Genomic DNA, 71,669 nt, shown 5'->3' on the forward strand with positions numbered 1-71,669 from the left:
GTGTAATCGAATGTAAGAAATGCACAATTGTCGAGATGGGCAGAAGCATGATGCAAGCTAGAGGTGTTTCAAAGTCCTTTTGGGCTGAAGTCGTTGCCACTACTATCTATGTGCTGAATATTTCACCCACCAAGGCAGTTCTTAATCGAACACCATATGAAGTATGGAGAGGTAACAAGCCCAAGGTAAGCCACTTACGTATCTTTGGATGTGTAGCTTATGCTTTGGTGAATTCACAGGCTCGAGCAAGCTTGATGAAAAATCTGAAAAATATGTCATTGTTGGTTATAGCACACAATCTAAAGCTTATAAGCTATATAATCCAGTGAGTGAAAAAAATTATAGTCAGTAGAAATGTTGTGTTTAATGAGGATGCAAGCTGGAACTTTAATTCTGGAAATGAAAGTTCAAATATTCAATTGATGCCTACTAATGATGTTGTTGATCAAGAGCATGTAGCAGATCCTTCTTCATCATATCCATCAATTGTCTCATCAATGGAACCATCAACTTCTCCAACATTGGAAGAACCTTCAGCTGAGCCAATTCCATTAAGAAGATCAACAAGGGATAGAAAACCAAATCCCAAATATGTTGACAGTACATCATGTACTTTTGCTTTGCTTGTTTCAGATCCTATTTGCTTTGAAGATGCTGAAAAAGAGGATAAATGGTGCAAAGCTATGGAAGAGGAGTTGTTAGCTATTCAAGAAAATCAGACCTGGGACTTGGTTAATTTTCCAGAAGGAAAGAAAGCTATTGGTCTCAAATGGGTGTTTAACTAAGTATCATGCAGATGGAAGCATTCAAAAGCACAAGACAAGGCTTGTCGCAAAGGGCTATTCCCAACAACAAGGTATCGACTTCGATGAAACCTTTTCTCCTGTTGCCCCCTTTGAAACTATTAGAACATTCTTAGCTTTGGCTGCAACATTAAATTGGCCAGTATACCAATTTGATGTTAAAGCTGCCTTTTTAAACGGTGATTTGGAAGAAGAAGTTTATGTCTCACAACCTGAAGGTTTGTAGTTAACGGCAAAAAAGATAAGGTTTACAGGTAAAAAGGCATTTTATGGCTTAAAGCAAGCGCCGCAGGCATGGTACTTCAAAGATTCTTATTTTCAGAAGAGTGGTTTCGAAAGGAGTAACAATGAGCCTACTCTTTATATCAAACGAGAAGGTAAAAATAATTTTTTGGCGGTATGTCTTTACGTTGATGATATAATATATATGGGTTTACGTGAGTCTATTGTGGCTGAATTTAAAGATTGCATGATGAAGAATTTTGAGATGTCTGATTTAGGTCTACTGCATTATTTTCTTGGTCTTGAGGTGAAACAAGGAATTGATGGCATATTTCTTTCACAAAGAAAATATGCAATAGATCTTTTGAAAAGGTTTAATATTGGTGAATTGTAAAGTTGTTGCTACGCTAATGAATATTAATGAGAAGTTGTGTCTTGATGATGGTACTGAAATGAGAAATGCAACTTATTTTAGAAGTCTTGTTGGTGGTTTAAATTATTTGTCTCATACGAGGCCAGATGTTGCTTTCTCTGTTGGAGTAGTGTCAAGATTTATGCATAGTCCAAGCAAACTTCACCTTGGAGCTACAAAGAGAATACTGAAATATATCGCTGGGACAATAGATCATGAAATTTGGTATTTAAGGTAACAAATTTCACATTAACTGGCTTTACTGATAGCGATTGGGCAGGAAACATTGATGATAGAAAGAGCACGTCTGGTTTCTTGTTTAATCTCGGATCTGGAGCAATTTCATGGAGTTCAAAGAAGCAGGAAGTGGTGGCATTATCAACTTCAGAGGCTGAATATATTGCAGCAACTTTGGCAGCTTGTCAAGCAGTTTGGTTAAGGAGACTTGTTGCAGATTGCGATCAAAAACAAGCTGATGCAACTGAAATATTCTGTGACAACAGGTCTGCTATTGCGATGTCGAAAAAGCCAGCATTTCATAGCAGAACAAAGCACATCGATATTCGCTATCACTATATTCGGAGTCTTGTTTCTACTGGAGTACTTTAAAGACTTGTGGTACGAATGAGCAAGCGGCAGACATCTTCACAAAGTCACTTCCGCAAGCAAAGCACGAGTTCTTCAGAGGTCAACTTGGAGTTTGCACTTTTGAATCAAGGGAGAGTGTTGAGAAGTGATTCAAAAATGTTTGACCAAGTCTTTAGGAGTTTGTTAGTTGGTTTCCTTTATTTAAGCAAGTTTAGATATTGATTAGCTTTAGTGGGTAAGTGGATTAGTGGAGCTAGATTTTAGTATTTTCAGTTTCTCTGCAAGCCTATTTATAGGCAGTTCTTTTACACTTCGTTGCATCAGAAATACAAGAATTACAGTAGTTTTTCATCTCTTTTGATCTATTTTTTGTTTACTTTCTCCTTATAATTCTTTTATTATCCAACGCCAACGCTCGTGAAAACCTGGGTCGGTCGGTCATCCATTCATCCGACCGGAGGTATGGATAACAAGGTCACCTTCACAACCTTCTCCCTTCTGTCCCTATGTTGGAATAAGGTAAAGCAGTTCGCTTGAGTTGCTCAACCGCCCCTTAGCCCTGTGCTCATGACGTGCTACGGAACCTCCATTTATTGCTGACGCGGAGCACTGCGTGAGAACAGCTCCTTCAAATGCGTGAGAACTTAAAAAAATGGCTCTAACCTATATGAAATGGCCACATGTCAGTTCCAAAGCTGATTTTCAAGAGCTCTTCATTCCCATTTTATCACTCATTCTCAAAAGCTCCAAATCTAATTTTTGGTGTCAAAATTCAAGAAAAACTCAACTAATTCTTCACCAGTCAAGCTCAAATTTCAACTAGAACTTCACAACAACATTATCACCATGCCCTAGTAATCAATTTGGCCGACAACTAAGAATTTCAACGAATTTATCGTTTGTTCTTCAAGCTTTTTCAAGGTTCAACAATGTAACGACCCGACCAGTCGTTTTGAGCATTTGCACTTCGCTCGATAGTTTGGGGTAACAAGTAGCTCCGTATGATATATTAGGACTCGTGTGCAAAATTTGAGTTCATTTCGAGTTGATTTGATATGTTTCGGCACGAGTTTTTGGAAGTCGAAAGTTCGAAAGTTCATTAAGTTTGATTTGAGGTGTATTTCGCTGTTTCGTTGTTGTTATGTGTGATTTTAGGCCTCGAGTAAGTCCGTGTTATGTTATAGTACTTGTTGGTATGTATTTGGGGTCGCGAGGGGCTCGGGTGAGTTTCAGATAGGTTTGATTTGGGTTGTATTGCATTCATTTTTCTTATGTTTCGATGTCGTTTCTTCAAGCATAAATGGTACCACATCAAACAAATTAGCTCCGATTTCTTTTTTGATTAAAGCTTTAGATACGTATCGTAATTACGAATCCATAACAAAAAGAATCATCGAATTTGGACATCATATAAGGATTTTATGGTCATTTGGGTTGCCAGATTTTTCAGATTAATTACGAAATTGTCACTAACTTCATATTTAAAAATCTGCACTTTTTCAAATATTGAAACCAACATATCTCCTTCATTATAAAGTTAAATTGAGTGATTCAAAAGCCTAACTTGACTAAAATTTCACAAGGAATCTATTAAAGGCATCAAAAGCAAGTTTCGGGATCATATAATATGCAAAACAAGGCAGAACAATTGGGCAAAATACTTAATATTGAAGGTTTGTTCATTTGGTCATATTTGAGTAGGGGAGCTCGGATTTGGACAATGTTTGCAGGGTATTTTCACCATATGGATTGAGGTAAGTATTCTATACTCGATTTTGGTTATATTTCATGAATCCATCTTCATTTTTGCCATTTGATTGATGATTTCAAAGTGAAATTGGGAGGTTTTGTCTAAAATTTCATAAAGTAAATTTTGAGTTTTTAACATCGATTCAGAGTCGGATTTGAGTAAAACTAGTATGATTTGACTCGGGATTGAATGGATTGTCGGATTTTGTAAGTTTTGTTGGGTTCCGAGGCGTGGGCCCGGGTTTGATTTTTTGGACGATTTTGGAATTTTTATTAAAGATTCGACATTTATCGATTAGGTTTGTTTCCTTTGGCATTATTTGATGTATTTAAGTTGCTTTTGGTTAGTTTCGAGCACAGGATGGTATTTTTGGGGCATCGTTTGGCTTGCTGGGTATTGGATTTGGCTTGTTCAAGATAAGTAACACTTCTAAACTTGGTGCTAAGGGTATGAAACCCTAATTACGTGCTATGTGATTGGTGTTGAGGTGATGCACATGCTAGGTGACTGGCGTGTGGGCGTGCACAGTGTGAATTGTGACTCTATTATTTCTGTGGTACTGTGTATTTACCTGATCTTACCTGTAACCATGAAGTTTCTACGTACTTGAGCTATTGAGCTGTGATCCATGTTAGAAACCATGTCTAGGCTATATGTTTATTCTGTTGGGACTCACTGAGGTCATTTCCGTTGTTGAATTATCTGCATTCTTTGCTTTACATACTCAGTCACACGTATTCATATGCATATCATATCTCAGTCTCTGTTACCATTTATTGACACATTATATCATTATTTTGGGCTAATTTCATGGCATTGTGAGCTAAGAGACTGGAGAGATTGATGATTGAGTGAGGCCGAGGGCCTGATTATGAGTGACATTTATGGGATCGAGTTATATGCTGCAGGCAGTTATACTGATTTATGATAACGCTTGGGCTGAAGGAGCCCCTCCGGAGTCTGCACACACCCCTAGTGAGTGCGGTTTATTATATTGAGGGATGGATCTTCCATGGATATGGATCTTATCTGAAGCATTTATATACCTGGGGATGGATTTAGCTTTACTCAGTACTGAGTGACTGATGGTCAATTGATATATATACTCCGGGATGGATCTTTCCTGGGCCGGATTGGCCATAAACAGTACTGAGTGATTGAGCATGATGAGTGAAAAGTGTGAGACTGTGAGATTGAGTACTCTGAGAGTGTGAGTACATGAGTTCCTCTCTGAGATACATTGCATTGATATGCACACACGACATACAGGCATAGAGATGCATTTTTCTCATGTTGTACGGTATCACGTCATTCATGACTTCTTACACATATTGACATATGGGCATAGAGAGGTATTTTACACTTGCTATTTGGAATGAAAATGAAATATCATATTTATTGTTGAATGGATTTTTGAGAAAAATTATAGTTTTCAAACTTACTCGTATTTTTGACGATTTCGGTAAAGGATTTGAGTTTTCACTGATATACTTGAAAAGCGGAACTATTTTTCGGGAAACTATGAAAAAGCGGAGCATTTTATCTCTGAGTTACTTCTTTTATTACTTGCTTTACATTGTTATGAACTGTTGTTGGCTATTGGTGGTGGACCCGACCTTTGTTCCAGCTCGTCACTACTTTCAACCTATGGTTAGGTTTGTTACTTATTGAGTATATGGGGTCGGTTATACTCATACTACACTTCTGCACCTTGCATGCAGATGTTGGCTGTTGATGTTGCTGTGACGACGGGAGCTGGAATTGAAAACGTACTCGCGTTCCAATTATGTCACGACCCTAACCCTGAACCCGGTCGTAATGGCGCCTCTCATGATGACAAGGCCAGCCAATTAAACTCAGTTCACTTGTTAAAGCAATCAAACAATATAAAAGCATTCTAAAACATGATTTAATGATAATAAGTAGCGGAACATAGATAACAAAAACGGAATCCAACCCAACACAGCCCTAACCGGGGTGTCACAAGTCACGAGCATTTCTAAACCAGAATACCAGTCTACTAAAGTCATAAACTACTACAAATGTTTGAAAGGAAACAGAAATGATAGAGAAGTAGAGACATGGGGCTGCAGACGTCAACAACTATCTCGTAGTTTCTAAAAACCGCCTGGAACTAGAGGAATCAACACTCAGGAGCGGTACCAGCTACGCCTGAATCTGCACACAGGGTGCAGAGAGTAAAGTGAGTAATCCAACTCAGTGAGTAACAAATGTAAATAACGACTGAAAGTAAGAGAACACGTAAAACACAAGGCATTCTATACTGAAGCAGTAAAAATCACTTAACAACAGTAAAACAGCAAAGAGTCAAGTAAAATCCCTTTTCAACAAGTAAAACAAGTAATTGGCAGGTAAGTAAACAAATAGAAGTTCGCCCCTCGGGCACAGTATCAACAAATCTGCCCCTCGGGCAACATCTCAGAACAATACCAGCCCCTCAGGCTCAATCTCACATCACAATGGGTATCCGCGCTCACTGGGGGTGTACAGACTCCGGGAGGGGCCCCTTACGGCCCAAGCATAATAACAAGCCATCTCATGGCATCAAATCTAGGCCCTCGGCCTCATATCAATCAAGCCACCTCGTGGCGTATATATGTATCTCAGGCCCTCGGCCTCATATCAGTATCAGTGTATCCTCACAACTAGGCCCTCAGCCTTACTCAGTCCGAAATCATCACAAGCCCATCGGGCATTAGTAAAACAGGATTTCTCAGCCCAAAACATCATTTAAAATATCATTTAAGTTTCAAAACTGAGTAAAAATGGCTGAGTAGTAAAACAGTAGAAAATAGCATGACTGAGTTCAAATAATAAGTTAAAACAATGAGGAAATAGTAATAAAAATCCCCGAATGATTCAAATAGTTGGCACGAAGCCTCAATATGGCAATCAACCCAAATCATGATGATAGAAAATAAGTTTAAGTCAAATACGCGGTAAAATCATTAATCGGGACAGACCCAGTCACAATTCCTAATAGTGCACAACCCCACACTTGTCATCAAGCGTGTGTCTCACCTCAATATAGCACTACGATGTGCAATCCGGGGTTTCAAACCCTTAGAACATCATTTACAATCATTACTCACCTCGAACCGACTAAATCTCTAGCTCGCGACGCCTTTGCCCCTCAAATCGGCCTTCACGCACGTCGAATCTATCCAAAATCAGAACGAATACGTCATAATATGCTAAGGGAACAAAGCCCAAGCGAAAACAATCAAAAAATACCAAAAATCCCGAAATTAGCAAAACCCGAGCCCCGAGCCCACTTCTCGAAACTCAAAATTTTTTACATCAACGGGTTCCTTATCCTCCCATGGTTCATACATATCAAAAGTTCTTAAATCCGACCCCAAATGATCCTCCAAATCCCCAATCAAAAGTTCAAAATCTCAAGCCCTAGTTCTTCCATTTTTGGCTTAAGTTTTCATGATTTCCTAGGTGGATTTCACAATAGAATCAAGTTTTAGGTCAGAAATTCTTACCTCCAAATGTTTCCCCTTGAATCTCTCTTTAATCTCCTTCAAAAAGCTCTCAAAATGATCAACTATGGAGGAAATGAGCCCCAAAATCGCGGATGAAATGACTTAAAACATTCTTCCTAGGTCTGTTTTTCCTTCATCGCAATCGCGACACTACCCTCGCGATCGCGAATAACAACTCTTCAAGTCCCCAAAATTACACTACGCGAACGCGACATAGCCTACGCGAACGCGATGCCTCTGTCTCCTACACCTTCGTGAACGCGAGCTCCCTTACGCGAACGCGATGAACAAAAGACCCTGGGGCCCTCAGACCAAATTACTCTACGTGATCGCGAGTGCTCTCTCGCAAACGCGATGTACTGAACCCCAGCCTTCCGCGAACGCGAAGCCTCTCACGTGAATGCGAAGGCTCAAATCATGCCTTCCTCAATTGCTTCTATGCGATCGCGATACACCCTACGCGATCGCGAAGGGATAATTTTCTGCAACAGCTGAAACTCAAAATCTGCAATCTTTTAAGGCACAAAATGGTACGATTGACCACCCGAAACCCACCCGAGGACCCCGGGACCTCAACCAAAGGTACAAACACCTCCTAAAACCTTATTCAAACTTTCTCTATCATCAAAATACCTCAAACAACATCAAATCGCTCAAAACACATCGGATTCAAGCCTAAGTTTCTAAAATCTTCTGAAATATGCTTTTGATCAAAAACCCAACCAAACCACGTCCGAATGATCTGAAATTTTGCACACACATCCCAAATGACACAACGAAGCTACTTCAACTCTCGAAATTCTATTCCGACCCTTATATCAAAATCTCACCTATCAACCGAAAATCGCCAAAATGTCAACTTCGCTAATTCAAGCCTAATTCTACTCCGGACCTCCAAAACCTATTCCGATCACACTCCTAAGTCATAAATCACCTCCTAAAGCTAATCGAACCATCGGAACTCACATCTGAGCCCTTTAACACATAAGTCAACATCTAGTTGACTTTTCCAACTTAAACTTTCTTAAAAGAGACTAAATGTCTCAAACTTCACCAAACTCCTTTCGGACTCAATCCGACCAACTTCGGGTGATAGGAACCCTGCAAAAGTAAGGTATGTCATAGCAACTTAGGGTATAGTTCAGGGGTAATAGTGCCTTATCCCTATGTTTTTATTGATTAATATTCACAAATGTTTAAGTTAAAATAAGAATATGTCTCAAAAGTAAAACAAATTCTTCATTGGTTTACTTTTTACTCATATTTTCTATTATGGAAACATCATGTATTAGTAACTGAGTTCTGAATTTAACTTTTTAGGAAATACATAGTTTTCCCATCGATCTTGCAGTGGAATTTCTATTACACACCTCTCATTCACGAAAAACCTTTTACGCTCAACCTTTCAAAAGTGTGCGTAAGACAAACCACTTTTGTGCTTGACCAATTTTTTAAATAACGTGAAAGTCACGCCCTAATAGGGTCGTGACACGTATCATTGACTTTAAAAAGGAAAAAAAATATTAGAAATATTTATTAAACCCCATATTCTTCATCCTCCAATTTTCTATCTTTCGTACCATTGTTGCTGCCACCATAGTTGTTTGTGAGAAAGTCCAACAACACCAAAATTCAATCACACAATCTAAACAACTAGCCAAAAAAGTGAGCAATAAATTGAGTTCAACAACCCAATAATCAACAAGACCCAATTAAATTTTCAAGCTTTTTCAATACCCAAATAATGGTGGATTCTAAATTTTTTTCACCAAACCTTCAATACTACCATTAAAGCTTTTAAATCTATCATAAATAAATAGTTTTTACAATATTTGAATAATAAACTAACAAAAACAGCTCAATTTTTAGATCTGAAATTTTAGGTTCTTTCAAATATTTTATGTGGGGAAGAAGATGAGGGGGAAGGGTGTTAATGCTCAGATTTATCGGATGTAAGACATAGATTGAAGAACCCTAATTTGGCAACAATAGTAGAAAGAGAAGATCTAGAAGGATCTGTTTGTTGAATATGTTTCGATACAAAATATCCGCCTGTCTAATAATACACATAGACTAACTAATATATATAATTTGGGTCGGGTATCTTAAATTACACTTGGTCCTAAATATAAGATGGGCTTGTTAACTAGGCTCATTACAATGTTCAGCTTCAACACCCCCCCCAAGCTGGAAGGGCTGGCCATTCCAAGCTTGGCAATGAATCCCTGTTGTTGCACACCAAGTAAAGACTTAGTAAAAATATCAGCAGGTTGAGCAGAAGTAGAAATAGAGTGCAGAGAAATAAGACCATCAACTAGTGTATTGCGGACAAAATAACAATCCATCGATGTGCTTAGTACGCTCGTGAAAAATAGGATTCTTTCTAATGTGAATAGCAGCCTGATTGTCACAATAAACCTAGACGGGACAGAGATTATCACCACCAAGTTCACCCAACAAATGAATCAACCGAGTAATTTTAGCTACCAACATTCTGAGGGCTCTATACTCAGCCTCTGCAAAAGATAGTGCTATGGTGGGTTGCTTCTTGGATTTCCAGGAGACAGGACAACCACCAAGTAATAAGAGAAACCTAGAAACTGATCTTCTACTATCAGAACAACTGGCCCAATCAGAAATCAGAGAAACCTTTCAAAGAGAAATCAATAACACTGTTCAAGAAGATCCCCAAATTAGAGGTACCATCCAAATATCTGAGGACATGATAACCAACCTCTAAATGAGGCACCCTAGGGGCATACATGAACTGACTGAGGTGTTGAACATTGAATGAAATATCAAGTCGAGTATGCTGCAAATAATTCAGCTTACCAACTAATTGTCTATAGATGGAAGGGTCAGGAAGTAGATCACCAGAGTCAGTTGATAGTTTAACATGAGGATCCAAGGGGGACACAACTGGACTGGAAGAAGAACAGTTATATTCCTGGAGTATGTCAGTAGTAAACTTATGTTGGCCAACCAAGAAACCATGAGGGAGCTTAAGAATTTCAAGACCAAGAAAATAATGAATTTCTCCAAGATCCTTAATTTTGAATTGGGCATCAAGAAAGTGTTTGAGAGCAGTAATTCCAGACATGACATCCCCAGCTACTAATATATCATCCACATACACAGCTACAATAGTGAGATGATCCCCTAATAACTTCTTAAACAGAGAATAATCATTTAAACTAGGTTGAAAACCCTTAGACCGCAAAACATTGGAAAGTTTAGCATATTACTGCCTAGAGTCTTGTCTCAATCCATAAAGAGACTTATTTAGTTTACAAGCTAAAGAAAAAATAGGAACAGAATCAAAAGAGGAGACAGAAAGACCTTGAGGGATTTTCATGAACACTTCCTCATCTAAATCACCATGTACAAAAGCATTATTTACATCAAGTTGGTAAACAACCCAGCCCCTCTTAGCAGCTACAGATAAAAGATATTTAACAGTAGTCATCTTAACTACAGGAGAAAAAGTCACATTAAAGTCAACACTCTCTTGTTGAGTATCCCCCATAATTACTAGCCTTGCTTTATATTTCAATAGACCTATCAGCCCTTTGTTTAATTTTGTACACCCATTTACCAGGTATGGCCTTTTTACCAACAGGAAGAGGGACTATGTCCCAAGTGTTGTTGGCTTCCAAGGCTTGAAATTCCTTAATCATAGCCTCTTGCCAAGCAGGGTGAAAGGCAGCTTGATGATAGAACTTAGGTTCTTGCAAGAAAACTTTAGAAGATACAGAAAGTACCCTAAAGTAGAAGCAGTATTGCAAATATAATCACTAAGATATATAGGAGGATGAGAAGTTCTAGTTGATTTTTTGAGTACATGAGGAAGAGGAGAAGAGAGAGGAGCTGGAGAAGGTTGAAGATGAGAAGAAGAAGGTAGAGGACTGTTAGGAGATGGAACATGAAGATGTGAAGAGTCAGGAGTTGCATTAATGGGATCAGGGGACAGATAAGGAAAAGAATCAGAAAGAGAAACAAAGTGAACAAAAGGTGGAAATAGGCGAGTGGAACTTGGAGCAGAAGAAGGAAAAATATGTTCATGGAAGATGACATCTCTGAAAAAGAAAATACTGAAGTTAGACAGGGTAAGCAACTTATACCCCTTCTTGTTGGCCTGTAACGAATGAAGATAGAAGGAATGGTTCTAGATTTAAATTTATCCATATATGTCTTAGGCACAACAGTAAAACAGAGACAACCAAAAGTCTTAAGGTGAGATATACTAGGTTCAGTTCCATGGAGAAGCTCAAAAAGTGATTTGTTTTTCAGTAATGGAGAAGGAAATCTATTGATAAGGTGTGTGGCAGTCAGGATACACTCTCCCCAATATTTAACAGGTAGTTTGGATTGAAATAGGAGTGTTCTTGCAGTTTCAAGGAGATGTTTATACTTCCTTTCCACAACACCATTTTGTTAAGACGTGTGTGGGTAGGATGTTTGATGCAATATCCCATAGGCAGAAAAGAATGATATGGCTGTGGAACTTGAACCTAACTTAAAAGCATTATCAGACCTAACCACTTGTACCAAAGAATGGAATTGAGTTTGTACCATAAGAATGAAAGATTACAGGATAGTAAAGGCCTTTCCTTTAGAGGACAAAAGTTGTATCCAAGTTGCTCTAGAGTAATCATCCACAATAGTCATGAAATATTTAAAACCATTATATGTTTGAGTATGATAAGGGCACCAAAGGTCCACATGTATAAATTGGAAAGGGGAAGTGAAGTGTATTTCACTTTCAGGGAAAGGTAGTCTCTATTGCCTAGCCATGGAACATATAGGACACAAGAAAGACTGTTTCTTAGGCAATTTAGCATATATGGAAGAAATAGTTTTCATTTTACTAAAAGGTAAATGGACAAGTCTAAGGTGCCAAGAATGATCAAAAGACAAAGCATGGGAAGAAATATAAACATGAGACTCATCAACATTCACAGAATTAGAAGAAACAGGACAATGTAAAAGGCTACTGCTCTTATTCATATCATTGATGGAATTGACATAATGGTATTTACAAATGAAGTATTAAAAGCAGAGTTGCAACTAGAAGTGAGTGTAGCAGGGTTGAGAACATAGAGCCCATTCTGAAGACTACCAATTGCCACTGGCCTCTTCAGAGAAGGGCCATGCAAAACACAAGCAACAGAAGAAAATAAGGCTAAGCAGTTTATTCGTAGAATTAATTGAGCAAGAGAAATCAGGTTATGTATAAAGAAAGGAACTAGAAGCACATTAGTCAGGGAAATTTCAGGAGTTAGGGTTAAAGTGCAAGTGCATGTCACTTTGACTTTATAGCCATTAGGAAAAGTAACCAAGTAAGGAAAAATAAGAGGTTTAACATCAGACAAGAAGGAAGAGTGTGGTGTCAAGTGATTAGTTGCACCTGAATCTATAATCCAAGGACTATTCTCTATCTTAGAAAAATTACAAGTAAGAAACCTAGAACTATTGAAAGTAGGGTTACCTATCAAACCTGCAAAATTGGCAGAACCAATAGTGATTTCCTGATGACTAGTTTGTATTTTGAATTGTTGCAGAAGATTCATTAGCTGCTCAAATTGCTCCTTAGTGATGCTTGTATCTCTAGAGTCTGAAGTCACTTACTTAATATCACCACCAACCTCAGGCTGACTTTGAGATTGTGTGTCAGAAACTTGAGCAAAAGTTGCAGCTCTTTTGAATTTAGCTGGGAATCTAGGTGGAAAGTCATGGAGCTTGAAACATTTTTCAATTGAATGTCCAGGATTTTTACAGTATCTACACACCAAATTATTTCTCTTAGATGTGTCAAAATTAGCTCTCTGATTATAAGGTTTTTGTGTACCAGTGGAGAATGCCATAGAATCAGAATTGAAAGAAGGGATAACAGCTTGTATTGTGGATTGGCTCTCATCATTCAAGAGCATGGTGTAGACACTGTACTTATCAGGTAGTGGCTTTATCAAGAGAATACTGCATCTAATTGTGGAGTAGGACTAGGGGTGTTCGTCGGTCGGTACGGTACGGTATTTAGACATTTCGATTCGGTATTTTCGGTATTCGGTTTCTTAAAATCCTACACCAATACCGTACCTAATTAAATTTGGTATGGTTCGGTTTTTCTCCTTTCGGTTTCGGTTTATTCGGTTTGGTAATTTCGGTTTATTCGGTTTGAATACTAACTAGTGCATAGAGCCATACACTCTAATATTCTTAATTAAAGTACTCAAAAATACAAAACTAAAAATATTTGTTGACAAAAATTTTGTCCAAAACTAGCAAATATCGACCCAAATAGAGAAAATTATACATAAAAGAATATTTGATCATTAGATATGTCTTGTTACTTGTTTAGAGTTAATTGATAAACTTTGAGAATAAATGAAAGTAAAATTTTAGATATTTTATATTTATATTATAATTGATAATATGTGTTTTGCGTAATATAATATATATTTCGGTGTTTGAATACTAACTAGTGCATAGAGCCATACACTCTAATATTCTTAATTAAAGTACTCAAAAATACAAAACTAAAAATATTTGTTGACAAAAATTTTGTCCAAAACTAGCAAATATCGACCCAAATAGAGAAAATTATACATAAAAGAATATTTGATCATTAGATATGTCTTGTTACTTGTTTAGAGTTAATTGATAAACTTTGAGAATAAATGAAAGTAAAATTTTAGATATTTTATATTTATATTATAATTGATAATATGTGTTTTGCGTAATATAATATATATTTCGGTACGGTATCGGTATTTCGGTATTTTATTTTAAAATACCAAATACCATACCTAATACTAATTTTTTTAAAAACTTAAACCAAATACCATACCAAATACCAAAATACCGTATACCAAATACCAAAATATTTGGTACGGTAATTCGGTATTTACCAAATTATGCCCAGCCCTAAGTAGGACTCATTGAGACCCATCAGAAACTGATGAATCTTTTGATCTTCATCCAGTTTCTGAAACTTCTCTTTGCAGCCACAAACACAATCAGGATAGGAGATAGAAAATGAGAGTTCATCCCATAGCTTTTTGATTCTATTGAAATAGGAGGAAATACTGAATGTTCCTTGAGAAACAGATGAAATTTCCTTTCTAATATGATATATTTTGATACTACTGGCCTGCCCAAACCTCTTTTCAATTTCATTCCACAACCTTTCAGCAGATTCTGTGTACATAACAGTTTCCCTAATCTCTCGATCCAAATTATTAAGTATCCAAGCGACTACCATATTGTTGCATCTGGTCCAAGGCTCAAATAGAGGGGAATCAGGGCTAGGTTTCGGAATTGTACCTCTAATTATCCCTAATTTGTTCTTACAAGATAAACCTAGTAACATGCCCCTTCGCCAGCTCCCATAACTGGTACCACAAAATGTGCTAGAAACCAACATCGTACCAGGTGAGTCAGATGGCAAAAGATATAAAGGGGAAGAAGGAAGTACAATAGTCTCATCACTACCTACATTACTATCAATAGGAGTCGAAGTTGAACCCATAGTTCACTTAGGGTTTGTAACGACCCGATCAGTCGTCTCAAGAATTAACGCCTCAATCACCTATTACTATTTTCCCTTAGTTTATTTCTGCTATTTTGATTTGCTGGGATGTTCGGTTTTGAGTTTCGAAGAGTTTTGAGACACTTAGTCCCTAAATGAGAGCCTAAGTGTTAGAAAGTTGATAGTAGTCGGAACAGTATGAAGACGACCTCGGAATGGAAATCCGATGGTTTCATTAGCTTCGTTGGGTAATTTTGGGCTTAGAGGTGTGTTCGGATTGTGTTTTGGAGGTCCGTAGCTAATTTAGGCTTGAAATGCCGAAAGTTGAATTTTTGAAGTTTCTGGTTCGATAGTGAGATTTTGATCCGAGAGTCAGAATGGAATTCCAGAAGTTGGAGTAGCTCCGTCGTGTTGAATGTGACGTGTGTGCAAAATTTCAGGTCATTCGGACGAGGTTTGATAGACTTTTGATCGAAAGCGTATTTTTAGAGTTTTTGGAATTCTTAGGCTTGAATCCGATGAAAAATAAGTGTTTTGATGTTGTTTTGAGCGTTCCGAAGGTTTGAACAAGTTTGAATGAAGTTATGGAATATATTGGTAGGTTTGGTTGAGGTCTGGGGGGGCTCGGGATGATTTCGGATGGTTGACGGAAAGATTTTTGGAATTAGAGTTGCAACTTCAACTGTTCTGCTGTCATAACCGCACCTACGAGTGTGGGACCTAGGGTGCAGAGCCGCAGAAGCAGAATTTGGAGAGTTCAACAGGAACCGCAGAAGCGGTGGAATTTCCGCATGAGCGGTGCCGCATCTGCGGATGGGGAGTCGCATATGCGAAAACTGGGCCCTAAGTGAAAAGTCGCAGATGCGACCATTGTTCCACAAATGCAAGACTGCAAAAGCGGTCCCAAGACCGCAGATGCGGAAACAGCTGGGCAGAAATATGAAATTTCGAGGGTTTAGTTTCAAAAGATGGAAATTCGATTTGGAGCTCGGGAGAGGGAGATTTTGAGAGGAAATTGAAGAGAAGATCATTGGGTAACAATTCTTTAACCCTTTCTAGTTATATTCCATCAATATATAGTTAGTTTTATCATTTAATTTCGAATTGGAGATGAAAATTAGGGAAAAGTTGGAAGAAAGTTCTTAGACAAAAAATTCGACTTTTGATTGGGAATTTGACCTTAGATTTGGATAATTTTGGTATGCATGGACTCGTGAGGGCGTGAGGATTTTGAAAATATAAATTTTACCCGATTTCAAGACGTGGGCCCGAGGGGCGTTTTGGTTATTTTCCCTAATTTCACGTATTAGCTTAGAAGTTCTTTGTAGAATCAGTTACTTGAAGTGTTATTTACATTATGCAAATGAATTGAATAGATCTAGGTCATTTGGAGTCGAGTACTCGTGGCAAGAGCGTGGTTTCGGGTTGATTATTGAGCTAGTTCGAGGTAAGTGGCTTGCCTAACCTTGTGGGGGGGGACCTTTCCTCTTGGATTTGGTATATTTGGTAATTGAAATGCCTTGTACGTGAGGTGACGAGCGCGTACTTGTGCTAATTATTGGAAATCCGATTTTTATTAAGTAATTACTAGTATGTTTCCTTTCCTGTTTTTATTACTCGCACTATTAAGCATGTTGTTAGCTTAGAAAAGCATGTCTAAGTGATTTAATTGCTTTATTTTCTCAAACTACCTTACCTGAATTTTGTGCAGCATGCTAGGCTAGAATTAATTGTTGCCTTAATATGACAATAGCCATTTCTGAATATTTTCCTGTTGCTGCTGCGTATTTGCATTGGGACTACGGATGTGGGATTCCGGTAGCTCCTCCTTGTCTTTTTATTTGGGACTACGAGTGTGGGATTCCGGTAGATCCCCCTTGTCTGTTTATTTGGGACTACGGATGTGGGATTCCAGTATATCCCCCTGCACAGTTATATGGAACTACGGGATTGAACCCAGTAGATTCCCCCAGTATTGAGTATTTATATTTGGGACTACGGATCAGGATTCCGATAGATCCCCGCGCACTGATAGTTAGACTATGGGACGGGATCCCGGGAGATCCTTCGGATATATATGATGGACTAAAGGACGGTATCCCAGGAGATCCACTGAATAGATGTAATTGGGACTACAGGATGGTATCCTGGAAGGTACCCCGGTTGTTATCTCTGTGTTGAGTTGTATTTCCTTTCCGAGATTATTTTGCCTCTGTTCTAGTTGTTGTTGCTCTTTCTATTCTATGTTATTTCTTACTGTTGCACCTAATTATACTGTCTTGTTCTACACTGTTATATTTTGTATTGTATTTAACCTCAGTAGGGCCCTGACCTTCCTCGTCACTATCCAACCGAGGTTAGGCTTGACACTTACTGAGTACCGCCATGGTGTACTCATGCCCCTTATGCGCATGTTTTTCATGTGTAGATCTAGGTACTGCGACTCAGTCCTATCACCCTTGAGGCGAGGCGGCTGCTCCAGCGACTTCGAGGTATATTTGTCGCATCTGCAGACCGAGGAGTCCCTTTCTATTCTAGCTTTTAAACATTTGCCCTTCTGTATTTCTTTTCCTTGTTAGATATTTTGGAGTTAGGGTACTGTGTAGTGATTCATAGGTTTCCGGGTCTTGGAGATATGTATTGGTTTCTGAGACTTAAATATTGTGTATGCCGAGCAACACTTTTAAACACTGTCTTATTACTCTAATTCTGTTTTAAATTGTTGTACTTCCGCAAATTGATTTATTTTCCGCAATTTAGGCTTACCTAGTCGTAGAGACTAGGTGTCGTCACGATAGTTCACGGAGGGCGAACTGGGGTAGTGACAAGGTTTCAGCAAAGAAAAAATTTACCCACACTCGATTGAATTGATTTAAAAAACGACAATAAGGGAACAACACTGATGAATTCTTCAAAAATACTTGAAGCAAATATGAAGAATCAGAATACTGTAAGCAGCAAAGAAGAAATTGATCGAAGACTTGTGATTCAAATCGAAACCCCTGACGATGGGTTAATCCATCGGAGAACAACCAAATCTTCACACAGCTACCGTGAAACCAACAGATTAGCTCCGATGAATTCTTGTAGTGGCTCTGATACCATGTTAATGCTCAGATTTATCGGATGGAAGCCATAGATTCAAGAACCCTAATTTGGCAACAAGAGTAGAGAGAGAAGATCTAGAAGAATCTGTTTATTGAATATGTTTCCATATAAAATATCTGTCTGTCTAATAATACACATAGACTAACTAATATATACAATTTGGGCTGCGTATCTTAAATTACACTTGAGACTAAATGTAAGATGGGCATGTTAACTAGGCTCATTACAATGTTCAGCTCCAACAAAGGGTGGTCTGAGGAAGAAGACCACGGGGAGAGGAGACAAAATATGAGATATTTTATGGGTTTCACGCGTGTTTTTGCGTGTAAAAATATGAGTACTACCTGGTCAAAAGTAGTGTGTCTTAGATATATTTTTGAAAGATTGAGTGTATAAAAGCTTTCCTGTGAACGAGAGGTGTGTAACAGAGATTTCGCTCCAAGTTTGATGGGTAAACTATGTATTTTACCAATTTTTAAAAATATATTTAGTGAATATATATATATATCTCTACTGAATTTTGCCAAATCCATATATAAACTTCTAGCTCTGCCCCTGACTGCCTATGTGGTGTCAAATGTAGAAGTGTAATGACTTAATTTGATATTTCTGAGCAAAAAGACGAAAAGAAAATTAAATTATAATAGAAGTCAATCTTGAAAAGTGGTAAAATCAGCAAGTTGTTGGGACTTGGTCTCCTGTCTTATTGTCGTTTTTTAAGCAAATCCTACCACATTATTAATCAGGATCTTACTTGTCACTGTATTTTAATCTGTTACATTAGATTACTTGTCTTATTTTTAGCTTATTAATTATGGGTTATACGTGATGTGAAAGTGTGAAAATTCTCTTTTATAAGATAGTTTAACTTCTATACATGTTTTCAAGATCAGGTCTAACGAAACTGGTAAGCTAAAAAGTAAGACTGGATAAGCTTTTTAAGGCTGCAGCTTGGGTTGTTGCAAACTTCATTTTCCGACATTGATATTATATACTTAATTTCTTGGAGCGGATTTAGGATTTAGATTCTATAGGTTCAACTTTTAAGGGTTTTAGCATTGAACCCGTTGTATTTTCAAAGTAATGCGTTTAGATTTACCGTTTGTTGTAATTTTAATGAATTTTTACGTATAAATTTATTTTCCACGTTGAGATGAACCTGGCAGCCAAACTCTGTATCCGATTGCGCAGTGCACAGGCAAGCTGATACATGAACTTGGGCCTAACATAACCCCAAAAGTTAGTTTACGAGGGGAGGATTACCCAAGACCAAGGACCTCAAATCCCTCCGATTTGGGACAAGTTGAGACTTGAGAGAGGAAAATGGATATACAAGAGAGGGAACTAGATCTTGAGAGTCCATTGATTACAGAATCTAAGAACAGAAGAAATGAGATTTTGGTAGAAGTGAAGAAGCTGTTGGTATTAGCAGGGCCACTTATGTCTGTGAATTTTCTATTATATTGTTTACAGGTTATATCTATCATGTTTGTTGGTCATCTTGGAGAGTTAGCTCTTTCTGGTGCTTCTATGGCTACTTCCTTTGCCTCTGTTACTGGTCTCAGCTTGTTGGTTAGTCCTTTACTTTTTTTCCTTTATGGTGACCTTATAGTGTAAAAACCTTTAGACTATCATTCTTTGGTAATGATTCTTTAGCATAAGATTTTTTTTTTTTTAAAAAAAAAAAGGGCAGTCGGATGCGTGAAGCATTCCGCATTTATGCAGGGGTCGGGGGAAGGGCTGCACCCCAAGGGGTGTAATGTATGCAACCTAACCTGATGCAAGCATCAGTGGCTGATTCCACGGCTTGAACCTGTGACCTACAGGTGACACGGAGACAACTTTACTGTTGCTCCCAGGGGCGGATCCCCTTCGCCGAAAATTTACACTCTGTATATAAGACAAAATCTGATTTTTACCTCTATATATTATGTTTTGAATCCCCTTGACACAGCCTAAAAGCATAGCTTAGTGGTCAAGGGGGTTCAAAACCTTTGTAAGGTCATTGGTTCAATTCTCACTAGCTACAATCTTTGTAAACTTTTTTCGTTTTTGAACCCCCTTAGCGGAAATCCTACCTCCGCCACTGGTTGCTCCAAGGCTCCCCTTCCCATAAGACAAGTAAAGAACTAGTGAAAAGAAAAACAAAGGTCAAGAAAAGATCAAAATGGTTGTTTTCCCATGGTAGCCAGTTAGAAAGTGCTCCTGGTGCTCGAGGAAACGCATTTTGCATTAGTTGAAGATCATTTTTCTAGATGATCTGTTATTAAATGGTTGTTTCGACAAAATGTTATATGGATTGTTCATTCACCTTAACGCGTCATGTCAAAACAAGGTCACAAAGCACTTCATTTAGATCCTTAAAAATACACTAAATTTTTGGATGAGGCTTGTACTAGATGCCCCTTTTTAATAACGATTATGACGGGGTCAACTTGCACGTACCTCGACTAATCAACCGAGCAGCCCGTTATAGTCCACAAGCACCTGTGTCAGGTAATCCTGCCCACCAAGGTTGGATCAGATGGACTAACAATGAGCGTCACAGCTAGGATTCAGACCTGAAATCTCAAGTTGTGACTCATATGCTTCAACCACCTAACTATCCCTTTGGGAACATATAGGATAGCTTTTGATTAATATGGCTTTAATTGTAGTGCATAGACTTACCTCTTTAGTTATTTGATACCAAGTTAAACGGTGCTTTATCATCGCTACATTTCAATTTTTATCTTGCTTGAGCAGATGGGAATGGGAAGTGCATTGGACACTTTATGTGGGCAATCATATGGCGCAATGCAGTATCATATGCTTGGTATCCATATGCAAAGGGCAATGCTTGTTCTTCTACTAGCCAGTGTTCCGCTTGCCTGTATTTGGGCTAATGCAGGGTATATTCTTGTATTATTGGGACAAGATCCAGAAATAGCAGCTGAAGCAGGAAGTTACGCACGCTATATGATTCCATCTATCTTTGCCTATGCGCTTCTCCAGTGTCATATTAGATTTCTACAAGCACAAAACAATGTGCTACCCATGATGTTCAGTGCCGGAATCACTACTTTACTGCATTTATTCAGTTGTTGGATTCTGGTCTTTAAATCTGGCCTAGGCAACAAAGGTGCTGCTCTGGCTAATGCGATATCCTACTGGATTAATTTCTTGTTGCTAGCTTTATATGTCAGAATATCGCCTTCTTGTAAAAGCACTTGGTCTGGATTTTCAAAAGAAGCATTTCAAGATACTTGGAAATATCTAAGACTTGCGATTCCTTCAGCTGCTATGTTCTGGTAGTGTTCTTAATCGTATGTAAATCATATATTCGTCCTTTCAAAATGATCAAATGAATCAAACCATGTGCTTGTCTTTGTCACAGCTTAGAGATTTGGTCGTTTGAAATGATGGTTCTGTTGGCTGGACTTCTTCCAAATCCGAAGCTGGAGACGTCAGTTCTTTCTATCAGGTTGGACTACCTAAGCTCAGACATGCTAATATCAAGCTGAACATCTTGTTTCATAAAAAATTTGCTACTTCTTAAATATTTCAGCCTTAATACATGCGCGATGGTGTATATGATACCTCTAGGACTAAGTGGTGCTACGAGGTGAATTTTTCTAACACTTTTAGATCCCTTCGGTTACATTTTCCTTTATATGCTTCTTCACTAGTTTGTATACTTAATTGCCTTAATTTCTTCTCAGCATAAGAGTTTCAAATGAACTAGGTGCAGGACGACCTCAAGCAGCTCGTTTAGCAGCTTGCACTGCGGTATTCTTGGTGGCTACAGAAGGCGTCGTTGCAGCAATAGTTCTGATTTTGGTTCGTAAACTGTGGGGATATTGTTATAGCACTGAGGAAGAAGTGGTGGGATATGTAGCAGAAATGCTAGTCTTTCTAGCAGGATCCCACTTCTTAGATGGTATTCAATCTGTGCTTTCAGGTTTGTCCAAACTTTTAATACACAAGTTTCCCATTATTATGTTTTCAAGAATCTGAACTATGTTTCTTGATGTGTTTTTTTATAATTATAAAAAATCGGGGGGTAAGGGAGGGGGATATGGGGGAGAAGATAACAATTTATAAGGTGGGGAATTGAACCCTCACCAACTAGGTGAAAGCTGAAGTAGCCAACCAACCGAGCTATAAAGATTCCCCTTTCTTGATTTGTTAAAACAAGGCTTGAGGGTATAACAGATGATTAGATCAAATTGAAATCGGAAATCTAATGCAGCAGTTCAATTTGTTTCAGTTGCTCTGCTAGGATGATTTACGTTTCTTTGTCTATGATACCAGTTTCTTTAATGTTCAAGGAGAGTTAATCTATGGCCGATCCAGAATTTAGAAGTTGTAGGTTCTGAGTCAAGAAAGTGTGTTTTGAAATGTATATCTAACTATTTCTATACTTGTTCCGTGCACGCACACATACACGCACACACATACACATATATAAGGTTCGACCCCTAAACACTGAGTTATGCCATACCTGTCCGCCCATGGTTTGAATTCGTCAATAGAGATAAATGACCTTATCCCCTACCAAAATTCAGGTACTGCAAGAGGATGTGGCTGGCAAAAGATAGGGGCAGTTGTCAACTTGGGAGCTTATTACCTTTTCGGAATACCTGCTGGTGTTGTATTAGCTTTTGTCTACCATTTTGGTGGAAAGGTACTCTTTCAAGCTTCTCATTTTATTTGCATTTCTGACGTTGGAACTAGTCGAAAAACTTATAATATGGTTTGCAGGGACTTTGGTTGGGAATCACTCTTGCTCTTTTTGCGCAAGCTCTACTTCTTTTAATAGTTACTCTGCGCACAAATTGGGAAAAACAGGTAAAACTCTTTGGTAACTCAGCCGGATTGTTGAATTACTTAATTATATTATGTCTCAACACAGATCGCTAGTGAAGCTGGTGTTTGATTTGTTCTTTGAAAGGTTGAGTTGTATGAAATATAGTAATAATGCAACTCTAATTCTGTATTTTTTAGGCAAAGAAGGCAGCTAATAGGGTGACTTCAGAGCTAGCTAACAACAACAACAACAACAACGACCCAGTATAGTCCCACAAGTGGGGTCTGGGGAGGGTAGTGTATATGCAGACCTTACCTCTACCCGATGGGTTAGAGCGGCTGTTTCCGATAGACGGTGACTTCAGAGCTAGCTAACAGAGAAGAAAATGCAGAATGACATAATATGACAAGATACTAACAAGTTCATGTAATTCTTCTTGGCATCTTGTTGGCTAATTGACTATCTTACATCTCCAAAATCTGGAGATCTCTTAGGTTACAGGGCTCAGAGCTCACACTCGCGACGACTGGTTGATGAATTGATACAACAGTTTTTCAAGACTTGCCTCTATATCTTAGGATCAGAATCTTGAAGCTCCTTGCCTCGCACTATTATAACCACAAGATAATGTTCGAATTGGGGCTTTACGTTCGTAGAAATGATCAAGAAGTACTCCTTTGGACATTTTAAGGCTAGTATAAATCCTGGAAGGCAATTCTGATTGTCCAAAGAAATTGATACATTGTTATTAAAACTTATAATTACTATAAACTTACTTGGTTGAATTTACCTAATGCATTTACTAGAAGTCTCAGGGCAGCATATTCTATTTTGGAAATTAGCATTTCTTTATGTACTCTAGCTTTCCATTATTATTGCCACTCTAATCTTCTTTACATAAGCTTTCAAAGGTATGCCTAGGGCTTCGGTCTAGTGGTAATAGTGTCCTAAGTGATGTATGGATTGGGCGCACATTACGGCTTCGACCCTGAAGCAAACAAAAACTGGGTAGTATATGTTAATGCTAAATTTACTAATAACTTTAAATATCTTCTACTGCATCTTTACCCTTGGCCTCGTTAAACTCCTCAAGCCAGAGGCGGATTTAGGATTTTTATGACATGGGTGCACCACTAAAAAAGGAGAAAGAAGAAAGTATTAAGTGGGATTTAATCCCTGATCCTCTAGGTAATAACTAAACATTCAACCAAGTGCACCATTTAGCATGTTTGGAGCATGGGTGCCAGCAGATAATACTAGACCAATTCTAAAAAATATGTACATAAAATACCTAGTTTGATGGAAAGACCATGGGTTCATGTGACCATGTATTTGGCTATAAATCCCCCCTGCCTCAAGCTACAAAAATTGTCAAAACAATCATTTTTCTTTTCCACCAAAAATAGTTTATATATTACTAAAATAAGTCAAATGTCAACTAGGTGGTATCTATTGTTCACATCTACAAGGAGGCTAATTCGGTAGCTGATGGCTTGGCCAATTTTGCCTTCAGTCAAGATTCTCGTTTTGAATGGCATGCATTTGTACCTTCTAGCATTTCTTCACGTGTTGCCATTTGCCAAATATCATCTATATAGGAATATATTTACAATTTACGATAGACCCTTGTGTCCGGCCCTTCCTCGACCCCGCGCATAGCGGAAGCTTAGTGCACCGGGCTGCCCTTTTACTTTCTCCAATGTAGAAGCCATTTGCCAAATATCATCTATATTTTATCCATTGGGACATCACTATCAGCTTTGGTTGGGCTTGGTTATAAATAATTCTATTTCTATCTTATGTCTGCCCCAACATAAGAAAGATTTTTTTATAAATTTGTCTTTACTTATGATTCCAAAAGTTTTAGCATAGAGATGACAAAAAGTGCAAAAAGATCTTTACTTAAATATATCCTGTTTCATTTCTTTTCTTTTTTACTAGTTGCTTAATATAAAACAAAAAATGCCAACATTCTGCCAAAAGGAATCAATCTTGAAAATGTTTGATTTTTCAACCTTTCAGTTTTAGCCATTTTTTGTGCTTTGTGAGCAAAGTTGAGGGAAAATGGATATTCAAGAGAGGGAAATAGACCTTGAGTGTCCACTAATATCAAAGTCAAGAAATGAGGAATCTAAGAGCAAGAGAAAATGTGATGAATTTTTTGAAGAAGTGAAGAAGTTGTTGGGATTAGCAGGGCCTTTAATGTCAGTAAATCTTTTGCTATATTGTTTACAGGTTATTTCTGTAATGTTTGTTGGTCATCTTGGAGAATTAGCTCTTTCTGGTGCTTCAATGGCTACTTCTTTTGCCACTGTCACTGGTTTCAGCTTGTTGGTAAGTCCTTTTTTTCAGTTCAGATTGTTGCTATGAAGGGGAGCATTGGCGTAACTCATAAAGTTGTTGCGAGCCGTGAAAACAGCTTCTTGCAGAAATGCAGGGTAAGGCTGCGTACAATAGACCCTTGTGGTCCGGCCTTTCCCAACACTGCGCATAGCGGGAGCTTAGTGCACCGGGCTGCCCTTTCATATTGCTGCTTTGATATGTAAATGTCCCAAAGGGAGTTAATGACCTGTTCTATAGTCCAAATTAGCTAAAAACATTTGTATCGAAAGTAACAAGCATGAAACTTAAGTTTATATGCTATGTGATATTTAACTACAACAACAACCCAGTGGAATCCCACAAGTGGGTCTGGGGAGGGTAGTGTGTACGCAGACCTTACCCCTACTCCGGAGGAATAGAGAGGTTGTTTCCGATAGAGGTAGTGTGTACGCAGACCTTACCCCTATGTGGTATTTAACTATTTAACATATACTTGTTGTGTATCTATTCAAGTTTATACAAGTTTATACAAGTTTATTTCTTTAAATGTTTGTCATTGTTTTAAAACGAATTTACTTTTTGATATCTGCATTTTGGATTCTATTTTGCTTGATCAGATGGGAATGGGAAGTGCATTGGATACAATCTGTGGGCAAGCATATGGTGCAAAGCAATATCATATGCTTGGCATTCATATGCAAAGGGCAATGATTGTTCTTCTTTTAGTAAGTGTTCCTCTAGCCTATATTTGGGCAAATGCAAGACATATTCTTGTAATCTTGGGACAAACTCCGGAAATAGCAGCCGAAGCAGGAAATTATGCACGTTTCATGATACCGAGCCTCTTTGCCTATGGACTACTACAATGTCAGATTAGGTTTCTACAAGCACAAAACAATGTCCTCCCTATGATGTTAACTGCAGGAGTCACTACTTTGCTGCATCTATTCACTTGTTGGATTCTCGTGCTCAAAACCGGCCTTGGCAATAAAGGCGCTGCTCTGGCTAATGCTGCATCGTACTGGATTAACGTGTTCTTGCTAGCTGCATATATTATGATATCGCCTTCTTGCAAAAGTACTTGGATGGGATTTTCAACCAAAGCATTTTCTGATATCCCGAGATATCTTAGACTTGCAATTCCTTCAGCCATTATGCTTTGGTAATCCTTAGTCACTTCTACTAATGAATGCATAGACATATAATTCCATTGAATGAATGAATTTGATTTTTTTTTTTAATGGATTCAGCTTAGAGAGTTGGTCATTTGAAATGATGGTTCTGTTATCTGGTCTTCTTCCTAATCCAAAACTAGAAACGTCGGTTCTTTCCATCAGGTTAGTTCTTTAACACATTACTATCAGATGCAGCATCATGTTCCTATGATATTTCGCCCGGGCTAATGTTACTGTTGTTTGCAATTTACAGCCTTAATACATCTAGTATGATATATATGTTGCCTTTTGGACTAAGTGGTGCCACAAGGTAATTTTCCTACTTACACATTTTCCTTCTCAAATCTTCTTTTACAGTTGACACTACCTTACTGTTTCTTACACTTCGGTTTTCTTCCTCAGCATAAGAGTTTCCAATGAATTAGGCGCTGGACGACCAAAAGCAGCTCGTGTAGCAGCGTATACTGCACTATTTTTAGCTAGTACAGAAGGAATTTTATTAGCAATATTCATCATTTCGGTTCGTAAATTATGGGGGCATTGTTATAGCAATGAGGAAGAAGTAGTAACGTATGTAGCGGAAATGTTAATGTTTATAGCAGGATCACACTTCATAGATGCAAATCAATCTGTACTTTCAGGTTTGTTCAAATCCTCTTTTAGACATTTTCCAACAATCTTATATTTCTGATAATATTTGCTGCCATGTGACCAGGAGGTCACGAATTCGAGCCGTGAAAATAGCCTCTTGCAGAAATGCAGGGTAAGGCTGCGTTACGATCGGCCCTTGTGGTCCAGCCTTTCCCCGGACCCCGCGCATAGCGGGAGCTTAGTGCACCGGGCTATCCTTATATTTCTAATAATGCAAGTTTTATATGCTAAAATCTCACTTCAGGTATTGCTAGAGGGTGTGGTTGGCAAAAGATAGGTGCAATTGTTAATTTGGGAGCTTATTACCTATGGGGAATTCCTGCTGGTATTTTTTTAGCTTTTGTATACCATGTTGGAGGAAAGGTACTCATTTATGCATTTCATTTTATTTGCAGTTTTTTTTTTTTAAATATATCTTTAAACAAAACTGATGATATTCATATTTTCTAATGGTGTTTAAAGGGACTTTGGTTGGGACTCACTCTATCCCTTTTGGCTCAAGCACTGATTTATTTAGTAGTTACTCTGAGAACAAATTGGGACAAAGAGGTAAATATATTTTTCTCCTACTTCTAAAGCTTCACCATATAGAATGTTTACAGATAGAATCCACCAACACCAATGTTGCTCGGACTTTCCGAAAATATATCGATGGGTATCTGACACAAGTGCGGCAACTGTTTTGGAGAGTCTGCGCAACATAGACCAACAATGTAGACATTTTCTATACTACTAATATAATTTAATAGGTTTATGATTTACTTGAATAAGCATAAAAATAATATGATTGTGAAAACATTCTTTACTTCACCAAACTTGAACTCATTTTAGATATTGCAACTTTCCTCTGTCCTTTTATAGGCAAAGAAAGCAGCTGACAGGGTGACTCCAGAGCTAGCATAGAAGAAAATGGTAAAAGAAGAATGACAACCAGAACTAAGGCAAGAAGCTCACAAGTTCAGGGTTAGCAAATAATGTGAATATTGATTTGCATTTGTTTTGAACTAGTTTCGCATTTGTTTTCTAGTAAAAAAAGGATTTACTAGAGCCCTGTAGCATTCTATTCTTTGATTTCCATACAGTGAAAGTGATAAACTAAACAACAACAACGACGAAAAACCCAGTATAATCTCCCAAGTGGGGTCTGGGGAGAGTAATATATGCGCAGACCTTAACCCTACCTTGTGAAGATAGAGAGGATGTTTCCAATAGACCCACGGCTCAAGTGATAGACCAAGAAGTGAGTAAATATTATTGTTGCTACTATGCATATTTCTGAAGAAACATGAAAACTATAAAAAAAAAAAAAAAAAAAAAAAAAACATGCCAGTGGAAGAAAAATAAGCAGGGGTTGAAATGTAGTTTGTCCTGCCGACCTCAACTTGTTTGGGATTGAGGCGTAGCAAGTGTTGTTATTGTAGTGAATGTCGGTTTCGCTCAATAACATCAATGTTCACCTCAGAAGTTTGGAGAAATACATGGATAGACATTCAAACTTACCAATTATCAAGTAGATATTTTAACTATCCCACCAGAGGCAAAGTTGTTTTAGTTACAATTTTATCCAAACTCATAAGGAATTTTGTTTTGGCAAAGAACAAACACAAAACCCATTGAACTAAATCTAATACATCACATCCAATTATTCTAAACAATGATAAATGAGATTCTATGCTGCAGATTCTTGAGTCACCCTTTCTGCTGCTTTCATTGCCTACAAAACACATAGCAGACATGCATTAAAAAAGGGCAGCCCAGTGCACTAAGCTCTCGTTATGCGCGGGGTCCGGGAAGGGCCAGACGACAAAGGTTTATCGTACGTAGCCTTACCCTACATTTCTGCAAGAGGCTGTTTCCACGGCTAGAACCCGTGACCTCCTGGTTACATGGCAGCAACTTTACCAGTTACGCCAAGGCTCCCCTTCATAGCAGACATGCGTTATTAACAATAATTCCTTGATCTTAATATTTCAAAGAAAAACAAAGAAATGAGAAAAGTAGAACAGCTAACTCAATGAAAGTAGCTGCATAAATTGGTGATTGAGATTGAAACAAGCCTCAGAATGAGCAAAAACCAAGCTTTACCTGTTTGTCCCAATCTGTTAGCAGAATAACAACTAAATAAATCAGTGCTTGTGCAGAATGGGCCAGAATGATTCCCAACCAAAGTCCCTTTAATACAATTGAAAAAGTATGAAAATCATCAGTTTCGCCATAATTCTAAGTAACAACGAATAAAATGCAATGAAAATAAAATGCGTGATAGAATAATACCTTTCCTCCAAGATGGTAGACAAAAGCTAACACAACACCAGCAGGTATTCCCCACAGATAATAAGCTCCCAAATTGACAAATGCGCCTTTCTTTTGACACCCACACCCTCTAGCAATACCTGAACAAGGTTCGGGAGTTAGTAGACTGCTCAAGATTTACTTGGCCTATACGCTATAATTTTCCAGGATGGGTGTTCAGCTAACCACCCTTCGCTGGCTATAGCTCTGCCTTGTTTCATAGTTAATGAAATTAGGGTATAAGAGTTGCATTATTGGAAATATAGATCCTTGGAAGCGGTTTTGGACAAACCTGAAAATACGGATTTATGTGCATCGAGGAAGTGGGACCCAGCCTCTCTGCCCCTCGGGTAGGGGTAAGGTCTGCGTACATATTACCCTCCCCAAACCCCACTTGTGGGATTATACTGGGCCGTTGTTGTTGTTGAGGAAGTGGGACCCACCTATGAAGAATTAACATTTTCCCTACATATATCACTACATCTTCTTCATTGCTGTAGCAATGGCCCCAGACATTACGAATCGAAACCATGATTATAGCTAGTAGAATCCCTTCTATGGTAGCTAAGATCGTTGCAGTACGTGCTGCAAGACGAGCTGCTTTTGGTTGTCCAGCTCCCAGTTCATTAGAAACTCTTACGCTTGTAGCCCCACCTAGTCCTTCAGCCAACATATGTAACATCACAGATGTATTAAGGCTGGAAATTAAGTACAATAGTAACGTTAGGCTTGTCGAAATATGATACAAAACATGATGTTGCATGTGATGGTAATTTGTGACAAAACTAACCTGATTGAAAGAACTGAAGTTTCTAGTTTTGGATTAGGAAGAAGACCACACAAAGTCACCATCAGTTCAAATGACCATATCTCCAAGCTGAGTTTCAAAAGATGGAAAGAGTCAGATTTATATGTCATAAACTGGAATTATGAATATATTCAACAACAACAAAAAACCCAGTTTAATCCCATAAATGGGGTCTAGGGAGGGTAGTGTGTACGCACACCTTACCCCTACCTTATAAAGACAGAGAGGTTGTTTCCGATAGACCCTCGGCTCAAGGAACAGTAGAGATAAGATAAAGAAGCCAAGTAGTAAACAAAGGTGACAACAATGCATTATGGTTTCTTTAGGGTGTTCAAATTTGAAAGAAGTGAAAAAATTCCCCGACAAAGAGTGTTCAATATATGTTATACCTATAAAATCTAATGTTTTACCTATATACCAGTGTAATTTTCCGACGAAACGACCACCCTCTCGGACATGTGGCTTCCCCCCTGATGGTGACGGGCGTGAATGACATAACAACAACAACAACAAACACAACTTGTAATAATAAAGCACCATGACGAATTATGAATATATTCATTACTTATTTATTGAAAGCAACTGAGAATTACCATATCATAAGAGCTGAAGGAATGGCTAATCTAAGATATCTTGGGATATCAGTAAATGCTTTAGTTGAGAATCCAGTCCAAGTACTTTTGCACGAAGGCGATATCCTAACATACGCAGCTAACAAGAACACATTAATCCAGTAAGATGTAGCATTAGCTAGAGCAGCACCTTTACTACCAAGTCCGGTTTTGAGCACGAAAATCCAACAACTAAAAACATGCAACAACAGAGTGATTCCTGTGCTTAACATCATGGGCCGGACATTGTTTTGAGCTTGTAGAAACCTAATCTGGCATTCTAACAATCCGTAGGCAAAGATGCTCGGTATCATGAAGCGTGCATAAAGTCCTGCTTCGGCTGCTATTTCAGGATCTTGTTTCAAGATTACAAGAATATGTCCTGCATTAGCCCAAATACAAACAATAGGTATACTGACTAAGGTCTCCTGGAAACAGCCTCTCTACCCTTCGGGATAGGGGTAAGGTCTGCGTACATATTATCCTCCCCAGACCCCACTTGTGGGATTATACTGGGTCGTTGTTGTTGTTGTTGTAGGTATACTGATTAAAAGACTAACAAACATTGCCCTTTGCATATGAATGCCAAGCATGTAATGGTGCAAAGCTCCATATGATTGACCACAAAGTGTCTCCAGTGCACTTCCCATTCCCACCTGATCAAGCAAAATAGAAGCGAAAATAGAATCAAGACGACTATCGCATAGCTAAAGAATCGTAAAATGGGATAGATGAAGTAAAAGAAAGACTAACCAACAAGCTGTAGCCAGTCACAAAGGCAAAAGAAGTAGCCAAAGAAGCACCAGAAAGAGCTAGCTCTCCGAGATGACCGACAAACATAAGAGAGATTACTTGTAAGAAATATAACAGAAGATTTACTAACATTAATGGCCCTGCCAATGCCAATAACTTCTTCACTTCTTCGAAAAACTCATCAGATTTTCTCTCATTTCTTGAGTTGGGAACCTGTGGACACTCCTCAAGATCTTGTTTCCTTTCTTGAATATCCGTTTTGCCTACGAACTTTGTCTCACAAAACACAAAATGGCTTAATTTGATGTTCAGAGTCAGAAGAGATGATAAAACTGCAGAGGCGAACCTATGCTATATAAAGAGCGGTCATCAGCACCCGTAAAGTTCAGCAAAAATTCTATGTATACATGTATATATTTCTTTCGGAAATAGTGATATTTTAGTTGTAGACACTCTATATACAAAGCAAATTTTGGTTGAATCCAAAAGTGCACCACGACCTTCAAATCCTGAGTCCGCATCTACATAAAAGTGTTAAGAGGTTTAGTTAGCTTAAAGAATATTCGATTATTAATATGATATTCAAGTGCTGATACTACAAAGGGTATTTATAGTGTGCTAATTGGATTTATTTTGTCCTTATGTAAGAAGAGGAAGAAAAGATGATGTCAAAATAATTAGGAATGATAACCCTTATATAATAAGGAAACTTACACAAATGTCCCAAATAAATCTCAACTTACCAACCTCTAGCCATTAGTCATAGACTTACTAAAACTAGCCAACGAAAATTGAAAAACCAAATAATAGGGTTCTTTCTCTCAAAGAATCACATGCAAAAATAACCTTCCATATTTTTAAGCGTGATTAGCAACACTAGATACAAGACGGAAAGAAAATTTCACGGATGAGGTGGCAAATAAGGTGATCAAATACAAAAATATATACAATATTCCAAAAATCTAAACAAAAAGGAACTTTTTCAATGGGTATAGTTGAAATTCATTGAAAATATATAGATAAGTCAATATACAAAATTTGAGGAAGATTGGAGGTGATTTGGACTGGTTTTGTATCAAAATTCGTAATTAAATCGAGTTCAAAAAAGTCTTCTGCGACACATGTATCAAACATGTATCACGCATATATCTCACACACGGGTATACATGGATATACATGTGATACATAATTGATACACAAATGATACACAGTGTGATACACATATAATTTTTTCCATGTTCAGTTTTTACTTCGAATTTTCAATTCAAACCACCTCAAAACTTCACCAAATCATCCTAAACTGAGATTCAAACTCCTTAAGTTGTGCCCAATCTATTCTAATAACACCCACTCAAAACAAAACAAAATTCTAATATTTTTTTTGCTACAAATAGCTAATTGGCTAATTTGGCTAATATTAGTAATATTTTATCAATTGGCCAATTTTTGTAATGAGCTACTTATAAGTGGACATAGCTGGTAATTTCCCTATATAATATTAGGTTAAACAAGTCTTAATTATGGGCTAATCAATCATATAAAATTGATGGGCTTTCTACACATAAAATGCCGGTTTGATCATAAGAATTTTTTCACTTTTTTTAAAAAAAATCACTTTTTTCGGAATCAGTGTTCGGCTATGAAATTTTCAAATTTCATTTGAAGTTGAATTTTGGAATTTTCGAAAATTTGAAAAACTCCAAAAAGCTGTTTTTTAAAATTTTCACTTCAACGCACTCACAAAATTTCAAAAACAGTTCCAATATCCAAAAGAAACTTTAGTTTTCAAATACAATTTTCACTTAAAATTTCTTTTTCACTTTTTTCAGAATTTTACAATTCTCATGTCCAAACGCCCACAAAATGGTTATAATTTTTTTTAACTAAGTTATATCTTAGTATGTCAATTTATCTACCCTTAATAGGTAATATAATAATAATTGGGTCTTCTACCTAATTATTATGTACAGTAAATTTTCTAATCATTGGCTCTTTTACCTAATTGTTAGGTAAATGTTATAAATTGCATTGGTGGATATGTCCATTCACACTTATGCATGTAAACTATTAGACTAATTAACTTTTGTAACTCGGGTAATTTTTCATCCTATAAAAAGTGTTCTGCCTTTTGTGTTGTGTATTTATTTCATATTAACGAATTTTAAAAATTCACATAAAAATCCTTTAAAAAATTTCTTGAGTTGTAAAATAAACATTAAAGGAATAAAAATGAACAATCTAACTCATAATATGAATATATTTTAATTTTGTCACAAAAAAAACGGGTGAATAATATAAACTGGCAAAACTCAAATAGTTCGAATGGTCTAATTAAATGTCAAAGCCATATGCTAGCTAATTTAATTCCCACTGCCATAATAATTAATATATCCTCACTATTTTTCTGTCATTTCATATTTAAAGTTATCTTGACAGTCATAAAAAGATAATAATGCCCAAGAATACAATTACTCGGGAGAAATTAAAAAATAATCAGATTTATAAGTGGTCATTCAAAAATAGCCACAGTTTCAAAAGTAATCAAAATTTGGTCACTTTTAATGTAAAGATAAATCTGAATGAAAATACTGCTCAAAATCCGAAAAATACTCCAGCATAATATACTGAACTTCCACCATAATATACTGGAGTTCCAATATAATATACCGGTCCAACATAATATATTAGAAGTTCATACAAAGGTGCTCCAATCTCCAGTATACTATGCTAGAACTTTCCGCATGTTGGAGTTCCAGCATAATATGCTGGAAGTTCATACACAGGTGCACTGATCTCCAGTATATTATGCTGGAACTTTCCGTGTTGCGGCAAAATAGTGGCTATTTTTCAATGACTTTGCAAACGCTATTTTTGAATGACCAGTCCGAAAACTGGCTAGCCCGTGCTCTTTCACCAATAACTTTGTAGATGAAACACTACATCGACAACAATAATAATAAACTCAATTTTAGTATAAGTGGGGTCTGAGGAAGGTAGTATATACGTAAATCTTATCCCTACCTAGAAAGTAAAGAGGTTGTTCCCGGCAGACCCTTGGCTCAAAAAACGATAAAAAAGAAAGCAGTATAAGTAACAAGCAATAATAACAAAATTTAGTTTATTATTATGAAAAGTTCCATTTTCGTTGGAAAGTTATGATTTATCCGATATGAAAACAACAGTTTTGCAATTATATTCAAGATTAGTGAATTTACTCGCACATCGCGCGATTAATAAAAGATTTAAATAATTTTTTTAATACTTGTATATTAAAATTATATTAGTCATAAAATCTAAATGTATTAGATTTCAAGTTTTAATCAATTTTATATTAACATATGATTTTATATTTTTCAGTTTTTTTTTTATTGGGGTTTTATTGTCAGATAGCTAATTCTTTTTCTTAATAACGTAAACGTATATACGTGATGCTATACCTATTTCTTATCTTTTACCTTTTAATCTTTTCTTCTTATTTTCTCCCTTACTTTCCTAACCATTTATTTTCCAGAAAAAATGGTCAAATATGAAAATACAAACTCAAATATAAATTGCAGAAAATAGTCCAAAAAAGTTGACCTACTGATATTGTCGAGTCTCAACATATTTAATCTAGCATGAAAACATTAAAAAATCCTGCATTGTTGACTCACTCATCAGAGGCGTACGTAGTGTTATAGTACCGGATTCATTTGAACCTAATATTTTTAACGCATAATACAAATTTGGTGTAACAAATTATTGAAATTATAACACATAATGGGTCTGAATCCATAACTTTTAAAATATAATAGGTTTCTGCAATGAAAATTAAAGCCTCACCTGTATTGGCTTTGACGAATTGCCTCATGTCCAAGCTATGTGGATTGGTTTAAAATGAAAGTGGAAAACGTGATAAAATTGTGAGTAATTAAAAAGAAGATGACATTGGTGAATATAACAAATAAACTTTAAATTTTGTTTGAGAGTACACAGTATAAAGCTTTATGAGTTGGATTTTACTCACTGTTGTGTGTCCTTTGAAAGTAGGAGTTACGGGTGTAAATGGTTCGGTTCGGCTGGTTATTTTATAAAATTTGTATCATACTAATTTTTCGATTATTCTATTATGTATAATTAAAATTAGACTTTTCGAAACCGTTCCAATCATGTCGGTTTCTCTTCGGTATCGGTACTGTTCGGTTAATTTTCAGTATTTTTTTAATATCATGTAAATTCACCAGTAGAAGTAGAATTGCAATAATATATGTTCTTTTATAGGACTTAGCAAAACTCTCTAGACATTTTTACTGTTTAAAGGGTGATGATTTTAAAAAAAAAAGATGGCTAGAGTATAGATCCATCAACTATTCTACAACAGCGTAAAAGAAATCAAACAAAGGCAAATAAAATATTAATCATACGAGTTGAAAGATATACCAAGCTAGGACGACTCAAGAATAAATTCTATAGAAGATTAAATATTCAAAAAGATAAATCTAAATTATATGAAAGGAAATATATTCCATACATTGTAGTTTGCTACTCATAATCGCTAGAATACTTTGTGTCTTGCTAATAAAGATACTTGAAATAACTTAGTTTAAGTAGAAGTAGCATAATAGGTTTTAGGAATTAGTATTTTGAGTTTAATTACTTGTTGGCTTGTAATAGTTTTCATAATTCCAAGGCTCAAAGAAAATTTAATGCATTATTATTTTAAACTTACTAAATAAATATATTTTCTACATATAAAATTTATTCGGCGCGGTTCGGTATTTTTTCGGTTTATTCTTATAAAATAAAAAACATACCCTAATTATCGGTGCGATTATATATTTATATAAAAACCTACGATTTCTTAAAAAGAAACCTAAAAATCGGTTCGGTGCGGTACGGTTCGATCGATTTAGTCGATTTTCGAATATCCATTAACACCCCTAGTAGGAGTTACTTTTATTAATTGTTGCAATCTTTATAAATCCTTTAAATCATACAACAGCAGTTACGTTTATTAATTGTTGCAACCATTATGCATCCTTTAAAATTGCAATCGTGCTAATTTATTTAATCAGAAACAAAAGAAAATGGCAAAAAATTGAGAAAAATATTTGATCTAGTGCCAAGTCACCTTTTGAATTCCCTTCTTTATATATATGCTAGTAAATTTATCCGCATTTCGTGATTTAGTAAAAAATATTATTGAATTTACAAATAGTTTTTCATAATACCCAATTATTAAATATGTTAAAATTAAAGTTTATATATTTTTGGATTGAAATTCCTAATCCATATTGTAAAACTTTAGTTGTAAATATAACTCTAACTTTCTACTTTTGTGTAATCAATATATATAGGTACACTAATATTTTTTATTTTTCTTAAAATAAGGTAAAGTAATAACGTAATTTGAAGAAAATGTTTGCTTTAAACTACATCTTTTGGAAATTTTTTATCTTTATTTTTTCTTTCCTTTTCCCTTTATTTTACCTTTTTTGTTTTTTTTTTTTCTTCTTTCCGCACTTCCGTTTCTTCTGCTCTAACTTTCTGGTCACCTTTCCTAACTAATCTAAATATTTAACTCTAAAAATAATACCTCAAAATCGTTAAATTATATAAGTAAAATTACATAATTCTCAAAAATTATCTGCTCATTTTATTTAACCTATACCCATTTTTTAAATTTTTTTTAACTTGTACCCAATTCTTAAATAACTTCAGCCCCCTTTCTCCTCCTTCTTCTCCTCCTCCGTTTTCTTCTTCTTCTGAAATAAATAGCTAAAATATGCAAACAAGCAAATTGAAAGAAAGGAACTCCATCTCATCACAGCTAGATGCCAACAAGGAGTTCTCTCTAATCAGATACCATATTACTCTATAAAACTTCAGTAAAGTTATCTAAACAAAATCAAAGTACAGAATATTGTGGAAAAGGATTGGGTAGCCAGCACGATCATTATACAATTTCTGTGTAAAACATAGCGCTTATTTTCTGGTTAATATTGTTTAGTCGTTGACGTGAAAACAACGAAACAGAGAAATAATGCACTTGATTTACAAATAGTTAATTGCATTGTCAATACAGCAATTGAAAGAAATGGTTGAATGCTAATAGCTGGTGAAGGCTTCATCAATTGGATCAATGGAGAGGGGCAAATCCAATGGCTTCATATAAGAGTTAATTTTACCCAAGCTTCAGCTCTAGAGCTGAAGTTTCCCAGTCACAACACAGAAACTTCAGCTCTAGAGCTGAAGTTCGCCAGTTACAAAACAAAAACTTCAGCTCTAGAGCTGAACTTCAGGCCCGGCTACTAGAATGTTGAAGTTTTGCGTGAGTGCCTTTGCTACTTCAGCCCCGTGTGCTGAAGTTATGCGAAAAAAGCGGGTACGATTGCAAATTTTTTTTTGTAAAGCGGGCACAAGTTAAAATACAATACAAAAGCGGGTATAGAAATGCCCCCAAAATCACGTAAAAGGCCCACATTTTTTCCCACAAAGAAAAAAATAAGCAAGGAAAACGAAGAAATAAAATCAAGAACTTTAAATAAATATCTCAGGGACAAAACATTCAGTCATCATGATTTTCAAGTTTCATAGCAAGATAAAAGAAAGAAAAATTTATACAAACATTGATGAGCTTCATAGCAATTCTCTAAGTAAAGTATGGTGAGCTTGTACGTACAAACATTGATACAAAGAACATGTCAAAAAGGGTTAAATTTAATACTCTTTCAATTTCCAGAAGAGATGTACAAAATTTAAATTTAACATTCAAATTTATTATAAAAAAGACACATTAATGGGAAAAGTCTTTTCATAGAAGATAAGATGGGAAAAGAAATGCTATTGATGATGAGAGTAATGCCTTACAAATAATTAAATAAGATATAAATATGATTAAATTGTACATGTTGGTATTATTCAGGAGAACAGGAGAGACTAAACGGCATGATTATTATTCTCAACGTCCCATATTATGTGTCGTGTTTCTCTTTTACACGCCCCTTCGTCTCATATATATATATATTTTAACCCGAGGACCACGGGTTCACGTGAACTACATTTTATACTTTGGATCCGCCTCTGAATGTATCTTATTATATTGTATCATTTTGATGTATACAATGTATGGATAGATTGTATTGTTTTTCGTTGTTTCATGATGTTATGCACCAACAATATGAAGAATAAACTTTTAATATTATAAAGAAAAGAATACGGTACAAGGTAGAATTATTATATAAAGAGGTAGGATAAAGGATAAAATAGGATTATTTAATAATATGGAAGGGCAAGACGAGAGGAAAAAAATAAGGTGACGACACAACCACACTAAATCGGTCATTCCATAAATACTGTTTATCGAGAATTTTTTTTACTTCTTTTAATTTTAAATACTGTTGAGAAAATTCCTGACTTCGTCACTAATGAGAAAATACTTTAAATATGTTTCTTTTGGTAACTAACAAACTACTTCTTTTTATAAAATTGAGTATTTACTTTAAAAAAATTATTTAGGCCAAACAGACCTCAAATAAATTCCACCCTTCTCAGTATATATGTTAAAACAAAAAATCTTTTTCTACTAAATTTTATTTTGTTCTTTCGTAAGAAGAGGCAGAAAAGATGATGGCAAAATAATTAGGAATCACAACCTTTTACATAACAACTCTTGATTATGGGTCAGTCAATCATATAAAATTAACTGACACATAGAATGAATATACAGTCAAACCTCTCTCTAACAGGCTCGTTTGTTCCGATATTTTTTGACTACTACAGTGAAGTGTTGTTATAGATGACATATATTATAACATAACATAAAAATCGATTCCGAAAAAAAAATGACTTCTATAATGAATGGTTGATAGAGATGTTGTTATAGAGAGGTCTGACTATATTTTTTCGGGGTATTATAACTTTTAGCCCGCGCCAGAAACTATTTACATCTGGTAGCCGAAAAAAATGTATAAAAATTGTATACTTTTTGTATATAACATACAGACTGTATATATATACAAAATACATAAATTTTATATATTTTCGTCTATTATTTTTACAGCGGCTATACTGTGTCATTTTTCATATTTTTCTGACTAAATGATATTTTAGCAAGCTAATTTATCTTTAACCTTATTATTATGGGACGTAATAGTTGGTTCTTTATTAGGATTTAGGTTCCTCCTCCATCACCACCATTATTAAAAAAAAAAAATCCAAACATTTCTAAATTATTTAACTTTCACACACAAAGAAGTTCCCAAAAAAAAAAAAAAAAAATTATCAGTGAACTGACCTAGGTTTACGTCCAAATTTTAGTGTTAATAAATATTCGACTTGGAACAAGAAGATTCTTTATCAGATGACGAATTTAGAGCCATCTTCTTCAGCTACTTCTCCGATGGCGCTGCCACGGTCGCCGAGGCACTCAACATTCAGTGGCGGAGGCAGAATCTCCACGAAGGGGGTTCAAAAAAAAAAAAAATTGTAGCTAGTGGGAATTGAACCCATGATCTTATGTAGATTTTGAAACCCCTTGATCACTAAACTACACTTTTGGATTGTGTTAAGGAGGTTCAAAACTTAATATATAGAGGTAAAAAACAGATTTTGTTTTATATATACAGTGTAATTTTTCGGCGAAAAGGGTTCGGGTGAACCCCCTTGCGCCCCCTAAATCCGCCCCTGTCAACATTGCCGTACTTATTCTATGAATTAGCAGCTATTTTAGGGTTTATTGTTTTTGTGTTATTTGTTTCAGCAGGTGCATATAGGAAAATTTCGAGGTACCTTGAGAATAATGAAGGTGAAAATGGAGATGATATTGAAGCTGGAGAAGGGAATAATAATGATAATGGATCTGATGTGAAGGTTGCACTACCAGTTTTTGAAGAGAAGTTTTTGGTTATTATGGCTGGACAAATGAAGCCAACTTTTATTGCTACACCTATATCTAGTAGGGTTTCATCTTTTGGTAGCTGCAGTAGCGGTTGTACTACGAGCAGTGAGAGTAGTACAAAGAATTCGGAGGGAGAAGAGGATGAAGGGAAAAAATAAGAAAATGGTGTCTCGAGTTTGAGTCCAGAAAATGAAGAAAGTGCTTCTGACAAGGAGCATGTGCCCCCTTTAACGAACTCTACTAGGCGCAAATGCAAATTAATTGAGTCAGTAAATTCATCATAAAAGTGAAAATTGTTAGCATGGTGAGCCATGACATCATAACAACATAAATCAGGTCCTTTAATTAAATAAAAAAAGAGTAATTTACTTTTAAATTTTTGTATTTTCTTCTTTCTATGGGTATGGAATTAGGCATTGGGGCTTTGGAATGAAGCATGGGATTTGTAACGACCCGAATCGTCGTTTCCTGTATTTTCGTCCCGTATTCCCCGTTAAATGCTTATTCATGTTTCAATATGTGTACTTGGTGAATTTGAGTCAATTCAGATCGAGATTGGTATGAATTGGGACAATTAGTCTCTTTAAGGAAGAATTAGTTTGGAAAAGTCAACCGGACGTTGACTTGTGAGTTAGAGGGTTCGGAATTGAATTTCGATGATTCGGTTAGTTTCGGGGGATGATTTAAGGCTTAGGAGCGCAATCGGAATTAATTTTGGAGGTCCGGTGAAGAAATTAGCTCATTTTGGCGAAGTTAGTATTTTGGCAATTTCCGGTTGATAGGTGAAATTTTGATCCGACGGTCGGAATGGAATTCCGAGAATTTCTGTAGCTTCGTTATATCATTTTGGACTTGTGTGCAAAATTTGAAGTCAATCGGACGTGATTTGATAGGTTTCAGCATCGGAAATAGAAGTTGGAAATTCTAAAGTTCATAAAACTTGGATTGGAGGTTGATTCATGATTTTAGTGTTATTTGATGTGATTTGAGGCCTCGATCAAGTCCGTAATGTATTTTAGGACTGGTTGGTATTATTGGTCGGGGTCCCGGGGGCCTCGGGTGTGTTTCGGATGCCCAACGGGTCATTTTTGGAAGATTTTTGCTGTTTTGAGTATAAATGTAATGATCTAAAGGTTCATTTTTAGTTCTAGAGATCCAAATTTGATTTTGAGACTTCCAAAATTTAAATCATGAATTATAGGACTGATCTGGAAAATTTGGTTTAATTTCATCAAGTCGCGATTGAGTTTTTGACGTGAAATGTGAGTTAATTGGTTAACGAGCGAAATGGGTATTGAACTAGGCAAACGAGCTCCGAATTGCGTTTTGATTGAAGTGTTGTGTTCGTATTATTATTTGTGACTCATAGGAACAAGAATCGTCTAATTCCGAGTTCGTATGATGGAGTTAGAGCCATTTTAGTGAAAAATGGTTGTGCTGCAAATTTCTTAAAAACTGCTGTATTTTCTGCAGCAGTGAACAGTACCCGCGGGTGAAAAGTAACCGCGCGGGTGAACAGTGAACAGTGATCCGTGAATAGTGAATAGTGATCCGTGAATAGTGTCGTGAACAGTAACCCCGTGAACAGTACCGGACAGAATTTTAAGTTCGGGAGATTTTCCATTTTTAACGATTTGGAGCTCGGATAAGGCGATTTTTCGGGAGATTTTCGGAGAGAACAACGGGTTAAGTATTCTTAACTCAATTTTGGTTAGATTACTCGAATCTATTACAAGTTTTGGCATTTAATCCGTGAATTTAGCGGGAAAAGTTAGAAACCCTCTCGGATAGAATTGAGAATTTGAGGGTCGAAATGTTATGGGAATTTGATAATTTTGGTATGGTTAGACTCGTGGAGAGATAAGGAACCCGTTGATATAAAAAAATTTGAATTTCGAGATGTGGGCCCGGGGCTCGGGTTTTTGCTAATTTCGAGATTTTTGGTATTTTTCGATTGTTTTGATTGGGCTTTATTCCCTTATCATATTATGACATATTCGTTCTGATTTTGGATAGATTCGACGCACGTGAAGGCCAATTCGAGGGACAAAGGCATCGCGAGCTAAAGAAGTAGCCGGTTTGAGGTGAGTAATGATTTTAAATGATGCACTGAGGGTTTGAAACCCCGGATTGCACAACATACTGCTATGTTGAGATGAGACACGCATTGTATGACGAACGCGGGGTCATTTACTATTGGAGATTGTGACTTGATCCATCCCAATTGATATTTTTACCGCGTAATTGATAAAGATTTTATTGTTTTTCACTATGATTGGGGCTTATTGCCATATTTGGGCTTCGTGCCAATTATCTGAAATCTTTTGTGAATTTACATCACTATTTTCCTCACGAATTGAAATATTATTTGAACTCAGTCCAATTGAATTATATTATTTTGTGAACTCAGCTACATTTATACTCAACTCGAGATTTAATGATATTTATAATGATGTTGAGCTGAGCACTATTGTTTTACTGATATCCAAGAGGCTTATGATTATTTTCTGGACTGATTGAGGCCGAGGGCCATACGTGAGGATATGTTGAGTGATGTGAGGAGGCTTTCAGGCCTCGAGTGTTATATGAGGAGGCTTTCAAGCCTCGAGTGTTATATGAGGAGGCTTTCAGGCCTCGTGTGTGATGTGTGAAGGCTTTCAGGTCTATTGATATTGCGCTTAGGCTGTAGGAGTCCCTCTAGAGTCCGTACACACCCCTAGTGAGCGCAGGGTACCCAGGTGAGTTGGGAGTGGGCCCGAGAGGTCGTTGCTTGTGTGTGGTGAGTTGGGAGTGAGCCCGAGGGGCTGATGTTGTGTGCTGGTGAGTTGGGAGTGAGCCCGAGGGGCTGATACTATACTGAGGTTTACATATTGAGCCCGAGGGGCAAGCTTTTGATTTATCTTTACTGTGGAAATTATTTGCCTTTACTGTTTTAAAAGAAGAATTATCTTATACTCACTATTTTACTATATAACTGATTTTACTGCTTGGGATAGCGCTATATTGTGTCGTTATGAGATTTCATGTTTTTAGTCGTTATTTATTTTTATTACTCACTGGGTCAGAGTACTCACATTACTCTCTGCACCATGTGTGCAGATAGAGGCAGAGCTGAGTTCGCTCCTGAGCGCTGATTCTTTCTAGACCAGGTGGTGACTAGGAGTAACGAGTTAGTTGTTGACGTTCGTAGCCCCGTTTTCTCCCTTATCTTTGTTATTTATGATAATTCCAGACTTTGTAAAATAGTAGTAAACTCTGTAGTAGCTCATGACTTGTGACACCCCGATTTCGGGCTGAGTTGGGAGGGTTTTCCTTCTTCTATCACGTTTATTTCGCATTTAAAATTATATTGCCCATGATTTTGACTTATTCCTGCTAAGTAATTATAAAGAGATGTACTATTTTGTTGATTGGCTGGCCTTGTCCTCACGAGAGGCGCCATCACGACCGGGTTGGGATTTTGGGTCGTGACAAGTTGGTATCAGAGCCTAGGTTACATAGGTCTCACGAGTCATGAGCAGGTTTAGTAGAGTCTCGCGGATCGGTACAGAGACGTCTGTATTTATCCTCGAGAGGCTGCAGAACCTTTAGGAACACTTCACATTCTTGAATTCTTATCGTGCGTTCTTGATTCAGCTTGAAAAGTAACTCTTGAAATTCCTTCCACGCGTTCGCATGCGCGCATGAGCGCTCAGTATCAGATGTGCCTTGATGGCTTGTGATTCCCTAATTGAGGGGCGAGACATGATCTCTATGAGTTGATGTTTGGCCAGTCTGAAGGACTTGAGGCCGGATCTTTTCCTACGGCTTAAGCACCGAGGTGCTGATTGTGTGAGCAAGTGTTTTGAACTTATATGTCCGGTATTGCCCCTATTAGCGGGTATGACGACTGGGTAGCAATGTGATGGGTATGTTAGTACTGCGAGATGTTTCTATATGACTTGGAAGTGTCGAGGAAGATCTGCTTGATGATAGGTGAACCATTAAGTGTTTGATTTCCATTGTAATTGGATGTGTAGCCCCGAGTTATGGGCGCGTGAATAATCTTTTTATGTCTCCTATCTGGAGTGAAGTAAATTTCATATTACGGTATGAGTTTAGACTCAGGAAGATTAAGTGACTGCGTAATGTGTATGACAGTGGAAGGTATACAAAATGTTAATTGGAGGCAAAACAGGTGGGTTATCTCCTGCGGAGTGTTCTAAGGTGGTGTGATCCTTATGTTGTCTATTAGAAGATCTCATTTACAAGTGAAGAATATGCGTTGCAATCTAAATTGTGCTGCCTAGAGAGTGGGCTTAACTGTTGTGCGAGTGAATACAAGAATTGCAGAAGAGTTAAAAATTCCAGATGATTTGTGTTTCCACAAGCTTATGAAGGAGTGAGTTCAATCTCACTATGGTATTACAACAACAATAGAGTATGTGCCTTATGATTTATTGAGTGCGTTTTGTTATATGGCTTTGATCCAAGTTGGGGAGCTTGCTATTAATTTAGTTGATTGCACGGTTAAGAGCTATATTGTTCCAGTCTGCCACAGAGATGCCTCGGTATTATTCAATCCCGGTTCCACCTTTTCTTATGTGTCATCATACTTTGCTCGTTATTTGGGTATGCCCCGTGAGTTTTTTGCTCTACCTATTCATGTATCTACCCCAGTGGGCGATACTATTGTGGTAGATCGTGTGTACCGATCATGTGTGGTGACTATTGGGGGTCTGGAGACCCGAGTGGATCTATTGCTATTGAGCATGGTAGATTTTAATGTCATTTTGGGCATGGATTGGCTATCTCCGTGTCGTGCTATTCTAGATTGTCATGCTAAGACAATCACTTTGGCTATGCCGGGGGTACCGCGGATCGAGTGGCGTGGTGTGACTGATTATATCCCTAGTAGAGTGATCTCATTCTTGAAGGCCCGGCGTATGGTTAGGAAGGGTTGCCTTTCATATCTAGCATTTGTGAGGGATGTTGGAGCTGATACTCCTAGTATTGATTCTGTCCCAGTTGTGAGGGATTTTCCCGATGATTTTCCTGTAGACCTGTCGGGCATGCCACCAGACAGGGATATTGATTTTGGCATTGACTTAGTGCCGGGCACGCAGCCCATTTCTATTCCGCCATATCGTATGGCACCAGCAGAGCTGAAAGAATTGAAGGAGTAGCTTCAGGAACTCCTAGATAAGGGGTTCATTCGGCCTAGCGTGTCCCCGTGGGGTGTAACTGTTTTATTTGTGAAGAAGAAAGATGACACAATGAGAATGTGCATTGATTATAGGCAGTTGAATAAGGTAACAGTGAAGAACAAGTATCCTTTGCCTCGCATTGATGACTTATTTGATCAGCTTCAAGGAGCGAGGGTATTTTCTAAGATTGATCTCTGTTCGGGCTATCACCAGTTGAAAATCAGGGAGTCGGATATTCCCAAGACTGCCTTCAGGACTAGATATGGTTACTATGATTTTTTGGTTATGTCTTTCGGGCTGACCAATGCCCCAGCAGCGTTCATGCATTTGATGAACAGTGTATTTCAGCCTTATCTTGATGCATTTGTTATTGTATTCATTGATGATATCCTGGTGTACTCGCGTAGCCAGGAGGAGCATGCCCAGTATTTGTGTGTAGTGTTGCAGAGATTGAGAGAGGAGAAGCTTTATGCAAAATTCTCCAAATGTGAATTTTGGCTAAGTTCTGTGGCATTTTTGGGACACATAGTGTCCAGCGAGGGTATACAGGTTGATCCAAGAAAGATAGAAGCAGTGCAGAGTTGGTCTAGACCGTCCTCAGTCACAGAGATTCGGAGTTTTTTGGGCTAGCAGGCTATTATCGCCGATTTGTTCAGGGGCTTTCTTCTATTGCATCGCCTTTGACCAAGTTGACTCAAAAAGGTGCCCCATTTGTATGGTCCGGCGAATGTGAGGAGAGCTTTCAGAAGCTCAAGGCACTTCTGACCACAACTCCAGTGTTGGTGTTACCATCAGCTACAGGTTCATACACGGTATATTGTGATACTTCAAGAGTTGGGATTGGTTGTGTGTTAATGCAGGAGGGTAGAGTTATTGCTTATGCTTCTCGTTAGTTGAAGCCCCATGAGAAGAACTACCATGTTCATGATTTGGAGTTGGCTGCTATAGTTCATGCCTTAAAAATTTGGAGGCACTATTTATATGGCGTATCTTGTGAGGTATTCACTGATCATCGCAGTCTTCAGCATTTATTTAAACAAAAAGATCTTAATTTGAGGCAGCGGAGATGGCTTGAGTTACTTAAAGACTATGATATTACCATTCTATATCATCCGGGAAAGGCCAATGTAGCGGCCAATGCGTTGAGCCGAAAGGCAGTCAGTATGGGGAGTTTGGCTTACATCCCAGTTGGGGAGAGGCCTCTTGCAGTTAATGTTCAGACCTTGGCCAATCAGTTGGTGCGGTTAGATATTTTTGAGCCTAGTCGGGTATTGGCTAGTATGGTTTCTCGCTCTTCCTTATATGATCGCATCAGAGAGCACCAGTATGATGATCCGCATTTGTTTGTCCTTAAGGACAGAGTTCAGCATGATAATGCCAAAGATGTGACTATAGGTAATGATTGCGTATTGAGAATGCAGGGCCGTATTTGTGTGCCCGATGTTGATGGGCTTAGAGATTTGATTCTTGAGGAGGCCCACAGTTTGCGGTATTCCATCCATCCGGGTGCTGCGAAGATGTATCAGGACTTGATACAGCATTACTGGTGGAGGAGAATGAGGAAAGACATTGTGGGATATGTGGCTCGGTGTCTCAACTGTCAGCAGGTGAAATATGAGCATCAGAGACCGGGCGGTTTGCTTCAGCAGATGAATTATTCCTGAGTGGAAATGGGAGAGAGTTACTATGGATTTCGTGAGTGGCCTTCCTCGGACTTTGAAGAATTTTGATTCGATTTGGGTCGTTGTGGATAGGCTGACCAAGTCAGCGCATTTCATTCCGGTGTGTACCACATATTCTGCAGAGCGGCTGGCTAGGATCTTTAGTCAGGAGATTGTGTGGTTGCATGGTGTTCCAGTTACTATTATTTCGGATATAGGTACTTAGTTCACTTCTCAGTTTTGGAGGACTTTTCAGCACGAGTTGGGCACTCAGGTGGATTTGAGTCCAGCATTTCATCCTCAAACGGACGGACAGTCCGAGCGTACTATTCAGATATTGGAGGATATGTTGCGTGCCTGCGTGATTGATTTTGGAGGTTCTTGGGTTGAATTTTTACCACTTGCAGAGTTTGCCTACAACAACAGCTATCAGTCCAGTATTCAGATGGCACCGTATGAGGCCTTATATGGGAGGCGGTGTAGAACTCCAGTGGGTTGGTTTGAGCCCGGTGAGGCTAGGTTGTTGGGGACAGATTTGGTCCAGGATGCCTTAGAAAAGGTGAAGGTGATTCAGGAAAGACTTCGCACAGCTCAGTCGCGTCAGAAGAGTTATGCGGACCGGAAGGTCCGAGATGTGTCATTTATGGAGGGCGAGAAGGTTTTGCTGAAGGTTTCGCCGATGAAGGGTGTTATGAGGTTCGGAAAGAAAGGGAAGTTGAGTCCGCGGTTTATTGGACCATTTGAGGTACTTAGGAGGATTGGAGAGGTGGCTTACGAGCTTGCTTTGCCGCCTAGATTGTCGGGTGTTCATCCGGTACTCCATGTGTCCATGCTCCGGAAGTACATTAGGGACCCGTCTCATATTTTAGATTTCAGTACAGTACAGTTAAATGAAAATTTGACTTATAATGTGGAGCTAGTGCCTATTTTGAGTCGACAGGTTCAAAAATTGAGATCAAAAGATATAGCATTAGTGAAAGTACAGTGGAGAGGTCGGCCGGTGGAGGAGGCTACTTGGGAGACCGAGCAAGAGATGCGAAGCACGTACCTGCACCTATTTGAAACTCCAGGTATGTTTCTTAACTCGCTCGAGGACGAGCGTTTGTTTTAGTTAGGGAGAATATAACAACCTGAACCGTTGTTTCCTGTATTTTTGTCTCGTATTTCCCGTTAAATGCTTATTCATGTTTCAATATGTGTACTTGGTGAATTTGAGTCAATTCAGATCGAGTTTGGTATGAAATGGGACAATTAGTCTCTTTAAGGAAGAATTAGTTTGGAAAAGTCAACCGGGCATTGACTTGTGAGTTAGAGGGCTCGGAATTGAATTCCGATGATTCGGTTAGTTTCGGGGGATGATTTAAGGCCTAGGAGCGCAATTGGAATTAATTTTGGAGGTCCAGTGAAGAAATTAGCTCATTTTGGCGAAGTTAGTATTTTGGCGATTTCTGGTTGATAGGTAAAATTTTGATCCGACGGTCGGAATGGAATTCCGAGAATTTTTGTAGCTTTGTTATGTCATTTTGGACTTGTGTACAAAATTTGAAGTCAATCGGACATGATTTGATAGGTTTCAGCATCGGAAATAGAAGTTGGAAATTCTAAAGTTCATAAAACTTGGATTGGAGGTTGATTCATGATTTTAGTGTTGTTTGATGTGATTTGAGGCCTTGATCAAGTCTGTAATATATTTTGGGACTGGTTGGTATTATTGGTCGAAGTCCCGGGGGCCTCGGGTGTGTTTCGGATGCCCAACGGGTCATTTTTGGAAGATTTTTGCCGTTTTGAGTATAAATGTAATGATCTAAAGGTTCATTTTTAGTTCTAGAGATCCAAATTTGATTTCGAGACATCCAAAATTTAAATCATGAATTATAGGACTGATATGGAAATTTTGGTTTAATTTCATCAAGTTGCGATTGGGTTTTTGACGTGAAATGTGAGTTAATTGGTTAACGAGCGAAATGGGTATTGAACTGGGAAAACGAGCTCCGAATTGAGTTTCGATTGAAGGGTTGTGTTCGTATTATTATTTGTGACTCATAGGAACAAGAATCGTCTAATTCCGAGTTCGTATGATGGAGTTAGAGCCATTTTAGTGAAAAATGGTTGTGCTGCAAATTTCTTAAAAGCTGCTATATTTTCTGCAGCAGTGAACAGTACCCGCAGGTGAACAGTAACCGCGTGGGTGAATAGTGAATAGTGATCCATAAACAGTACCGTGTACAGTAAACCCGTGAACAATAACCCTGTGAACAGTACCGGACAGAATATTAAGTTCGGGAGATTTTCCATTTTTAACGATTTGGAGCTCGGATAAGGCGATTTTTCGGGAGTTTTTCAGAGAGAACAATGGGTTAAGTATTCTTAACTCAATTTTGGTTAGATTACTCGAATCTATTACAAGTTTTGGCATTTAAGCCGTGAATTTAGCGGGAAAAGTTAGAAACCCTCTCGGATAGAATTGAGAATTTGAGGGTCGAAATGTTATGGGAATTTGATAATTTTGGTATGGTTAGACTCGTGGAGAGATTAGGAACCCATTGATATAAAAAAATTTGAATTTCGAGACGTGGGCCCGGGGCTCGGGTTTTTGCTAATTTCGAGATTTTTGGTATTTTTCGATTGTTTTGATTGGGCTTTATTCCCTTTTCATATTATGATTTATTCGTTCTGATTTTGGATAAATTCGACGCACGTGTAGGCCAATTCGAGGGGCAAAGGCATCGCGAGCTAAAGAAGTAGCCGGTTTGAGGTGAGTAATGATTTTAAATGATGCACTGAGGGTTTGAAACCCCGGATTGCACAACATACTGCTATGTTGAGATGAGACACGCATTGTATGACGAGCGCGGGGTCATTTACTATTGGGGATTGTGACTTGATCCATCCCAATTGATATTTTTACCGCGTAATTGATAAAGATTTTATTGTTTTTTACTAGGATTGGGGCTTATTGCCATATTTGGGCTTCGTGCCAATTATCTGAAATCTTTTGTGAATTTACATCACTATTTTCCTCACGAATTGAAATATTATTTGAACTCAGTCCAATTGAATTATATTATTTTGTGAACTCAACTACATTTATACTCAACTCGAGATTTAATGATATTTATAATGTTGTTGAGCTGAGCACTATTGTTTTACTGATGCCCAAGAGGCTTATGATTATTTTCTGGACTGATTGAGGCCGAGGGCCATACGTGAGGATATGTTGAGTGATGTGAGGAGGCTTTCAGGCCTCGAGTGTTATATGAGGAGGCTTTCAGGCCTCGTGTGTGATGTGTGAAGGCTTTCAGGCCTATTGATATTGCGCTTGGGCTGTAGGAGCCCCTCCGGAGTCTGTACACACCCCCAGTGAGCGCAGGGTACCCAGGTGAGTTGGGAGTGGGCCCGAGAGGCCGTTGCTTGTGTGTGGTGAGTTGGGAGTGAGCCCGAGGGGCTGATGTTGTGTGCTGGTGAGTTGGGAGTGAGCCCGAGGGGCTGATACTATACTGAGATTTACATATTGAGCCCGAGGGGCAAGCTTTTGATTTATCCTTACTGTGGAAATTATTTGTCTTTACTGTTTTAAAAGAAGAATTATCTGATACTCACTATTTTACTGTATAACTGATTTTACTGCTTGGGATAGCGCTATATTGTGCCGTTATGAGATTTCATGTTTTTAGTCGTTATTTATTTTTATTACTCACTAGGTCGGAGTACTCACATTACTCTCTGCACCATGTGTGCAGATAGAGGCAGAGCTGAGTTCGCTCCTGAGCGCTGATTCTTTCCAGACCAGGCGGTGACTAGGAGTAACGAGGTAGTTGTTGACGTCCGCAGCCCCGTTTTCTCCCTTATCTTTGTTATTTATGATAATTCCAGACTTTGTAAAATATTAGTAAACTCTGTAGTAGCTCATGACTTGTGACACCCCGATTTCGGGCTGAGTTGGGAGGGTTTTCCTTGTTCTATCACGTTTATTTCGCATTTAAGATTATATTGCCCATGATTTAGACTTATTCCTGCTAAGTAATTATAAAGAGATGTACTGTTTTGTTGATTGGCTGGCCTTGTCCTCACGAGAGGCGCCATCACGACCGGGTTGGGATTTTGGGTCGTGACAAGTTGGTATCAGAGCCTAGGTTACATAGGTCTCACGAGTCATGAGCAGGTTTAGTAGAGTCTCGCGGATCGGTACAGAGACGTCTGTATTTATCCTCGAGAGGCTGCAGAACCTTTAGGAACACTTCACATTCTTGAATTCTTATCGTGCGTTCTTGATTCAGCTTGAAAAGTAACTCTTGAAATTCCTTCCACGCGTTCGCATGCGCGCATGAGCGCTCAGTATCAGATGTGCCTTGATGGCTTGTAATTCCCTAATTGAGGGGCGAGACGTGATCTCTATGAGTTGATGTTTGGCCAGTCTGAAGGACTTGAGGCCGGATCTTTTCCTACGGCTTAAGCACCGAGGTGCTGATTGTGTGAGCAAGTGTTTTGAACTTATATGTCCGGTATTTCCCCTATTAGCGGGTATGACGACTGGGTAGCAATGTGATGGGTATGTTAGTACTGCGAAAGAGGTTTCTATATGACTTGGAAGTGTCGAGAAAGATCTGCTGGATGATAGGTGAACCATTAAGTGTTTGATTTCCATTGTAATTGGATGTGTAGCCCCGAGTTATGGGCGCGTGAATAATCTTTTCATGTCTCCTATCTGGAGTGAAGTAAATTTCATATTACGGTATGAGTTTAGACTCAGGAAGATTAAGTGACTGCGTAATGTGTATGACAGTGGAAGGTATACAAAATGTTAATTGGAGGCAAAACAGGTGGGTTATCTCCTGCGGAGTGTTCTAAGGTGGTGTGGTCCTTATGTTGTCTATTAGAAGATCTCATTTACAAGTGAAGAATATGCGTTGAAATCTAAATTGTGCTGCCTAGATAGTGGGCTTAACTGTTGTGCGAGTGAATACAAGAATTGCATAAGAGTTAAAAATTCCAGATGATTTGTGTTTCCACAAGCTTATGAAGGAATGAGTTCAATCTCACTATGGTATTACAGCAACAATAGAGTATGTGCCTTATGATTTATTGAGTGCGTTTTGTTATATGGCTTTGATCCAAGTTGGGGAGCTTGCTATTAATTTAGTTGATTGCACGGTTAAGAGCTATATTGTTCCAGTCTGCCACAGAGATGCCTCGGTATTATTCGATCCCGGTTCCACCTTTTCTTATGTGTCATCATACTTTGCTCGTTATTTGGGTATGCCCCGTGAGTTTTTTGCTCTACCTGTTCATGTATCTACCCCAGTGGGCGATACTATTGTGGTAGACCGTGTGTACCGATCATGTGTGGTGACTATTGGGGGTCTGGAGACCCGAGTGGATCTATTGCTATTGAGCATGGTAGAGTTTAATGTCATTTTGGGCATGGATTGGCTATCTCCGTGTCGTGCTATTCTAGATTGTCATGCTAAGACAGTCACTTTGGCTATGCCGGGGGTACCGCGGATCGAGTGGCGTGGTGTGACTGATTATATCCCTAGTAGAGTGAACTCATTCTTGAAGGCCCAGCGTATGGTTAGGAAGGGTTGCCTTTCATATCTAGCATTTGTGAGGGATGTTGGAGCTGATACTCCTAGTATTGATTCTATCCCAGTTGTGAGGGATTTTCCCGATGTTTTTCCTGCAGACCTGTCAGGCATGCCACCAGACAGGGATATTGATTTTGGAATTGACTTAGTGCCGGGCACTCAGCCCATTTCTATTCCGCCATATCGTATGGCACCAGCAGAGCTGAAAGAATTGAAGGAGCAGCTTCAGGAACTCCTAGATAAGGGGTTCATTCGGCCTAGCGTGTCCCCGTGGGGTGCACCTGTTTTATTTGTGAAGAAGAAAGATGGCACAATGAGAATGTGCATTGATTATAGGCAGTTGAATAAGGTAACAGTGAAGAACAAGTATCCTTTGCCTCGCATTGATGACTTATTTGATCAGCTTCAGGGAGCGAGGGTATTTTCTAAGATTGATCTCCGTTCGGGCTATCACTGGTTGAAAATCAGGGAGTCGTATATTCCCAAGACTGCCTTCAGGACTAGATATGGTCACTATGAATTTTTGGTTATGTCTTTCGGGCTGACCAATGCCCCAGCAGCGTTCATGCATTTGATGAACAGTGTATTTCAGCCTTATCTGGATGCATTTGTTATTGTATTCATTGATGATATCCTGGTGTACTCGCGTAGCCAGGAGGAGCATGCCCAGCATTTGCGTGTAGTGTTGCAGAGATTGAGAGAGGAGAAGCTTTATGCAAAATTCTCCAAATGTGAATTTTGGCTAAGTTCTGTGGCATTTTTGGGACACATAGTGTCCAGCGAGGGTATACAGGTTGATCCAAGAAAGATAGAAGCAATGCAGAGTTGGTCTAGACCGTCCTCAGTCACAGAGATTCGGAGTTTCTTGGGCTAGCAGGCTATTATCGCCGATTTGTTCAGGGGTTTTCTTCTACTGCATCGCCTTTGACCAAGTTGACTCAGAAAGGTGCCCCATTTGTATGGTCCGGCGAGTGTGAGGAGAGCTTTCAGAAGCTCAAGGCACTTCTGACCACAACTCTAGTGTTGGTGTTACCATCAGCTACAGGTTCATACACGGTATATTGTGATGCTTCAAGAGTTGGGATTGGTTGTGTGTTAATGCAGGAGGGTAGAGTTATTGCTTATGCTTCTCGTTAGTTGAAGCCCCATGAGAAGAACTACCATGTTCATGATTTGGAGTTGGCTGCTATAGTTCATGCCTTAAAAATTTGGAGGCACTATTTATATGGCGTATCTTGTGAGGTATTCACTGATCATCGCAGTCTTCAGCATTTATTTAAACAAAAAGATCTTAATTTGAGGCAGCGGAGATGGCTTGAGTTACTTAAAGACTATGATATTACCATTCTATATCATCCGGGAAAGGCCAATGTAGCGGCCGATGCGTTGAGCCGAAAGGCAGTCAGTATGGGGAGTTTGGCTTACATCCCAGTTGGGGAGAGGCCTCTTGCAGTTGATGTTCAGACCTTGGCCAATCAGTTGGTGCAGTTAGATATTTCTGAGCCTAGCCGGGTATTGGCTAGTATGGTTTCTCGCTCTTCCTTATATGATCGCATCAGAGAGCACCAGTATGATGATCCGCATTTGTTTGTCCTTAAGGACAGAGTTCAGCATGATAATGCCAAAGATGTGACTATAGGTAATGATTGCGTATTGAGGATGCAGGGCCGTATTTGTGTGCCCGATGTTGATGGGCTTAGAGATTTGATTCTTGAGGAGGCCCACAGTTTGCGGTATTCCATCCATCCGGGTGTTGCGAAGATGTATCAGGACTTGAGACAGCATTACTGGTGGAGGAGAATGAGGAAAGACATTGTGGGATATGTGGCTCGGTGTCTCAACTGTCAGCAGGTGAAATATGAGCATCAGAGACCGGGCGGTTTGCTTCAGCAGATGATTATTCCTGAGTGGAAATGGGAGAGAGTTACTATGGATTTCGTGAGTGGCCTTCCTCGGACTTTGAAGAATTTTGATTCGATTTGGGTCGTTGTGGATAGGCTGACCAAGTCAGCGCATTTCATTCCGGTGTGTACCACATATTTTGCAGAGCGGCTGGCTAGGATCTTTAGTCAGGAGATTGTGCGGTTGCATGGTGTTCCAGTTACTATTATTTCGGATATAGGTACTTAGTTCACTTCTCAGTTTTGGAGGACTTTTCAGCACGAGTTGGGCACTCAGGTGGATTTGAGTCCAGCATTTCATCCTCAAACGGACGGACAGTCCGAGCGTACTATTCAGATATTGGAGGATATGTTGCGTGCCTGCGTGATTGATTTTGGAGGTTCTTGGGTTGAATTTTTACCACTTGCAGAGTTTGCCTACAACAACAGCTATCAGTCCAGTATTCAGATGGCACCGTATGAGGCCTTATATGGGAGGCGGTGTAGAACTCCAGTGGGTTGGTTTGAGCCCGGTGAGGCTAGGTTGTTGGGGACAGATTTGGTCCAGGATGCCTTAGAAAAGGTGAAGGTGATTCAGGAAAGACTTCGCACAGCTCAGTCGCGTCAGAAGAGTTATGCGGACCGGAAGGTCCGAGTGGTGTCATTATGGAGGGCGAGAAGGTTTTGCTGAAGGTTTCGCCGATGAAGGGTATTATGAGGTTCGGAAAGAAAGGGAAGTTGAGTCCGTGGTTTATTGGACCATTTGAGGTACTTAGGAGGATTGGAGAGGTGGCTTACGAGCTTGCTTTGCCGCCTAGATTGTCGGGTGTTCATCCGGTACTCCATGTGTCCATGCTCCGGAAGTACATTGGAGACCCGTCTCATATTTTAGATTTCAGTACAGTACAGTTAAATGAAAATTTGACTTATAATGTGGAGCCAGTGGCTATTTTGAGTTGACAGGTTCAAAATTTGAGATCAAAAGATATAGCATTAGTGAAAGTACAGTGGAGAGGTCGGCCGGTGGAGGAGGCTACTTGGGAGACCGAGCAAGAGATGCGGAGCAGGTACCCGCACCTATTTGAAACTCCAGGTATGTTTCTTAACTCGCTCGAGGACGAGCGTTTGTTTTAGTTAGGGAGAATATAACGACCCGAACCGTTGTTTCCTGTATTTTCGTCCCCTATTTCCCGTTAAATGCTTATTCATGTTTCAATAGGTGTACTTGGTGAATTTGAGTCAATTCAGATCGAGTTTGGTATGAAATGGGACAATTAGTCTCTTTAAGGAAGAATTAGTTTGGAAAAGTCAACCGGACATTGACTTGTGAGTTAGAGGGCTCGGAATTGAATTCCGATGATTCGGTTAGTTTCGGGGGATGATTTAAGGCCTAGGAGCGCAATTGGAATTAATTTTGGAGGTCCAGTGAAGAAATTAGCTCATTTTGGCGAAGTTAGTATTTTGGCGATTTCCGGTTGATAGGTAAAATTTTGATCCGACGATCGGAATGGAATTCCGAGAATTTTTGTAGCTTTTTTATGTCATTTTGGACTTGTGTGCAAAATTTGAAGTCAATCGGACATGATTTGATAGGTTTCAGCATCGGAAATAGAAGTTGGAAATTCTAAAGTTCATAAAACTTGGATTGGAGGTTGATTCATGATTTTAGCGTTGTTTGATGTGATTTGAGGCCTCGAGCAAGTCCGTAATGTATTTTGGTACTGGTTGGTATTATTGGTCGGAGTCTCGGGGGCCTCGGGTGTGTTTCGGATGCCCAACGGGTCATTTTTGGAAGATTTTTGTCGTTTTAAGTATAAATGTAATGATCTAAAGGTTCATTTTTAGTTCTAGAGATCCAAATTTGATTTCGAGACTTCCAGAATTTAAATCATGAATTATAGGACTGATATGGAAATTTTGGTTTAATTTCATCAAGTCGCGATTGGGTTTTTGACGTGAAATGTGAGTTAATTGGTTAACGAGCGAAATGGGTATTGAACTGGGCAAACGAGCTCCGAATTGAGTTTCGATTGAAGGGTTGTGTTCGTATTATTATTTGTGACTCATAGGAATAAGAATCGTCTAATTCCGAGTTCGTATGATGGAGTTAGAGCCATTTTAGTGAAAAATAGTTGTGCTGCAAATTTCTTAAAAGCTGCTATATTTTCTGCAGTAGTGAACAGTACCCGCAGGTGAATAGTAACCGCGCGGGTAAACAGTGAACAGTGATCCGTAAACAGTACCGTGTACAGTGTACCCGTGAACAGTAACCCCGTGAACAGTACCGGACAGAATGTTAAGTTCGGGAGATTTTCCATTTTTAACGATTTGGAGCTCGGATAAGGCGATTTTTCGGGAGTTTTTCAGAGAGAACAACGGGTTAAGTATTTTTAACTCAATTTTGGTTAGATTACTCAAATCTATTACAAGTTTTGGCATTTAATCCGTGAATTTAGCTTGAAAAGTTAGAAACCCTCTCGGATAGAATTGAGAATTTGAGGGTCAAAATATTATGGGAATTTGATAATTTTGGTATGGTTAGACTCGTGGAGAGATAAGGAACCCGTTGATGTAAAAAATTTTGAATTTCGAGACGTGGGTTCGGGGTTCGGGTTTTTGCTAATTTCGAGAATTTTGGTATTTTTCGATTGTTTTGATTGAGCTTTGTTCCCTTATCATATTATGACATATTCGTTCTGATTTTGGATAGATTCGATGCACGTGGAGGCCAATTCGAGGGGCAAAAGCGTTGCGATCTAAAGAAGTAGCCGGTTTGAGGTGAGTAATGATTTAAAATGATGCGTTGAGGGTTTGAAACCCTGTATTGCACAACATACTGCTATGTTGAGATGAGACACGCGTTGTATGACGAGCGCGGGGTCATTTACTATTGGGGATTGTGACTTGGTCCATCCCAGTTAATATTTTTACCGCGTAATTGATAAAGATTTATTGTTTTTTACTATGATTGGGGCTTATTGCCATATTTGGGCTTCGTGCCAATTATCTGAAATCTTTTGTGAATTTACATCACTATTTTCCTCACGAATTGAAATATTATTTGAACTCAGTCCAATTGAATTATATTATTTTGTGAACTCAGCTACATTTATACTCAACTCGAGATTTAATGATATTTATAATGTTGTTGAGCTGAGCACTATTGTTTTACTGATGCCCAAGAGGCTTATGATTATTTTCTGGACTGATTGAGGCCGAGGGCCATACGTGAGGATATGTTGAGTGATGTGAGGAGGCTTTCAGGCCTCGAGTGTTATATGAGGAGGCTTTCAGGCCTCGTGTGTGATGTGTGAAGGCTTTCAGGCCTATTGATATTGCGCTTGGGCTGTAGGAGCCCCTCCGGAGTCTGTACACACCCCCAGTGAGCGCAGGGTACCCAGGTGAGTTGGGAGTGGGCCCGAGAGGCCGTTGCTTGTGTGTGGTGAGTTGGGAGTGAGCCCGAGGGGCTGATGTTGTGTGCTGGTGAGTTGGGAGTGAGCCCGAGGGGCTGATACTATACTGAGATTTACATATTGAGCCCGAGGGGCAAGCTTTTGATTTATCCTTACTGTGGAAATTATTTGTCTTTACTGTTTTAAAAGAAGAATTATCTGATACTCACTATTTTACTGTATAACTGATTTTACTGCTTGGGATAGCGCTATATTGTGCCGTTATGAGATTTCATGTTTTCAGTCGTTATTTATTTTTATTACTCACTGGGTCGGAGTACTCACATTACTCTCTGCACCATGTGTGCAGATACAGGCAGAGCTGAGTTCGCTCCTGAGCGCTGATTCTTTCCACACCAGGCGGTGACTAGGAGTAACGAGGTAGCTGTTGACGTCCGTAGCCCCGTTTTCTCCCTTATCTTTGTTATTTATGATAATTCCAGACTTTGTAAAATATTAGTAAACTCTGTAGTAGCTCATGACTTGTGACACCCCGATTTCGGGCTGAGTTGGGAGGGTTTTCCTTGTTCTATCACGTTTATTTCGCATTTAAGATTATTTTGCCCATGATTTAGACTTATTCCTGCTAAGTAATTATAAAGAGATGTACTGTTTTGTTGATTGGCTGGTCTTGTCCTCACGAGAGGTGCCATCACGATCGGGTTGGGATTTTGGGTCGTGACAGGATTCTTGTTAATTAGCTTTTGGTAGAAGTAGATAGAATTTCTCATGTTTTTGCCTTTTCTTGGAAACTTAGTAAATGTATATAACTTTTGGAGAATGAATGGGAAAACTTTATTTTGGTAATTTTATTGAAGATCTTAGTTTTTGCATTTATCTTTCTTTACATATGCTGTCATTCTTTACATGTGCTGAATTCTTAAGCTAGTTTAAATCTACTTACAAAGTTAATGATAAGGCTCAAGGTGTTACTACTGAATTTGAAACTAGTGTTAAGTGCAAGAATACTACAACAACAATATATCCAGTTAATCTTATATAGTGAGGTTTAAGAACGATAGTGTATATGCAGACCTTACCCTTACCTTTGTGGAGGTAGAGATGTTATTTCCAATAGACTCTTGAGTCAGGCAAGCATAGGTACCACAATAATAAAAAAAAACAAGACGGGACAATACCGGAAAACCATGTAAAAGAAGCATACACAACAAGATAGGAACAAAAAAACAGGTATTAAAATAAGCCTACTACCAACCAGATGCGAGAGTACATAATAACACTACCGGTATGAATAATCTAGACTACCTAACCTATTATCCTAATCTTCAACCTTCACACCTTCCTATCACGGGTAATGTCCTCGGTCAGCTGTAGCTGCGACATGTCATGCCTGATCATCTCACCCCAACTCTTCTTCGCCCTACCTCTATCTCTCCTAAGGCCCTCCAATGTCAACCTCTCAAACCTCCTTACCGAAGCGTATGTGCTTCTCCTACTCACATGTCCAAATCATCTAAGTTGTGATTCTCGTATCTTGTCCTCAATAGGGGCAACACCCACCTTGTCCCGAATAACTTCATTCTGAATCCTATCTAATCGGTGTGCTCATACATCCATCTTAACATCCTCATCTCTGCTACCTTCATCTTCTGGATGTGAGAGCTCTTGACTGGCCAACACTCGGCCCCATACAACATAGCCGGTCTGGCCAGCGCTATATAAAACATACCTTTAAGTTTTGGTAGTACTTTCTTGTCACACAAAACATCGGAAGCAAGTCTTCATTTCATCCATCCCACCCTGATACGATGTGTGACATCTTTATCAATCTCCCCATCCTTCTGTATAATAGACTCAAGGTACTTAAAACTCCCCCTCCTAGGAATGACTTGTTAATCCAACCTCACCTCCCCTTCCACTCCTGAGTAGCACCACTAAACTTACACTCCAAGTATTATGTCTTGGTTCTGCTCAGCTTGAAACTTTTAGACTCTAGGGTCTGTCTCCATACCTCTAACCTCGTGTTAACGCCATCTCACATCTCGTCAAATAAAACAATGTCGTATGCAAATTAATAACATGCACTACGGTACCTCCCCTTGGATGTGGCGAGTTAGTCGTCAATCGCTAGGGCAAACAAAAAAAGGTTGAGTACCGACCCCTAATGCAACACCATCATGACCGAAAAAATGGTCTGAGCCCCTTCCCACTGTCCTCACACAGGTCCTTGCTCCCTCATACATCTCTTTAAGCACCCTAATGTAGGTCACAGGTACCCCTCTAGCCTCCAAACATCTCCACAGAACCTCCCTCGGGACTTTATCATAAGCCTTTTCTAAATCGATGAATACCATATGCAAGTCTCTCTTCCTCTCCCTATATTGTTCCATCAATGTCCTAACAAGGTGAATGGTTTCCGTAGTCGAACGCCCTGGCATAAATCCAAACTGGTTCTCGAAAATAGACACCCTTCTCCTCATCCTTAGCTCCATCACCCTCTCCCACACCTTCGTATGACTAAGTGCAAGAATACTACATATGATAATAACCCTAACAAATCCAACAACTACAAGAGGGTTAATTATTATTATTAGGGTTTAATTAACGAAATATCAATCTATCTGTAAATATAAGGAGAGCTATAACTCACTATTCTGTCATTTGATTAAATTTAAAGTTGTTTTTTTTTTTCAATAAAACTTTAGGACTGAAAAACATGGGCTAATAAGTAACGCACCAAACGTTCAATTATGAGCGGTGATAAATATTTGTCTTGTAGAAATGACACCAGGTAGTCACTCTAAATAGTTGCTATTTAGAAATTAGCCAGTACATCCTGAATTTTATTTTTTCAGATTAATTTTCATCCCGAAGTTAAAATTTTTAATTGAAATTTTTAGGACAAAATAAGTAGTGACTAATCTATAAATAACATCACTAAGAATGGTTGTTTGTAACCTACCCCATTTGTCTTGGTTGTGTGTGAACATATGATGTTAGTTTCAAAGACAATAACAAATATATATGCTTCAATCACAAATAAGTTAGTCTGACAAACAAATAAGGAAAAATTAGGTGAAAATAGTACGGGCTAGCCAAATTTCGAACTCGTAACTGAAAAATAGCCAGCGTTTGCAAAGTCATTGTAAACTAGCCACTATTTTGCTGAAATACGAAAAGTTCTAGCATAATATACTGGAGATTGGAGCACCTGTGTATGAACTTCCAGCATATTATGCTGGAACTCCAACACACGGAAAGATCCAACATAATATACTTGAGATTGGAGCACCTATGTATGAACTTCCAGCATATTATGTTGGACTAGTATATTATGCTGGAAGTCCAGTATATTATGTTGGAACTCTAGTATATTATGCTGGAACTCCAGTATATTATGCTGGAATATTTTTCGGATTTTGAACAGTGTTTTCGTTCAAATTTATCTTTACATAGAAAGTGGCTAAATTTCTATTACTTATGAAACTGTAGCTATTTTTCGATCACCATTTATAAATCTAGCTATTTTTGTACTTCACCCAAAAAATTAGCGAGGAAAATACATCACTAGCATTTTCCTGCTCCATTTTGACCAATGGGTTTACACCTTCAGTCCAGTTCGTGTTTAGCAGTCAAAATATTGAGTCAAAACTAGCCCATAAGTTGTAAAACTGCTGGGCTGCAAAAGCTGATATAGGCCTTGATAACCTTATTCATCTATGAGAAAAGGGTGACCCTAGAGGTATCACAATTGGCCCAGGAAAACATGACCCGCCTAACCCTTCCAAGGTTGAGCGGGTCATGGCCGGCTCATTTGTTGAATTCAGTCCATTTTGATCCAATTCATCTCAGCTCATTTATAGTTGGACTGATTTTAGTCTAAACTAATCCATAAGTAACATAAAAATTGCACGGGACGTCCTATTTGATCGCCCCCATTTAACCTATACCCATTTTTTAAATTTTTTTTTTAACTTGTACCCATTTTTTAAATAACTTCAGCCCCATTTCTCCTCCTTCGTTTCCTTCTTCTTCTTTCTTATGCTGCTGTGAATATACAGTAATACAGATATTCATAGATATAGTTGCTTTTCTTGCTCTTCTCCTTTTGTCTGGTACAAGGCAATCACTATTCAGTTTCCGAATACGGTTTATAATGCTCCCTCTCTACCTATTTCTTTTAAATACAGAAAATCCAAGCTAGTGACATAGGCCTACCACACATCTCGTGATGTATTACCTTTGCATTCCTACATAGGCTCCCTGTACTAATCAAATGCGTATTCACCCAATACATCAATTACGAATCACTGTAAGTTAATTGAAAACATGTAAGTAAAACGGACTCTCGTCATTTTTTTTTTCATCCGATGTTCAATACCCGTATTGGGGCACAGCTAACCCATGAATTTCTACACATCAATATGTGTTATACTTTCTTATTAATCAGTCCCAAAAAGAATATCATACTTTATTATTTAGAAATCATTTAACTTTAATTTTTGGTGAATAGGATGATTTATAATTATACAAATTTTTATAGTTTATTTTAGATTTCAAGTTTCAAAAATATTATTTTTTCTTTCTTAGACTTTATATCTTATCAAACATAGCCACATAAATTAAAACAGAGGAATCACTTATCTTACTCTTCAAGATTTTTTAGTAGGGGTTGAAGTTTATCCAAAAATGCAATTTGGTCATTTCGGGGCGGCGACAATGGTTTCTTAGGCCGTATTTGATGTCCGGAACAAATATTAGGCGATTCCAGGACGGATCTCAAAGAAGTCAAAAATCCTCGGGTAGGGAGCGTTTCCTCCTGAATGGGGCCTTATACGGCGCGAATCCGGATATAGTCGGACTCCAATACGGATACCGAACACCGGGTGAGAAATCAAAAAAAGTCAAAAATGGATAGAGAGAAAAGCACACAAAGGTCCAAGCTGAAATCGGTTCCGTTAATTCAGGTCACAATCATCTGCGTTAATTTAGGCAATATCTTTTTGCTGTGGTTGATTAAAGGGTTTGAGTCATGGGAAAGTTATCCATTTGGCTGCTCGACCAAAAATATTACATCCACTATATTTTACATAAATATTATACTTTTATATTCGAAGATGAGTTTTAGAACAACGGTAAAATTGTCTCTGTATGATATATAGGTCACAGGTTCGAGCTGTGAAACAGTCACTAATGCTTTCATAAAGATATGTTGTTTGCATCTTAATCCTAAGAGCGCGGCTCTTCTCCGGACCTTGCGTGAAAGATGCTTTGTATACCAGAATGTCCTTTTATTATACTTTTTTTATGTTGGAAATTAGTAATAACATTGTGACACCCTAGGCGAATCCTACATCGACAAAACACGAGAGAGATGTTGAGTATATAAGTAGACATGCTTTAGACCCTAGTGAGTCAGTGACGCATTTTAAAATCGTATGGGCCTAGGTCCAAAACAGACAATATCATTAATGGGCTGAGCTGTTACAAATATAGTGACTAAACATCCAATCTTAGAAAGTAGAAAGTCTAGTTATAAAATGGTTGAGTATTCACGACTAAAAATTATGAGTTTACCATTATTTATGAAAAAAATACTAAACTTTACCTACTATAATGAGAAAATTTACTCATCACCTCCACTGTATCATAGTGGGTAAAATGTCAAGAAGTTTTCTTTTTAACTAATCAAGGTAAAATTCTAAAATATTAATGGTTTTAGAAAAAGTAATTATGGGTTATTTTCTTTTGTCATTGATACGTCATCCTACTATCAAACCTTTGTTTGCACATGTACATGATTGTGTTTAATGCATAAGTACCCCTCGACCTATATTCGGATTTTCAATCACACATTTTTTTTTGCGGGAATTTTTTTACCTCTCCTAAACTTATTTTAAATGAAATTATTTGCACCCTTAGCGCTGACAACCAAACTCTTGGCAAGTGGTGCACTACACGCGCCCCCACATGTATTTTTAGTACTTTTTTTATTCTTTCTTCTTGTTCTTATCCTTTTTTTCTTATTTATTATTATTATCATTTTTTTGGTTATTTTATTCTCTTTCTTTTTGTTTTGGTCACCGGCGGCATAAAATGGTAGTCGTCGGAATTTCACAAACACCAATTTTTCCAGCGAACTTTTTTTTCTGGCGACATATTTTTATCCCGATCTAAGTGTGTTTTGTTTTATATATATATAATTTTTTTTGAAAGTGTAATTTATATGTGGGAGGAAGAGCAAAAGAAATAAAAACGAATATAAGCTGAGAAAACGTTTTCAGTTAAAATTTCAATACATTATTTTTTTTTCGGCATGGGAAGGTTTTCCGATGATGAATTTTTTTCCCCAAATCTGAGTTGTATTTTGCTTTGCTTATAAATAGATCTTTTTGAGAGTTTAAGTTGTGTGTAAAAAGAAAAAATGGAAGAAAAACGGTTAGACAAAGTCGCTGGTGAATGATTATCCGTCGGAATTAGAGAAGAAACGAAAAAAAGTAAAAGAAAAAAGACAAAGAAAAAGGAAAAAGAAAAGGAAAAGGACAAGGAAAAAAAGTAAGAAAAAAATGGTAAAAAAGAATAAAAAATAATCTGAAAATCATTTTTTCTTGTTTCTCACTCTCCTTTGGGAGCGTGAAATATACACACTCTGCCAAGTCACGTTAAGGGCGCAAATAACTTCATTTAAAATAAGTTTAAGGGGATAATAAGATTTCCGTAAAGAAAAAATGTGCAGTTAAAAATACGGGTATTGGTCAGGGGGTACTTATGCATTTTTCCTTTCTTTTATGAATGCACAGGTTTGATTTCATCAAATTGAAACTGCAGATTATAAATGTTTAATTTTGACAAAACTCAATAATTTTATCGAATATGCTATTTTTGTATTTATACTTTAATCAAGAAAATTTTGGTCTATACAAGTTCAATATGCCAACAAGTTTTATCGTCGAAAGGAAAATAACCCGAATTTCCCCTACTTTCTTTGTAGATTATTACCTCCAAGATATTTATACCCAGAAATGGACTTAGAATTTGAAGGTTGTAGGTTGCGGGTGCATTTTTGCATTCCGGCAAAATCTGCTCTATAAATAGGGTGTCTTTACTAATATACATCACTATTTTTAAATATATATATGTATAAATATAATTTCTGTCGAACTTTTCGGATGCCGATAACCCTGTCTCTACAACATAGGTCAGCCTCTGCTTGTACCAAAAGCTCAATGTGCAATTTACGTGAAATATATTTTCTAATCTCGCATTTCTTCTTTACATTTTGAATTTCAGACAGTGAACATTAAACACCATGTTATAGAAAGTATTCCTTGAAACAAATAAAAGCCACAAAATATAATCTACCAACAAACAAATTCTACACCATATATTCCATAAAAGATTTTATTAACTCCAACAAGAAGTCAAATAAACTATACATTACAAAGAATGGCACAAAAACTCTTACAAAATGAACCATTCTAACAATTCTATACATTTTTATTATTTTTATTATTATTATCACACAAAAACAAAAAATATTCTAATAGTCAAAGGGGATTAGATTTCTTTAAACTAAATTCTTTTTCTTTTCAAATCTACAAAAATAAGTGTGGTAATCATTATCGAACATGGGTGCCACCAAATAAGTTGACACTTTAATCCAACAACTCCCTTTATTTCATATAAATACTATATGCCACAAATCTTTAAAACATAGCCAAAAAATTTCCAAAATGAGCCCTTACTATCTTTTGGTCCCTCTTTTAGTACTCTCCATTATTTCAACAACCACAAATGGCCTAACACAGCAAACTAGCTATGTAACCTCTGTGAAAAAATCTAACACCATTATCCAACAATTCTTGACTCCTCAAAATACAGCTCGTTCAGCACTTAGGCTAAAACCATTAGTGTGGGACAAGAAATTGGCTAATTATGCAACATGGTATGCAAACCAAAGGAGATATGATTGTGAGTTGATTCACTCAAATGGGCCATATGGTGAAAATATTTTCTGGGGTAGTGGTGCTGGGTGGTCGCCTAGCCAGGCCGTTTCGGCCTGGCTAGCGGAACGACGGTCGTATAACTATTGGTACAATAGTTGTAACGATGGAGAATGTGGCCATTATACGCAAATTGTGTGGAGAGAAAGTAGAAGAATTGGTTGTGCAAAAGTAACCTGTTTTAATGGATTGGGAGTTTTTATGACTTGCAATTATGACCCTCCTGGTAATTACATTGGAGAAAGGCCTTACTAAAATTTTTCAAGTTGAAGACTTGAAAATTGAGAGAATTCTTCTTTTTTTTCTTTTTTTTTCTTTTTTTTTTTTACTGTGGTGTTCGGATCAGCTTGCAAGAGTTGGGAGAAGTCTCGAACAAAATGCATTGAATTGGTTTTTGCAATATTTTTCTTGATTTTTTTTTTTTTTGTTTCTTTGTTTTTTGTAAACATATGTGAGATTTGAGAAAGGAATTTCTCACTTGATTTAATTGTATCAATAATTATAACAAGTGTAATATGAATGATTTGAAGTTAACAATGGCGTATGAGCATGAAAAAGTTTTGAGCTTTGTATGCCATTGATGAGGGTTTTAGGTTTGTTTGTCTGTCATGTTTATTTTAATGATGTTTCTATTTCTCGAGAAGACAAGTATTTGGAGGGAAACAAAAAAATTACTTCCTCTGGTTCTTTTTTACTATTTCTTTGTCTCACTTTCTATGATACATTTACTATTTTGAGAGTCAAATGATTTTTGTTTATTGTGATTTTTTATGTTTTTAAAATATTTTAAATTATTAATTATTATGACTTATGAAGAGGAGTTTTGGAGTAACATTAAAATTGTTTCCGTGTGATTTATAGGTCACGAGTTCGAGCTGTGAAAGCAGTCACTAATACTCGCACTAGGGTAGATTGTCTATATCACACTTTATGGGGTGCGGTCTTTCCCTGAACCTTGCGTGTTAATGCAGGATGTATTGTATACTGGAATGCCCATTTAATTATGACTTATACTATTTTTATTTAGTTTCTAAATATATAAGTTTAATTTCAAAAAACTTGAACATCCGAATTCACCAACAAAAAAAAAAATTAGATAGTTCAACCCTGATACTTGAAATCGCATCACATAAAGTGGAATGGAGGGTATCGTTTAAAGTTTTGACATCTATTAATAAAATTATTTAATAGCTTTATTAATAAGAGTATTTAACTCATATATATAATTATCTTTTTCCTAGATGCGTAATTAATGATTATATGCCTTTTTGAAATAGTAATTAAAAGTTGCAATGCCTTTTTAATTTTTTAAAATGATAAATATTTTGAACAAGGTTTTTTTTAATATATTTCATAATTTAACAAAGAAAAAAAGAGGAAAAGGACAGCTCAATACTTATTTTATGTCCTCTATTTTCACACCCTTTACCTTTTTTTTCTTCTATCCTTCTATTTCTTTTTTGTTCTTTTCCCATTTTATTTTTTGGGATGAGGGAATAAGTCAGAGTAACAGCTGGCATTTAGAAAACAGAATATTATTATAAATCAATTTAAAATAATCAATACCTTTAAGATATCTTTGTAAAATATATATTTGCTAAACCGAAACACAATAATCTGACAATAAACCGTCCAAATGCCAGCCTGATTAATAGCAGACTTCTTGAAGGCTATGCTCCTTTCTAGATTAGATTAAAAAAATACTTTATCCGTCTCAATTTATATGATACTGATTTTGAGCCGAGGGACTATTCGAAACAGTTTCTATAGTCCACAAGATAAAGGTAAAGTTTGCATATACACAATCAAAGACGGACCTATGTGTTATAGAGAAGAGAAGGGTCATCAAACCCCGTAAGTTTCGGCAGAAATCTTATATATGTATATGTATATGTATGTACCTTGAAAATATTTAATCTGAAGCACTTGGCACCCGGAACATTAAAAGTCGTTAGAAAGCACTGATTGAGCAGAAGATTGTGCCATCGTCGCGTAAAAATCCTGGGACTGCCTCTATACACTACCCTCCCCAGATCTCACTTGTGGATTATATTGGGTTTGTTGTTGTAATTTATGACACTATTTGACCGGACATGAAATTGAAAAAAGATAAAAAGTTTTAAAACTTATAATTTAAAATAAATTATAGATACTTAATTTTCTATAATTCATCTCATAGGGTTAAAAATAAAAAAATTAATTTTATATTATTTCTAAATATAATAATATGATATTTTTTATTAAATGGACCTAAAAAAAAATATCACATAATTTGACATAAAGTATTATATATTTGGTTTTCCAACTTTTGAGCTAAAAAGGCTGATTTATTATAGCCCGTTTGGCCAAGCTGTAAAAATCAGCTTATTTTAATAAGTGTTTTTTCTCAAAAGTACTTTTGGTGAGAAGCAATTTGTGTTTGGCTAATTAATTTGAAAAGCACTTCTGAGCAGCAATTAGTGTTTGGCCAAGTTTTAAAAAACTGCTTCTAAATGTATTTTTCAAAAAAAGTGCTTTTGGAAATAAGCTATTTTTTTCTGCTTCTCCAAAACTGTTTTTGCTTCTCCCAAAAAGTACTTTTTTTCCTTTCAAAAGCTTGGCCGAACACCTTAATTTTAGAAAATAAAAAGCATTTTTGACCAGAAAAAAATGTTTTTGCCTCAAAAGAAGTTTGGCCAAACAGACTATTAATCTACGTTCATTTTCATGATTCTGCAGTAGACCCAAAAAAGATAAAGTGGAACTTATTTGTGTGATAGAAATAAGTTTATTTATTGATTACTATTGCCCATATCTTCACTATATTTCTCTTTCAAACCCTTTATCTTCTCCTCTGACCACATATACTTCCTCATCTCCTCGTGCAAAACGAAACCAACAATAAGGTGATACACACCAAACATAAAGAATAAAATAAGTCGTATTCGGTAGGATTCAACAAGCTCTTTCAATTATTAAATTGGGAACAGAACTAACAGAAAATTCAATAAAGAAACCCAACGTCTAAAAGGAAGAAGAAGATTCGAAAAATTGTGTCAACAAGTCTCCAAAATATCATGTATATATAGGCGTTACTCCAACGGCTAGTTAACGGTAGACTAATGGCTAGTTTGACTCTATTAAATATATAATAATTTACTGAATAATAAGTAAATATAAAAATAATATTTCAAAAGAAAAAGGTTTTTCAAATCAAAATGATGGACATTCCCTCCTGAGATACAACTATTTTTAAGGCAGTTTCTGTACCTATGAATTCGACTATACCAAATATGCGAGCATTGTAAGAAAACATATCATTGTCCTATATATCCCATCGAGGAGTGTGATAAAGATGATTGTTATTCACTCATTTTTAATTAGAATTTTGAGTTCGAGTCCTGAGAACGAAGAATATCCTAATGGGAGAACTTTAACTTATTATCTAATTTACCCAATGCAAATCCAAATTACTCGTACTAGCGAATTTTGAATACCGAAAATATATAAAGTATAAAAAAAAAATCTAGCAGGGTTGTGCTAGAATTTTTAGAGCCTATTTAAAAACGAGGCTTTTAAGCCCCGTCCGAGTAAGCCTGCGGCTCGTGAGGCTTGATTGAGGCCGGTCCGGGCCGGGGGCCTAATAAAAATATGTATTTAAAATATATAAAATGTAAAAATTATATGATGCAAAAAAATATCAAGAAGAGTATTCCAAGCTTAAAGTTTATTAAGCTCATCATATTAAAAGATCAAAATCTTAAAACGTTAATTTGGTTAAAATTTTTAATTATTTTTAATATTTAACTAACTATATTGCATACAAATTGTAGATGTAGATGAAAGTGAAGATGTTAAGACAATTTTCTCACAACCGGATTCGAATGTGTTTGATGAAGATGATGTATTGGATATCCCATAAGCGTCATGGACGTTCTCTTGAAAATTTTGTTTTGAGTTTTGACTTTTAGTAAATGAAATATAGTCTTGCCTTTTACTTTTTTAGTGTTTATTGTGATATATTGAAACAGTATAAGTATTGAGTTTTGTGAAATTTTTTCAATAAGATTTCTTAACTTTTAAATATTTATCTTTTTTTAAGTTAGAACTTAATGAAAAAAATATAAAATTATATTTTAAAAAATGATGGGCCGGCTCATGGGGGCCTGCAGCCCACATAAGGTTGGACTGGGCTAACCATTATAAGGCTCATCAAAATAATGGGCTAGCTTAACCTAACCCGTTAATTACTAAAGCCCACGTGAGTTGGACTAAGCTAGCCCAGCCCTGCCCATATTGACAGCTTTAATTAGGAGCATGGATGATGTTATTCATATGTGATAGGTTTAAATTTTGAGAATTGATAAAAAAAATTATGACGTGCAAAGTAGGGGATTGAGGATTGATTGTAGTGACCAAAATCTTGTTGGGCTAGGCCCATTAAATTTTGAGCACCGAATTCTAATTGATTTTCAACTAACTGGCACAGCTCGATGCTCCATCATTGAGATATTAGCCCATCAATAGATTTTATCAGACCCGTTAAATGGGTCGATCCGACCCGGACCCGAACATGTTGACTCTTGGCATGTGGGTCGTTAACCGGGTCGATCCGGTCACTTTCTTATAGGGGCCGGTCCGGATTTGGCCCGTCAATCACAACATGTTGATCCGACCCGTACCCGTACCCCGTAACCCCTTAACCCGGGCCCTAATGGGCCGAATCAAATTTAATTAAAAAAGGTTCAAAACTAATAAATGATAAAAATTTCAAACTTTATACATATATACGAACTTGAAATTAGTACATGTCCTAGAAGCCAATTAGAATGAAAATGAAAGAAAAATCATACTTTATTAACATTAAGACTTGAGAAAGATATGGAATTCGAATATTTCTATAACTAATAGTCTAAAATATATGGAATTTGAATATTTCGGCAAGACGCCTCATAGTGTGTGGTACTATATTCTTTCTTCAATGTTTGAATTTAATTTTTTACCACTTATCAGAATATATATAGAGCTAGTCCGGGCCGATTGACCCGTGGGTCAGCTACCGGTTCAGGTCCGGTCCGGTTCAATGGGTCAAAATATTATAGCCCGGCCCAGGCCTCTTAAATTAATGGGTTGATCCGATTAGGGTTTTATGGGTCATGGGCCGGTTAAAGGGTCAATTTTAATGGGTTATGTGAGCCGGTTCGTGGGTCGACCCGACCCATTTGACAGATCTAGATTTTATTACGAAAAATACCTTATTCAAAAGGTTGTCAAACTAACACCCTTCGTCTGTACAATTACACTGTGTAGCTTGGTAAGTTTTTTTTATATGTATATTATTATATATTGACTTCCCTTGACTTTTTCATGTAATTACTTTTTTATATTTTGGCATTCCTCAGTAAAAGTTCTAGTTTTGCCACTACATTATTTATATCTGAAATCTCTGATTAAGGATGAATGAGTACTTACTATTCCATCACAATCCTCGTTTGGTCTCAATCTCTATGCTAATATCGTAAACGAAAAAGATATATAGCTCCTTCATATTTGTTCTATTATTTTTTGCCATTACCAAATCATGTACGTACTTAATTGAAATTTGAGGGACACTACTGATTATTGATTAAGATCATTGACTTCTTTAATTTTAATTTACTCATTAATTACTTTCCTCGTTTAATGTTTCCTCGATTATCCTTAATTGTTATTGCATTTGTCATATTTTATACAATTTCAGTATCCTTTTCATTTGATTGA

General features: G+C 37.5%; 5 protein-coding genes across 7 annotated transcripts; 4 read left to right on the forward strand and 1 right to left on the reverse strand.

Moving 5' to 3' along the window:
- The first annotated feature begins 9,469 nt into the window (after positions 1–9,469).
- On the forward strand, positions 9,470–23,520 carry LOC104245262 (protein DETOXIFICATION 16-like). 3 transcript variants are annotated; one of them, XM_070162762.1, is made up of 10 exons: positions 9,470–13,240; positions 17,244–17,307; positions 19,397–19,495; positions 20,669–21,213; positions 21,300–21,386; positions 21,471–21,527; positions 21,625–21,863; positions 22,471–22,589; positions 22,667–22,753; positions 22,910–23,520. In XM_070162762.1, the coding sequence occupies exons 1-10, from the start codon at positions 13,047–13,049 to the stop codon at positions 22,979–22,981; spliced, it is 1,563 nt and encodes a 520-aa protein (XP_070018863.1). In that variant the 5' UTR covers positions 9,470–13,046; the 3' UTR covers positions 22,982–23,520. The 3 variants fall into 3 exon arrangements, with proteins under 3 accessions (XP_070018863.1, XP_009799151.1, XP_009799150.1); XM_009800849.2 differs by lacking the exon at positions 9,470–13,240 and adding an exon at positions 14,107–15,849; XM_009800848.2 differs by lacking the exons at positions 9,470–13,240; positions 17,244–17,307 and having other exon boundaries at positions 17,315–19,495.
- A 1,153-nt stretch (positions 23,521–24,673) lies between these two features.
- On the forward strand, positions 24,674–27,905 carry LOC104245260 (protein DETOXIFICATION 16-like). Its single transcript, XM_009800846.2, has 8 exons — positions 24,674–25,046; positions 25,652–26,196; positions 26,285–26,371; positions 26,463–26,519; positions 26,612–26,850; positions 27,105–27,223; positions 27,323–27,409; positions 27,722–27,905. Exons 1-8 carry the CDS (start codon positions 24,777–24,779, stop codon positions 27,761–27,763), a joined length of 1,446 nt encoding a protein of 481 aa, XP_009799148.1. The 5' UTR covers positions 24,674–24,776; the 3' UTR covers positions 27,764–27,905.
- A 347-nt stretch (positions 27,906–28,252) lies between these two features.
- On the reverse strand, positions 28,253–32,081 carry LOC104245266 (protein DETOXIFICATION 16-like). Its single transcript, XM_070162713.1, has 10 exons — positions 32,072–32,081; positions 31,787–31,845; positions 31,325–31,675; positions 31,116–31,227; positions 30,554–30,989; positions 29,943–30,029; positions 29,596–29,850; positions 29,135–29,282; positions 28,946–29,032; positions 28,253–28,574 (listed from the first exon to the last, which is right to left on the reverse strand). Exons 1-10 carry the CDS (start codon positions 32,079–32,081, stop codon positions 28,530–28,532), a joined length of 1,590 nt encoding a protein of 529 aa, XP_070018814.1. The 3' UTR covers positions 28,253–28,529.
- A 7,584-nt stretch (positions 32,082–39,665) lies between these two features.
- LOC104245265 (protein GLUTAMINE DUMPER 2-like) lies at positions 39,666–40,360 on the forward strand. The gene is made up of 2 exons (XM_009800851.1): positions 39,666–39,750; positions 40,068–40,360. Exons 1-2 carry the CDS (start codon positions 39,666–39,668, stop codon positions 40,358–40,360), a joined length of 378 nt encoding a protein of 125 aa, XP_009799153.1.
- A 25,300-nt stretch (positions 40,361–65,660) lies between these two features.
- On the forward strand, positions 65,661–66,579 carry LOC104211745 (pathogenesis-related protein PR-1). Its single transcript, XM_009760847.2, has one exon. It carries the CDS (start codon positions 65,661–65,663, stop codon positions 66,183–66,185), a length of 525 nt encoding a protein of 174 aa, XP_009759149.1. The 3' UTR covers positions 66,186–66,579.
- Positions 66,580–71,669: the final 5,090 nt, after the last annotated feature.

Source organism: Nicotiana sylvestris, chromosome 11 (genome assembly GCF_000393655.2).
Source record: "Nicotiana sylvestris chromosome 11, ASM39365v2, whole genome shotgun sequence".
Classification (NCBI taxonomy): domain Eukaryota; kingdom Viridiplantae; phylum Streptophyta; class Magnoliopsida; order Solanales; family Solanaceae; genus Nicotiana; species Nicotiana sylvestris.

Excerpts from the sequence above, each read along its gene's own strand:
- LOC104245262 (XM_070162762.1), top strand. The coding sequence starts at position 13,047 with ATGTCCAGGATTTTTACAGTATCTACACACCAAATTATTTCTCTTAGA. Across the intron at positions 19,496-20,668 it reads TTACTGGTCTCAGCTTGTTG|ATGGGAATGGGAAGTGCATT; the intron begins GTTAGTCCTTTA and ends TTGCTTGAGCAG. Across the intron at positions 21,528-21,624 it reads GGACTAAGTGGTGCTACGAG|CATAAGAGTTTCAAATGAAC; the intron begins GTGAATTTTTCT and ends ATTTCTTCTCAG.
- LOC104245260 (XM_009800846.2), top strand. The coding sequence starts at position 24,777 with ATGGATATTCAAGAGAGGGAAATAGACCTTGAGTGTCCACTAATATCA. Across the intron at positions 26,372-26,462 it reads ACGTCGGTTCTTTCCATCAG|CCTTAATACATCTAGTATGA; the intron begins GTTAGTTCTTTA and ends TGCAATTTACAG. Across the intron at positions 26,520-26,611 it reads GGACTAAGTGGTGCCACAAG|CATAAGAGTTTCCAATGAAT; the intron begins GTAATTTTCCTA and ends TTTCTTCCTCAG.
- LOC104245266 (XM_070162713.1), bottom strand. Across the intron at positions 29,283-29,595 it reads AAAATGTTAATTCTTCATAG|CAGTCTACTAACTCCCGAAC; the intron begins GTGGGTCCCACT and ends GTAAATCTTGAG. Across the intron at positions 29,033-29,134 it reads TCTACCATCTTGGAGGAAAG|GGACTTTGGTTGGGAATCAT; the intron begins GTATTATTCTAT and ends ATTGTATTAAAG.
- LOC104245265 (XM_009800851.1), top strand. The coding sequence starts at position 39,666 with ATGACGAATTTAGAGCCATCTTCTTCAGCTACTTCTCCGATGGCGCTG. Across the intron at positions 39,751-40,067 it reads CTCAACATTCAGTGGCGGAG|GTGCATATAGGAAAATTTCG; the intron begins GCAGAATCTCCA and ends TTGTTTCAGCAG.
- LOC104211745 (XM_009760847.2), top strand. The coding sequence starts at position 65,661 with ATGAGCCCTTACTATCTTTTGGTCCCTCTTTTAGTACTCTCCATTATT.